Raw genomic sequence first — 72089 nt, forward strand, 5'->3', positions numbered from 1 at the left:
AGTATGACTTTCAGTTTTCTTACACATTACTCCCCACTCTATCTAGGATCATGTACCATGATCCCTTTCAGAGCAGCTGTTTGTGATAGGCAGGCACCATTTAGTTCTTCTGACCTTAGCATCATAGAGGCTGAGGTACGCATAGTCCATTACTGATATGGACTAATTGTTGCCAGGCATCTTGATTTTCTTCACTGTTATTTGCTCCAGACAGGGTGCAATAGTTTATTGTGCCAGCCTGGCCGATAAACACAAGTAGGATTAATCGAAGGGCAAAGGGATAAATGGCTTTGTGAGCCTCGCCTTGCTCTGTGCCTCAATTTAAAGGGGGTACACTGCCTGTGGGATACCTAGCTTGTGGACTGTGTTGCTGTAAGTTGAGGTCCATTTAATCCCACAGGATTGGAATGTTCGTCTCTGGAGCTGGGGACCGACAGTTGGTGACAGTTGGTGACTTGCCTTGCTGTTTGCTGCCTGGGTATATAGAGCCCAGCTCTCTCTACAGAAAGGGACTGGCAACTGATGGCTCTCAAGCCTTAAAGGACTGCTAGTGTCTCACTGTTTTATAATTTAACTGTTAGTTTCTTGTGTTATCTATCTGTATATAATTTAGTGGTTCGTTTCTTGTATTGTATATCTAGTTTTATAAATATATTTATATATAATTACTAGCAATATAGTTTTGTCTCTCTAGAGAACCCTGTCCAACACATAGGGTGAGACCAAGAACCGACTTTTAGTTTGCTACTCACTAGATTTTGAAGACCCCAGTCACTTCCCTGATGGATACAGAACATTGTCTTTGTGAGCTAGTTTGTACCAATTGATCTTGAGGTCTCTCAGAGCTATGTTCCTGATCCCCCATATTTAGGACACGCTCCCTCAAGGGGTTTTGTTATAGCTAAGACATTTTCATAACTATGCCTCCTGGATGCACTATTATATTCATGTACATATTTGCAGTATATGCTAATATGTATATAGAACTATTCTCTGGCAAACCTATATTTATTCATGGGGCTAGTCCCATTCTCCTTCCCACAACTGCTCAGAATTTGTGGTTTATCTATCTATCTATTTATCTCTCTAGCTATCCTTGTATGTTATTGTTATTATTGGAGTATTTATCTCTGTTGCCTTTAATGCTTGTAGTCTACTGAGAAATGATAGTGTTTTGATGTTCCAAATATTTCCCCATTTTCTGGGTTACATGACACAAACCAATAGAAGAAGAGAAAAGAAAAAAAATTAACCCAAGTAATAACACCAACAATAAAACCAATTTAGTCTTTTGGTTAAGAATTAGTCAGACTTTCCCACTCCTAGGCTAACCCTTGAAAGAAAAAGAATGAGATAAAAGACCATAGGGAGGAAGAAAGGAGAGTGGGAGGCAAGGGAATAAAGAAAGAAGGTGGCAGGGTTGTGTGAAAAATTAATGTGGACCTTCTTTGATGTGTATTAAAAATAATACTGACTGGTTTTTCAATACTCACCAAAAATTATTTATATCAATCCAGAAAACCTCACTACCCTGGAATCAATTCTGACATATAGCAACCCTTTGGACAGAGTATAGAACTGCCCCTGTGGGTTTCCAAGGCTGTAAATCTTTACAGGAGTAGAAAATCTCATCTTTCTCTTGTGGAGTGGGGGTGGGGGGAGTTTTGAACTTCTGATCTTGCAGTTAGAAGTCCAACTCATAATCTACTTCACCAACAGGGCTCCTCCTTTCATCATTAATCTAGACTGTTTGACCTTCTTGGCTTACTGGGTTTTATTTTCTCGCTTTGGAAGACATGGTACCAAAATACACGCCATTTCCTAGCCCCCCAAAAAATCAAAAGTAAGCAAAAACAAAACAGGAAAAACTAGCAACCCAATCCAAACCAACTAACCTATTTAGCCATATAGATAAAGGATACTTGTAGCCAACCTCTGTGTTGGGGGCAATAGGTATGGATGGGGACTGTGGTTAACAGGCACGTGTCAGCTCATCCACAGGGGACATTCAAATTCTAGTTCCAGACTGTTGTTGCCTTGGGGAAATGCAAGGATTTTAAGGCCTGATTTTCTGTTTGTAACTGAGATACTGAGAATATAAAATCTGATGTGAAATCGTCAACTTTTCAAATATTGGATCACATTAGTTAAAACCACTTTTCAGGCTGCTCATCATCATACTAGCACATCATTAGGCTAAAATCATGTCAAAGACGTCTGGTTTGTTCCCTGTGCCCTTTAAGGACAACTGAAACATAAGGACGGGAATGTGACATTCATTCTTTCTCTAGACCCTCACTTTTGCCTCCATCGGCTGGCATTCATAGAAGAGGCAGACGGTTTTGTTCAACTTCAGCATAATCAGAGTCCTGAGAGTTAAACACAATACATATATAATTTCATACTAGTCGTTTTAATATTAGCCCAAACAAAACCAACAAAACCCAACCCGTTGCTGTTATGTTGGTTCTGGCTCCCGAGGGCCCCCTGGGTGCCAGGGAGAAACTACACATCACAGGATTCTCAAGCCTGTGGGCTTCTAGAAGCAGGCCATTAGTTATTTGTTCTGAGGGGTGCAACTGCCCACCTCTTGATACGTTGAGTCCTTAACCATTTGTGCCACCCAGGGTCTCCCAGTCTTCGTATGTGAACCCCAAATTCCTTGACAGGCTACCTATAGGAAGGTACAGTCTATGCCCTTTCCCCTTAAATTGGGATGCTTCATGACCTCTGTGACCAGTAGATTATGGAGAAGATGACACTGTGACATCTAGTTTGGGCAACCCCCTTCCCTCCCCCAAAGTGCTTCACAGCTTCTGAAAAATCCCTTCAAAGACTTCTTCTTGAGTGCTCACCCTTAGAATGTCCAGCCTCCACGTGCTACCTCTCAGGACACTTCTCAGCACCCGGACACTATGCTGAAAGAAGCCTGAGGCACCTGGAAAGGCCACGTGGAGACACTCCAGCCAACAACCCAGCTAAGCACCCAGCTAATGGCCAGCTTCAGCTGCCAGCCCTCTGAGTGCACGTGTAGGCACTGGAGTCACCAGAGGCCCCTGCCCCAGCTCCCATGTGACTGCCAACTCATGGGAGACTCCAAGCACGACCCAGTGGCCTCCCAGCAACCACACGATGATGGTCCTTGTTTGAAGCCACTGCGTTTGGGGAGGGGGCGTTTCTTGCCCAGCCACAGGGATGAGAACCTGCATCTCAACAACATGCAGGTGGGTGAGGGGGCCGTCTCTCGAGCAAGGCAGCCTCTCTTCTTGTCAACTCCTTGCGATTTTTGTTGTTCTTGCCACTGCTGCCCCAATTCCCCAGGAGCTAGAGGAAGGCAGGCATCAGGCCTCAGGTGACCAGGAGGCAGGAGCCTCTGTGGGATGCAGTTACAATGGGAGACATAACATTAAAGGCAGGAGCCTGACTTTACCTTTGCCTCCTGAAGATTTGGGATGCAGAACACCTGTCAAATCCCATCTTCTGTCCAACCCTGATCATATGTCTGTCTTTTGTTTGCACACAGGACGCAGACTTGTGAACACCCAAAGAACAGGGTCTGGCACCAAGAAACCAGCGCCCCAAGGAACTGATGTTTCTCCAGCAATGGGGAGGGGTGGGATGAGAGGAAGAAAGGAGTACAAATCACTGGATCAAAACAAGGTGGGGAAAGGAAGGAGGAAAGGGAGAGAGTGAAGGAGGGAGACTGGGAGGCTGAAGGGAAAAGGCAGGGAAGGAATGGCGAAAGGTGGGGGTGGGGAGAGAGGAGCGAAGAAGAAATGGAGGAGTGCGGGAGGGAAGATGGAAGGTGAAGGCAGGCAGGAAGACGTGAGCAAAGGGAGGGAAGGAAGAAAAGAGAAAGAGAAGGGCAAGAGGAAGAAAGGAAGGTAGGGAAGAAAGGAAGAAAACGAGAAGCCTAATGTCAATGGCACCCTCTATGTTTTTATTTCCTGTTTTTCTGAGGTAGCCTTTTCAGCAGAAGCAAATGGGCTGAATCGCCTCAAACTCCACCTAGGTAGAAAGCACGGGTTTCATTTCGCCAAGGCCTGTGAAAATGTTTGAACTGAGCAACATTAACACGGAGACAGCGATTACCCCACGTGGCTGTTGCGCTCTGATGATACCAAGGGAATGGGGGCTCATTATTTCACCAGGTGACAAAAAAATTGTATTTTGACATTTCACCCTGAACGTGGGGAAGGGGAGCGTGGGGGAGGAAGCAGGGGCCCTTTGTGGAGTCTCCTCTTGCCATTGTGATGCCCCTTGGCCTGCCAACAACCTGAGGTCCTGCACGCTGACAGTGAGGGGCTTGGCTGCAGGCCCTAGCCCAGCATTTCTTATTAGGTTTATTGTGACAAGTGATGGGAGAAAAGCAAGATGCTGTTAACAGCGCATCCGTTCAGACCCTGCTATTTAGAAATTTGTATTTATATTTTGTCAGAGAGAAGTAGCACTGATGTTAATCTTTGCACTACCCTTGGAAAAAATCATTCATAATCTTATAACAATCATCCATAGCATTTGTGGAGCTCTGAGAACCAAGGGATGGTCAGAAGTATTTTTAGACAGATGTCTCATTTCATCTTCAAAGCAACCCAGTGAGGAATAAGAAAAGTTGGCTTATGACTTCCCTTTTGGAAAGTGAGTCTTTGGAAGCAAAGAGAGGTCCAGGTTTGCCCAAGGTCACATAGTCAATAAGTTAGAGAGCCTGGATTTGAACCTGAGCGGTCTGCTGCCAGAGTTACTTTTTTGCTCGTGCTTATTAAGGCAACTTGCAGCTCTGGCAAGGATTCAGATAGAATTGAGGATCTTTTTTTAACAATTTATTAGGGGCTCATTCAACTCTTATCACAGTTAATACATATACATACATCAATTGTATAAAGCACATCTGTACAGTCTTTGCCCTAATCATTTTTTTCTCCTCTTTTCTTTTTTTACATTTTATTAGGGACTCATACAACTCTTATCACAATCCATACATATTCATACATCAATTGTATAAAGCACATCCATACATTCCCTACCCCAATCATTCTCAAATCATTTGCTCCCCACTTAAGCCCTTTGCATCAGGTCCTCTTTTTTTCCCCTTCCCTCCCCTTCCCCCCCTCCCTCATGTGCCCTTGGTAATTTATACATCGTTATTTTGTCATATATTGCCCTATCCGGAGTCTCCCTTCCCCGGTTCTCTGCTGTCCCTCTCCCAGGGAAGAGGTCACATGTGGATCCTTGTAATCAGTTCCCTCTTTCCAACCCACTCACCCTCCACTCCCCAGCATTGCCCCTCACACTCTTGGTCCTGAAGGTATCGTCCACCCTGGATTCCCTATACCTCCAGCCCTCATATATACCAGTGTACAGCCTCTACCATATCCAGCCCTAATAGAGCTTCTCTCTATCCTTGTGGAGCCCTGGTGTTGGGCTGGGCTGCTAAGTAGTAGGTTAAATAGGCTGTCCCCTCCTGTGAAAAGTTACACTCTCGGGAAACTCACGGGTTGCTCTGAATCAAGGTTAACTCAATGGCAGTGACTTTGGCTTTTTAATGTCTCTCCCTGTTGTTGTTGTTGTTGTTAGTTTGCCATCCAGTTGGTTCTGGTCCATGGCAAACCTATTCACAGCAGAATGTAACAATAACAGCTCCTCCTCCATCCACCCAAGTGTTCCTATGCTCAGTCCTCTTGTTGTAGTCACTGTGTCAATCCAGCTCTTCAAGGGCCTTCAACCTTTTTTCACAGCCTTTCCTATTTTCTAAGCATGATGCCTCTCCAGGGACTGGTCTCCACTGACAACATGTCCAAAGTCTCACCAACCTTACTTCTAATGAGAATTCTGGCCGTATTTCCAAGACAGATTTTGTTTGTTTTTTTGGCAGTCCATGATACTGTCAATATTCTTTGCCAGTACCATGGTTCAAATTCATCCAGTTTACCTGGGTCTTCTTCACTCAATGGCAAGCTTTTCACATGCAGATGAGGCAAATGAAAATACCATGGTTTGGATCAGGTGCACTTCCTGCTTAAAGTAACATCCTAACTTTTCAACATTCTAAAGAGCTCTTATGCAGCAGATCTACCCAGTGCAATGTATCTTTTCATCTCTTGGCTGCTGCTTCCTGGAGCATTGCTTGTGGATCCAGACAAGACAAAATCTTTGACAACTTCAAGTTTTTCTCGATTTATCATCATGTTACCTATTGGTTCAGTTGTGAGGATTTTGGTTTTCTTTGTGTTGAGTTGTATCCCACATTGAAGGCTGTAATCCTTGATCTTCACCAGCAAGTGCTTCAAGTCCCCCATCATTGTCAGCAAACCAAACTGTGTCATCTGCATATAGCAGGTTGTTAATAATATTTCCTCCAAATCTGATTCTGTGTTCTTCTTCATATAATTTGGCTTCTCTGATTATTTGCTCACCATACAGATTGAAAAAGTATAATAAGTGGGTGCAACCTGGATGCACACCTTTCTTGATTCTTAAACCATGCAATCTACCCTTGTTCTATTTGTGCTACTGCTTCTTAATCCATGTACAAATTTCACATGTGCAAGACAAAGTGTTCTGGAATTCCCTTCTCAAATCTATCCATGTTTTGTTACGATCCACACAGTCAGATACCTTGGGTGTTAATAAAACATAAGTAAACATCTTTTGGGTATTCACTGCTTTCAGGCAAGATCCATCTGATATCTGATATCCTTTGTTCCACATCCTCTTCTGAATCTGGCTTAAATCTCTGGGAAACCAAACTCACTGCCTTGTAATTGATGACAACTCATCCTGACCCTGTAGTATAGGGTAGAACTAACTGCCCCTGTGAGTTTCTGAGACTGTAACTCATTATGGGAGTAGAAAACCTTGCCTTTCTCCCACGGAGTGACTGGTGGTTTTGAACTGCTGACCTTGGGGTTTGCAATCCAACCTGTAACCACTGTGCCACGATGGCTCTTGAATGCTGAATATGGTAACTTTCTGTCAATGAATTAATGCAACTGTTGTTGTATTAGCTTCAGTACAATTTGACTCACATGTGATGCCAATGATAGTGTTACATAATTTGACCATTCCGTTGGTCTCCCTTCTTTGGTATGTATACACATATGGATCTCTTCCAGTCCGTTAGCCAAGTAGCTGCATTCCAAATTTCCTGACATAGATGAGTGAGTGCTGCCACTGCTTTATCAGCATGTGGAAACATTTCAATAGATATTCCAGCAATTCCTGGCATCTTGTTTTGGGCTAGTGCTTTCCATGCATCTTGAATTTCTTCTTTCCTGACCATTGGTTCTTGCTCATATGTTACCTCCTGAAATGGTTGAATGTTGTTCTATTCTTTTTGATACAGTGACACCATATTGTTTCCATCTTCCTCAGATGTTTCCTTCATCATTCAATATTTTGCCCATAGAATTTTTAAAAATTGCACCTCGAGACTTGACATTTTTCTTCAGTTCTTTCAGTTTAAGATATGCTGAATATGTTCTGTTTTGCTTTTCTAACTCTAGGCCTTTGCACATTTTTTGATAATATTTTACTTTGTATTCTCGAGTTGTCCTTTGAAATTTTCTATGTAGCTCTTTACTTCATCATTTCTTCTATTTGCCTTAGCTACTCTCTGATTAAGAGTAAGTTTCAGAGTCTCTTCTTACATGCACTTGTATCTTTTCTTTATTTCTTTTTTTTTTTTAAATGACACTGTGCTTTATTCAGAGATGTTCTCAAAATTTGGTGGGTTATTATCAAGGTTGTATATTGACTCTCGTGTACTTGTTTGCATTTTCTTGAACTTCAACATGAGCTCTCATATGAACAATTGCTGATCTGTTCCACAATCAGCCCCTAGACTGGTTTCAGTTGCTGATATTCAGCTTCTTTTATTGTCTCTTCCCACAGGTGTAGTCAATTTGATTTCTGTGTATTCCATCTGGAGAAGTCCACATTTATGGTCACCTTTTTTGTTGTTGATCATATGTTTGAAGAAATCATTAATCATGCAAAATTCTAACATACAATCAAGATAAATTGGTAATTATCGTTGATTGGAGTGCAAATGTTGGAACCAAAGAGGAAAGAACAGAAGTTGGAAAATATAGTATATGCTATCAGCAATTTATTGGTCTTGCAAACTCTGTCATGCGATCTCCAGCTTGGTTTCTTTCACCAAGACCATATTTTTCAACTACTGATCCGTCCTCTTTATTTTCAACTTTTGCATTCCAATAGTATTTTGATAGCAATTCTGACAAATTTGGGACTGAATATGGTGGTAGAATTATTCAATTTCTGCATCACCAGCTTTGGGTGGTTGGTGCATAAATTTGAACAATAGTTGTATTGATTGGTTCTCCTTGAAGGGGGCTAGATAGCATCCTATCAAAGATAGCATTGTACATTAAAATAGATCTTAAAATGTCCTTTTGATGATGAATGCAATGTTGTTTCTCTTGATTGTGTCATTTCCAGCAGAGTAAACCATAAGATTTTCTGTTTCAAAATGGTCAATATCAGTCCATTTCAGCTAACTAATGCTTACAATATCAATCTTTATGTATTCCATTTCATTTTTAATGACTTCCAAGGTCCCTAGATTCATATTTCATACATCCCATGTTTCAATTATTAATGACGATTTGAACTGTTTCTCCTCATTTTGAGTTGTGCCCCATCAGCAAATGAAGGTCCTGATGGCTATACTCGATTTGCATCATTATGGTAGACTTGCCTATGAAAAGTCAGCTCTTCCTCTTCCTCAGCCGTATTTTGAGTACTTTCCAAGTTGAAGAGCTCATCTTCTGGCACACGTTCTGACAATGTTCTTCTGTTGTTCATGGGGGGTCTAGTAACTGACAGTGTTGCTGCTATCCATAGGGTTGTCAATGGCTCATTCTTCCCATGCGGGCAGCCAATTCCTTCTTCATTGTCTGTTCTTTGTCTCGAAGCTCTTTGGGTGACCCTGCTGGTATATGAAATGCCAATCACATAGCTCCCAGTGTCACACAAAACAAAAGTCACCACAGTACCACAAAATGCCAGACAAGTGATAGACCTCTATTCTTAGTGAGGCGTGGCCTGGTGGAAGGAGTGGGCCCTTAGGTGGTTCTGATCCACTTACTGGAACAAATACTGTTAGTTCTTATTTCATAAATGTGAAATGAATAAAAGAGACCCACCAAAATATCCTCCAATTCAGACTTTCTGCCTTTTAAAAGAGGATAACCCACTCTGATTCAAAGTCATTGAGGTGTTTTGTTTTCCCCTCCATCTGAGGCTACAGAGACTAGACTAATCACAGCTGAGGTGGAGCGACTGAAATGACTTAAAGCACCAGCTAGACTGGCTGTCAGAACCAGCTACAGTCAACAGCTACAGACTGACAGAGCTGCTCAGCCAAGAGCTGAGGGTTCTCCACTCCCACTTCTACTGATGGGCACAGCCAGTGGCCTCTGGGAGTTGACTGGAACCCAGCAGCCAGCTGTGAGGAGCAAGCTAATTCATCTCAGCCTGGCCCAGGTCATCAAGTCACTGAAGGAGTATTGGGAAAGAGGAAAGAAATTTGGGGTCCCACATTTGGCCACAGACAAAAGTTGTTCTGTGTTTAGACAGTAGTTCTGGGCCTGAGTTTGGGGCAGGTGTGATGTAGGAAAGTCGGCTCCCTCCCTGCATCTGGGAACAGATGGTGGGGCTGCCCTGGAAACAGCAGGCCAGTCAGCTGGAGCAAAAAAGAGTTGGACTCTAAAGACCTGGCAGGACAGACTGAAGCTACCTGGACTGTTTTTTCTTAACCCAATGGCTCCTGCTACCCTCACCACCCCCAACTAGGTAAAAGGGAAGAAAGATGCATTTTCTTTACAGAGGCAAATTTCTAGAAAGGAGACCAGCCCACCAGCTGTGAAAGGTCCCCTTAAACCATTTCACTTTGAGCAGGAGGAAGAAATGTTGAGATTCCCAGAGCCACGTGGAATTGTGGATCTTCTAGTTTAGGTTCCAGTGATGCCAGATCGATTTTTCTAGAGAAAGTCAAAATTCCTGTTTTCTGAAAAGCCTCCTGATTTTTTCAAAGGCGATTCAGTAACATTGGATAGAAGCCAGGTAGGCCAAAGAGCCCTGGTGGCACAGTGGGTTATGTGTTGGGCAGCTAACTAGAAGGTCAGTAGTTTGAAACCACCAGTCACACTGGGGGAGCTGGAGGTGAAGGATAGGGTAGGGGGCTGTGCAGAGATGAGACTTTCTAGTCCATATAGAATTTCAGCCTCGGAAACCCACAGGGGCAGTTCTGCTCGGTCTTACAGGGTCACTGTGAGTTGGAATCTTCTAGATGGCAGTGAATAAGCAGGCCAACCAGAGTCCACACAGGTCCTCATTTAGCCATGGGAGTCCCCAGTCTGTGACCCTCACAGAATCGACTTTTGTGTATCGATGTTAAACGTGAGATCCAGAGAGGTGAGCACCTGTCCCCTTGAGGAGCACCGAGTTGACTTTCCAGTCTCCAATCTGTAGCAGACACTCCCGGTGCTCCATCTCTTCACTCCCAAATCCCTGATTCCGTGTACTCACCTCAGTCACCAAGGCCCAGCTCTGAAGGTCCCTTTGCTGGTGCTGGCTGAATGTGCTGAGGAACATATGCCCCTGGGAACAGCCCTGACCAGGCCCCTCACTCCTTGGATGGCAAAACTCTGAGAGGCGTGTGCTACACCTACCCCTGGAGACTTCCTAAGTGACTAAGCAGCAGGTTCCCAGGTTTGTAATTGGATGCAAAATCTATTTGTTATTGGTGGCCTTCCCTCCACTGGCTCACAATGCCACTTCATTACCTGCATGCTCAGAGTTTCCTAAATAAGCTCATTGCCTTTAAGTCTTTGGCCAGGGTCTGCTTCAGTGAGAACCCAAACTAAGCCAGGTCTGAATCGTTACGTGTCCTTCCTGCCATCCAGTTGATGCCGACTCATGGCGACTCTATAGGATAGGGTAGAACTGCACCTGTGAGTTTCTGAGACTGGAACTCTTTTTTTTTTTTTAACATTTTATAAGGGGCTCATGCAACTCTTATTACAATCCATACATATACATACATTAATTGTATAAAGCATATCTGTACATTCTCTGCCCTTTTTTTTTACCCTTCCTCCCGCTCCCCACTCCCTCATGAGCCCTTGATAATCCACAGATTGTTATTTTGTCATATCTTGCCCTATCCAGAGTCTCCCTCCCCCCCTTCTCTGCCGCCTGTCTCCCAGGGAGAAGGTTACATGTGGATCCTTGTAATCTGTTCCCCGTTTCCAACCCACTCACCCTCTACTCTCCCAGTATCGCCCCTCACACCCCTGGTCCTGAAGGTATCATCCACCCTGGATTCCCTGTGCCTCCAGCTACTATATGTACCAGTGTACAATCTCTGTCCTATCCAGTCCTGCAAGGTAGAATACGGATCATGGTAGCTGGGGAGAGGAAGCATCCAGGATCTGGGGGAAAGCTGTATTTTTCATCGGTTCTACATCGCACCCTGACTGACCCATCTCCTCTCCTAAAACCGTCTGTGAGGGGATCTCCAGTGGCCAGCCAATGGGCGTTGGGTCGCAACTCTGCACTTCCCCCTTCATTCACTATTATGTATGTATATATATATATATATATATATATATATATATATATATATATTTTGCATACTGCCTTATACCTGGTCCCTTTGGCACCTTGTGATCGCACCGGCTGGTGTGCTTCTTCCATGTGGGCTTTTTTGCTACTGAGCTACATGGCCGCTTGTTCACCTTCAAGCCTTTAAGACCCCAGACACTATCTCTTTTGATAGCCGGGCACCATCAGCTTTCTTCGCCACATTTGCTTATGCACCCGTTTGCCTTCGGCAATCGTATCATGTAGGTGTGCAGCCAATGCTGTGATTTTTTTGTTCTTTGATGCCTGATAACTGATCTCTTTGGGACCTCGTGATCACACAAGCTGGTGTGCTCTTCCATGTGGGCTTTGTTGCTTCTGAGCTAGATGGCCGCTTGTTTATCTTCAAGTCCTTAAGATCCCAGACACTATCTCTTTTGATAGCCAGGCACCATCAGCTTTCTTCACCACATTTACTTGTTCACAAGCTTTGGCTTCAGCAGTTGTGTCGGGAGGATGAGCATTGTAGAGTGCCAATTTAATAAAAGAAAGTATTCATGCATTGAGGGAGTGCTTGAGTTAAGGCCCAAGGTCCTACCACCACCTTAATACTAAACCTATAAATATAGACACATAGATCTATTTTCCCATCCATATATATATCCGTATATACATGTCTTTGTCTACACCTCTATAAATGCACTTTGACTCCTAGCTCTTTCCTCCATCTCCCTTGAATTTCCTCCTGTCCCACTACCATGCTCCATCCCCACCTGGGTTACAGCTATACCTCTTCTTTACGTAACCTTACCCTTGATCATTCCCTAACAGGCCTACCACTTCCCCCTCACTACCATTTTGAGTTCCATGTTTTTCCCTTGTCCCTGTGTTTGTTAACACCACTTCCTTACCCCCCACACCTCCCCCTATCCCAAGTGCCCCCGGAACTGTCGGTCCTGTTGTTTTTCCTCCAGATAGTTCATCCAGCCTGTCTTATTTAGACAGACCTGTGGAGACACTAACATGCACGAAAACAAGACAGAGGAAAACAAAGCAACTGTATACAACCAGACAACAAAACAACAAAAACAAACCACTGACAAAGAACAAAACAAAACACATCGAGAAAGAAGAGCTTATAGTTAGTTCAAGGATCATTTGTTGGACCTTAGGAGTGTTTTCCAATCCAGTCTGTTGAGGCACCACAACCTGGCCCCAAAGTCCACTTTCAGCATTCCCTGGGGACCTTGCCACTCCATTCCCTTGCTGTTCCACTGCACTCCACCACACTTTGCCTCGGTGTGGTGGAATCAGGTTAGGTGCAATTCGCACACTGTGTCTCCAGTGTTGTCCCCTGTATCACCCTTGGTCACTGAGGAGCATCATGTCTCATAGTGGGGTCAGCCATGTTGTTCTCTTTGTGGACTGGCTGCTCTGAGACTAGAACTCTTTAGGGGAGTAGAAAGCCTCATCTCTCTCCCTTGGAGTGGCTGGGGATTTCAAATTTGCCATTTCAGACATTGCGTTTAGCAGCCCAACACATAACCCCTATACCCCACCATAGAAAACGAAAACAATAAAGAAACAAAATCCAACAACACTCATTGCCATTGGGTGCATAACATTCCTATCGAGAGAAAATACTCCGGCCTCCTGGGTTTCCAAGGCTATAACTCTTTGTAAAAATAAAAATGTGTTATGTTTTCAGTGAAAGTTTACATAACCGATTAGATTCTCATTTAACAAATTCTCTACTTGTTTAGTGACATTAGTTACTTTTTTCAATAAAAAGGAAAGCAGAAAATTAAAAAAAGAACAAATGAAAAACGTGTTAAGGGGAAAGACAAATGATAAGATGTTAATTTTTAACCTAATCATATCTGCAACAATACATTTTCTGATGTACTGATGGTGAGCAGGGTTTAGTCCCATCCCTGGTGAATGGTCCCAGGGGATTTAATGGAGACTTATTCTCTGTGGAATCTCTGCCAATGCATTTTGAGTTTTTATACTCATCTAAGGCTATAACTCTTTATGGGAGAAGAAAGCCTCATCTTTCTCCAAAGGAGCGACTGGTGAATTCCAACTGCTGACCTTGCAGTTAATAGCCCAACACATAACCCATTATGCCACCAGAAGAGAGATTTGTCTCTGGGTGCCTTCCAATGCAAGCACTACAATTATACAAAGAGGATATTTTTTCTGTACTGGAGCCAGGTCAAGTCAGAACCAGTGTGTCCATGGTTTGCAGCGAAGTCAGAGGAAGAAGATGGTAGACTGTCTATAACTTCTCATAGCCCAGGGAAATGCTAGGCCTGGAAGGGGGCATGCTGACTCAACCATATTCAGAAAATCTGCACACTAACCTCCCCGGCTCAAATAATTACCAGCACCATGTCTCTGAATATCACCTAAAAGCAAAATAGTGAAAGCACCATTTCCATTTCATAATGCTTTTATTAAAAGTAAAGTTCAATTCAGTGATGTGAAGAAGCTGGAAAAATTATCTTTCATTTCTTTCTTTTTCTTTCCCTCCCTTTCCCCTTCTTCTCCACAGAACTGAGAGGCAGCGGGAATAAAGGCAGCATGGCACCAGCTGGAAGACACCGTGGGGTCAGGGTCACCATTTAACTCATGCTTCTCCAGTTTGGAGGGGCAACTGGATGTCCTCATTTGTGAATTTGCTTATTAATCTTTTTGAGTTAACAAGGTCATGGTAAAAAATGATTGTTGGTGTTTTTGTTAGGAACCTTCTAGTCCAGTCCAACTCATAGTGACTCAATGCATCAGTGCAGAGCTCTCTAGACCAATGGTTCTCAACCTGTGGGACCCTTGCACAGGGTGACTGTAATAAAATTACAGTTATGAAGCAGCAATGAGAATATTTTTATGGTTGTGGAGGTCACCACAACATGAGGAACTGTATGAAAGGGTTGTGGCATTAGGAAGTTTGAGAACCACTGCTCTAGGCTTTTCTATGCTGTAATCTTTACAAGAATGAGTTGCCTGGTTTTTCTTCCAAGAACAGAGCCACTGGTGGGTTCAAACCTTCAACCTTTTGGATAGCAGCTGAGCACTTAACCATTGTGCCTCCAGGGCTCTTTGATAAACTCTATTAGAGGGTCTTACCCATTACAACCCCATGGATCCTTTTGGCATTTAGGAAAGGCTATGGAACACCTGCCCACTCCCCAGAATAATATTTCCAAATGCCTCCAATGAAATACAGAATTACAAAGGCACGAATTGTATTGAAATGCAGTGATAAAAATAAAAGACATTGTATTTGTGGCAAATATACATGTTAATAAATACATTAAATATGATCTGATGGTGGGTCCAATAAACCAAACCCACACCATTGAGTTGATCCTGACTCACTGTGAGCCTATATAAAATTCCTCAGGCTAAATCTTGACAGGAGCAGATCATCTCACCTTCCTCTCAGAGAACAACTGGTGCCTTTGAACTGCCAACCTTGAGGTTACCTGCCCAATGGCTCACCCACAGTGTCACCGTGGGTTCTAGATAGTGATGAGCATGAACTGTACTCAACGATGGCTGCAACGACTAGCATGGGGTGTGAAAGCATGTAGAATTTCTCTTGGTGGTAATCGCATGGCTATTCTGAACACAGCTGAGGACATGCTAAACTGCCCTGCGAGCTATGGGAAACTAACTCAACCAGGATTGTCCCTCATCCAATTTGACATTGCTCCCCAGCCTGCTGGTGCTCAGTGGCTCAGTGCTAGGGTCCCTTGTCTAGATACCAGGGCTGCCATGGCGAAAGTCATTCCTCTGCAGCCTTCTAGTGTGTGGGGGAAGATATTAGTGTTAAGCCTTGGCAGGAAATTGCTGGATTTTCCTGGCAGCCACATTCTTAATAACCATTTACTGGATACATATTATATTCTGAGGGTAAATTGGTGGTTCAGTTGTAGAATTCTTCTTTTCCATGTGGGAGATCTGGGTTTGAGTCCAAGACAATGCAACTCATGTGCATCCAACACTCATTTGTCAGGGAGATGCTTGGTTATTGCTGTGGTACTGAACTAATTTCTGTGTTGCTATGATACTGAAATGGGGAAGCTTGGTTGGCTGCGGCTATGAGACTGAACCTGTTTCTGTGATGTGTCCAGACTAAGATGAACGATGAAGAAGAGTCTGGCATTCTACTTCTGAAAACCAGTTAACGGGATCCCCTGTGAATCACAATCTGATGCACAACCAAAGAGATGGTGCAGGACCAGTGAGAATATTGCCCATGGAGTCACTGGGAGGCGGTTGTCACAGTGAGTTGGACTGGAGGCTGACTCAACAGCAGCTAACAACCATTGTGTTCCAGGAACTCGATTTGCTTTAAAAATCTAGCTCAGCCTTCTGGTACAGGGAAGTGATTAATCATGCCTACTTTATAGCACACCGTGAACCCTGATCAATGTCAGGCCCTGCTTGTGTTTTGTCCCTCCTTTTCCACATTCACATCACTTCCATTCCCCTCTTCAGGCTAATACCCCCTGCTGGGTGCTTGGTGTGTGTGTGTCCTTATAGGCATATAGCCATGTGCATTAGATCATGCTGCTTGGTGAATGGGCTTTCAGCTTCCATGAATGATACTGCAATATAAATCTCATTCAGTTCTGACCTTTTCAACTCCTTGCAATGTCATTAAGAGTTATTGCCATGCTGCATGTCAATTGCATGTGCTGCTGCGTGCCACTTGGTCATGAGAAATCATCATCTTTCTTTTGTTTCCTTCTTCAGTTGTCTGTTGATTGGCATCCAATTCGGCTCCAACTCTTCTCTACTGCAGGCCTCAGTGTGGTGACCGTTCTTGTAAAAATGCCCCAATGGCCCTGTGAATTGGATAAATAGCTTGGCCTATATACCCAGGAATTATGCGTTGGGCTGCTAACCCCAAGGTGAGCAGTTCCAACCCACCAGCTATACCATGGAGCAAAGAGAGGCTGTCTGCTGTCATAAGAATTTAGTTTTGTAAACCTAAAGCAGCAATTCTACTGTGCCTTGTAGGGTTGCTAATGAGGAAGAATCAACTGGGGTTTTGTTTGTTTTTATACATCCAGGAGAGAGCTTTGATGGGGGAGATATTAAGTGCTTGGCTGCTAACCCAAAGGTCAGTAGTTTGAAGCCGTATTCCACACACTGTGGGATAAAGGCATGACTGTCTACTTCCCAATAGAAGCCTTGAAAACATCATGGGACCATTCAGCTTTGTTTGATAGGGTCATGAGGAATGAAAGTCAACACAGTGACTGCGCTTCTTTGGTTGTACATCCAGGAGGGGCTCACTAGGTTCTAGGGTACATTCAATGGGCTTTCATTAAGCTGTGCCAGATTGCTGTGCAGCAAACCTGCATCATTAGCAGTGTTTCTCTGCTTTCCCCGGATCTCCAATGACACTTGGTATGTGTGTCTTTCTAACTGTTGCCCGTTTGATGGTTTTAAAAGGTCAAGCACAATAAACTCATCTATCCCAGGCACTTTATGGTTCTGTAGCAGATTCTTAGGGTTGCCATGCCACATTCTTTGACCCATCTCTGACACCATCTCACTGCCTTCCAGTCAATACCGACTCATAACGATCCTGTGGGGCAGTGTACAATTGCCCCCTGCGAGTTTCAAACACTACAACTCTTTATTGGAGTAGAAAACCCTATCTTTCTTCCTTGGAGCTAGTAGTTTTGAACTGCTGACCTTGAAGTTAGCAAACCAACTTGTAACCACCGCACTTCCAGGGCTCCTCATGATATCCATCATAGCAGTGGCGAACGGCTCTATGTAAGTGCAGGCTCCTGCTGAAATGGTGTCTTATCACAACTGTGCAGCACGCATCTCTCCATGTCCTTCTGCCTCAAAGCCTTTTCAAAGCCATGGAAAGCCAAACCCAGGAAGGTAGGAGAGGTCACCTTAACAGGAGGAATGCTCAACACCACTACAGGCGAAGAAGAGCCCAGCCTCCTATTTCTGGTAGACAATTCTAGGACAGAACCCATGTTCCTCAGAAGTCCTTGGGGAATCAAGCCCCTGTATCCTACATTAAAAGCCTCAACACCCCATTCCCATTGTGATTGCTTCTCCCCCTAACTCAGTCGTGCGTCCGCTTTCCTATTCCCACTCCCTGCATCAGATCTCAAATAGACTCCCTACACCCAGGCCTGAGGAATAAGCTCGGCATGCAAGGGCACTCAATCCAAGACACACACATTACTCTGAATCTCCAAAACAACCCTGTGGGCTCCGTGTGTAATCCCCAGTTCACAGATGAGAAATGGATTGAAAAACAGTGACACACCCAAGATCACACAGGCCAGGGTTCAAGTCTGTGTCTATCAGTTATTCTTTTATTCAAGTATGCCAGAGAAGACTGGGTCTTAACACTTGAGGAATCTTCTTGGAAGAATAAGGCAAACTACAGAAAACACAAAATGAATATTGCTTTTGTTCGTTTATCCATTTCCAAAAGACATAATACCTGTAGTGCTAAGAATAGTATTCAAATATCTACTACTACCCCCTCAAAGCTTACATATTAGTCAACAAACTGAAACAAATACAATGCTATCAAGGTGATTACAACTTATAGCAAACCCATATAGGGCTTCCAAGACTGTAAATCTTTACAGAAGCAGAGAGCTTCACTTTTCTCCCCCTGAGTGACTGGTGCATTTGAACTACTGACCTTGTGGTTAGCAGCCCATTGCTAAATGATTAGTTCCATAATCATTACGCTTACTTAAATCTACATTCTTTTAATTATTTCTCTATCAGTCCAAATTGCATCTGGCTACATGGGAAAAAACAAACCGACTCTAGTGGTCTGATCACAAAAGCTTCATTTTTTATATTAACACCAAAAATACCAAACCAGTTGCCACTGAATTGATTTTGATTTACAGTTACCCCATATGATTCAGGGTAGAACTGTGCTCCATGAGGTTTTCAAGGGCTGAATTTTTAAATGTAGATTGCCAGGTTTTTCTTCCAAGGCATCTTTGGCTTAGCAGTGAATTGTGTTAACCCTTTGCACCACACAGGGGTTTGTCTTATACAATAGTAAGTCTTGAAATAGGTAGCCTAAATCTGGCGTATTTGCTCAGGGACTCATCTTGGATATAGGAGAATGCATGCTTTTTGGTCTGCCAAACTCATGTAACCTATGTGACTCTCCCATCTTTCAATATTCTGACTAGGGAGCATGACAGCAGAAGAGCCAAGGACAAACATGAAATGGGTTATGCCAGACGAATGTTTTACCTTAAACAACAACAAAAACTTTCTTGGGAGTCCTACTCCGTATCTTTCACCTACACATATTTCGCCCAAACTGGGTCAAATGCTTATGCATAGCTGCAAGGGAGCCTAGGAGTGAGTGCTTTAAGCAGGTACATTATCACCCTAAACAAAATTGAGCTTCTATTAGTAGTAAGAATGAGAAAAATGGATACTGTTTAGGCATATAGCAGGGTTGGGTAGAATTCTATTTTGTGTCTTAATTTACATTTTGAATGAACTCAGAAAAAGTCATAGAGAGTAGAACAAAGGGATGGATGTGCATCCAACCACCTCAACTACTCATTTCTTTTCATGCTCTCCCTCTAGCTTCCCTGAATAGTTCTTGGTTACACATTGGGCTGCTAATTGCACGGTCGGTATTTTGAAATCACCGGCTGCTCTTTGGGAGAAAGATGGGAGTCTACTCTGTAAAGAGGTACAGTCTCAGAACCTCACAGGTACAATTTTACCCATGTCCTGTAGGGTCGATATGAGTTAGCAGTGATTCAATGGCAGTGAGCTTGGTTTGGATAGATCTGTGGAATCTTAGGATGGAATAGTTTGAATACACAGAAAAAAATTCAGTGGAACCATAACCCTCTAAATAATTACCCTCTAAAGCCACAAAGATCAACTGTGTCCAGCATGGTGACAGTTTAGCATATGCCATGGGGACATTGCTCATATCCCAGTGTTGTTAATCAACAAAAACTCACTCACTGCCACTTATAGTGACCCTATGCACAATAGAATAAAAGCCTTTCTAGTCCTGTGACATCCTCACAATGGTCATAGTTTAGCCTATTGTTACAGCCACTGTGTTGATCCATCTCATTCAGGGTTTACCTGTTTTTTGATGATGCTCGACCAAGTATTTTGTCCTTTTCTAGGGACTAATTTCTCCTGATACCATGTTCAAAGTATATGAAATGGAGTTTTACCATCCTCACTTCTAAAATACATTCTGGATGTACTTCTTCCGGGATAGTCCTCTTTGTTCTGCTGGGCATTCATGGTATATTCAATATTATTTGCAACATCATATTTTAAAGGCATCATATTTTCTTCAGTCTTCCTTATTTATGGTCCATCTTTCACATGCATATGTCAAACATTACCATCAAGTCTATTCTTATTCATAGTGACCATATAGGGTTTCCAAGGCTGTAAATCTTTACAGGGTCAAATAGCTTCTTCTTTATTCTGTGGAGCAGCAAGTGGGTTGAACCACCAACCTTGATGTTAGTCATTCAAACCATACCAGACACTGAAATTAAAACTCCTTTCACATGCATCTAAGGTGATTAAAAATAGCAAGGCTAAAAGCAGGCATAATTTGCTAATCCCCAGAGTAAAACATTTGCTCTTTCACATTTTAAAGAGGTCTTTTACAACAGATTTTTCCATTGAAATACGTTGATTTATTGACTGCTGCTTCTGTGAGTATTGATTGTGAGTCCAAGTAAAATAGAGTTTAGCTACATTTCTCTATTTGTAATGATGTTGTGGGTTTATATTTGTCAAGTTGAGAAGACATTTGTATTCTTAGTGTTGAAGACTAATTTATACAGAAGGTGTACTCTATGAGCTTTATCAGTAAGTACTTCAAGGCCTATTGACTTTCAGCCAGCAAGATTGGGTCATCTGCATAACACAGGTTGTTAATGATTCTTCCTCCAATCCAGATGCCTCAACTTCTTCATACAGAGCAGCTTCTCAGATTATTTGAATAAGTATAGTGTGAATGATAGGTAGGTTTATAGTGCCAACCTGGCCAATAAGAACATGTGGGATTAATAAGTTTGCAGTTTGATTAGTGGGCAAAGAGATAAATGGCTCAGCAAGCCACACCTATCTCTCAGTTGCTCTCTGGTGATCAGACCAGTGTGTGGCTGCCTTACCTAGTTCTGCAGTTTGCTGCCTGACTGTACTGCCATATTTACTGTTGCATGGAAGTGAGTTAAACTGAGTCCTCTGTACTGCTATGTGGACTAATTAGCTGTTATAGTCCTTCGTGTTCTATCTATCTATCAAATCATAAATGTCCTGGTTTTGTTTCTCTAGAGAACCCTGTCTAACACATACGGTGAAAGGATATAACCACAACACACACTCTCCTGATTTTAAACCACGCAGTAGCCCCTTGTTCTATTCGAACCACTTCCAGTTGGTTTATGTACAGGTACCACAGGAGCACAATTAAATGTACGGGAATTCCCATTGTTCCCATATGTATTCATATGCTACCCAAAGTTTGTTATGATACACAGTAAAATCCTCTGCATAGTCAATAGTACATAAGTAAGCATTTTCCTTGTATCCTCTGTTTTCAGCCAAGGTTCATCTGAAATCAGCATTGACCTTGCCTCATGCCCTCTTTTAATACAGCCTGGATTTCTGGCAGCTTCCTGTTGACATATTCCTGTAACTACTTTTAAAGTTATCTTCAATAAAATTGTACTTGCATGTCATATTAATGTTATTTTACATTAATTTGCAGATTTTGTTGCATCATATTTCTTTAGAATGGACACAAATATTAATCACTTCCAGTTGGTTGGCCAGATAGCTATCTTCCAAATTTATTGACATGGACTATCACTGCATGAGCATGTTGAAATATTTCCATTCCTATCCCTTCCTTGCTTTTCACTAATGCTTACAGTGCAGCTTCAACTTCCTCTTGGCCTTTTGAACTAGTAGAACCTCAACTAATTCTTGGGTACAGAGACTCTGTATACTCCTTCCATATTCTTTGGATTCTCCCTGCATCATTCAATAGTTTGAAAAATAATCCTTGAACATTTTAATCCAAGGCTTGGATTTTTTTCTTCTGTTCTTTCAATTCATGATATGCTGACTTTACTCATTCCTTTTGCTTTCCTAATTCCAGGTCTTTACACGTTACAATATAATTCTTTACTTTATCTTCTCAAGCTGGCCTTTCAAATTTTTCTGTTCAACTCTTTTATTTCATCATTTCTTCCATTTGTTTTAGCTGCTTTAGGTTCAAGAGCAAGTTTCACAGTCTCCTCTGATATCCACTGTAGTATTTTCTTTCTTTCTTGTATTATTAATGATCTTTTTGAGGAGCCCCCAATAAAATGATTTATGATAAATAAATAATTAACCCCAGATGACATGACAAAAAAAAAAGATTGATGACCTTGATGCTATTTCACAAGTCTTCTGGTAGCTGATCAATAATGTTCAATATGTCCGAACCATTCTTGAGATAGGCTCTAAATTCAGGTGAGATATTGTGATAGTAAGGTTTGGTGTCAATTTAGCTTGACCAGTATCTTCAGAAGGTGCAGGTCACAGTCTCCTTGGGGGTGTGACCTATTTCATAGCTATAAGTAGACTGTGGAGAATGGGCTCACTCTTTTTCTTCCTGATGAAAAGACCCTGGACCCTACATCTGGCTTCTTGGGATGGCAATCACCATGAGACCTGCTGACCCTAAGAGCTGTCTGTGGCCTGCCAACTGCCTGTTGACTTTGGATTCTCCCAACTCTGCCTCCACCAACCTGTGGCTTTCCTGTTTCTTGGACTCTTCCTCCAACAGCGTCATGAGTCTGGAAGGGCCTCTAGTTTGCATCTGATTTATGGGCTGGAGTTGGACTGGGGTTTCTTGTTGTGTGGACTTCTTAATGTAAAATTCTTTATTGATATAAATTTCCTTCTTCTACATGTATCAGTATCACTGGTTTGTTTCTCTAGAAACCCCAGCCGACCACAGATATAATATAGGCTGTATTTGGGCTCTTTTGCGTTCTTATTTTAATTTTCTTCAGGTTTGACTTGAACTTGCATATTAGTAATTGATAGTCTGTTACATAGTTGGCCCCTGGTCTTATTTTGTCTCAATGATATTGAGCTTCTCTCTCATGTCTTCCCACAGATTTCATCAATTCCATTCCTGTGTATTCCACATGTATATATGCCGCTCCTGTTGTTGAATAAAGGTGTTTGCAATGAGGAAGTTATTGCTCTTGCACAATTCTTTCATGCAGTCTTTAGCTTATTTTCGATCCCCAAAGCCATAGTTTCTAATTACTCTTCCTTCCTTTTTGTTTCCATGTGTGCATTCCAATTGTCAGCAATTATTAATGCATTTTCAGTACATGTGTGATCAATTTCAGACTAAAGAAGTTGGTACAATTTTTCATTGGCTTTAGTGGCTTGTGAGAAAATTTGAATAATGGTTCTATTAACCGGCCTTCCTTGTGTATGAAGATAGATATTTTTCTGTCACAGGCAGCATTGCACTTCAAGATAGATCTAGAAATGCTCTTTTTGAGGATGAAAGAGGCATTCTTTGAATTTGTCATTGTCAGCGTAGTCATTCTTATCATTTTAAGATTCAAAGGGACTATTTCAACTCACCAATGCCTAGGATATTGATCTTTATAGGTCAGATTCCGTTTTTTATGATTTCCAATTTTCCTAGATTATTATTTTGCACGTTTGATGTTCTGATTATTAATGAATGGTTGCAATGATTTTTCTCATTTTGAATTATAACCCATCAGCAAATGAAGATGCCAGAAAGCTTTAGTACACTTTGTTGCTAGATGCCTTCAAGTCGGTTCTGTCTCATAATAATGCCTACACAACAGAATGAAACATTGCCTGGTTCTGCCCCACACTCAAAAATTTTGTTATGTTTGAGCCCATTGTTGTAGGAATTGTCTCGATCCATGTAATCGGGTGTCTTCCTCTTTTGGCAACCCCTCCACTGTAATGTGTATGATGTCCTCCAGGTACTGGTCTGTCCTGATAACATCTGCAAAGTACATGAGATGAAGTCTCGCCATCCTTTCTGCCAAGGAACATTTAGCTGCACTTCTTCTCAGACAGATTTGTTTGTTCTTCTCTCCACCCATGGTACTTTCAGTATTTTTTGTCAGTACCTTAATTCAAATGCACCAGTTCTCCTTCAGTCGTTCTCATTCAATGTTCAAATTTCACATGCATAAGATGTGGCGGGAAATACCATGCCTTGGGCCAGGTGCAACTTAATCCTAAGTGAAATTCTTCATCTTCAGTACTTTAAAGTGGTTATGTGCAGTAGATTTGCCTAATGCAATATGTTATTTGGTTTCTTGATTATTGTTTCCATGAGCATTAGTTGTGAATCTAAGCAAGACGAAATCCTTGATAACTTCAATATTTTCTCTATTTATTATGATGTTATCTACAGCTCCTGTTGTGAGGTTTTGAGTTATCATTAAGGCGGACTCTACTTTGAGGAAGCTCTCTTTCTCGGTGATATTTTGATTGTTTTGCAATCTGAGGGGCTCATTTTCTGGCATTATATCAGACAATATTTTACTGCTATGCAGAAAGTTTTCAATGGTGAATCCCTCAGAAGTGGACTGATTGTTTTGTCGTCCTGTCAGTTCTTAGTCTGGAAGCTGTGTTGAAATCTGTTCACCGTGGGTGATCCTGCCTGGTATTTGAAGTACTAGTGGACTAACTCCCAGCATCACAGCAAAGCACAAGCTGCCACAGTTCAGCAAATTGACAGATGGGGCAGGGGAGGGGAGTTGTCATTGTTAGACACTGTTAATTTGGCTCTAACTCAGAGCACCCACAGCCTGTTTCCTCACAGTTTATGTTGGAGACCATTTTTGCAGCCAGTGTGCCAATTCATCCCATTGTGGACCTTCTTCTTTTTTGCACCACTCCACTTTACCAAGTATGATATCCTTCTCTAGGGACTATGCTCAGCTGTTAACATGTCCAAAGTATGTGATATGAAGTCTTGCCATTCTCACGTCTAGGAAGCATTCTGGCTCTACTTCCGCCAAGAAAGATTTGTTCCTTCTTCTGAAAGTCCATGGAATATTCAATATTCTTCACCAGCATCATAATTCAAAGACATCAACTTTTATTTTATCTTTCATAATTATTGTCCATTTTCAAGTACACATGAGGTGATTGAAAATGACATAGTATGATAGTTATATAATTTTATGTCAGTTTGAAGATATGTAAAAGTGTAAGGTTGGTATCCAATCTGTCAATCACACCATAGCCTGATGGTGCCTCTTTGTGGCCATGGCCTCTCATAAGGAGGGCCCTGGGAACCTCCCCTTCTTTTTGCATTCACCTGACTGCTTCCTGCCCACGTTGAGAGCTGCCAGAGTCTTGCCATGCTTCCATCGACCTTGGGTCCACACGACATTGCAATCACTGGCCTTTGACATCCCTGCATTCTGCATCATTGCATGTAACTGCGTAAGTTGGAAAGGAACTTATGGGCTAGTGTTGGACTTATGGACTTGAGTTGGACAGGCCTGGGATATTTCCTTGAAATAGAAATACTATAATGACTTATTGATAGAAAACTATTTATTGCACATATATGAGTGGCACTTGATTTGTGCCTCTAGTCAGCCTGGCTTACATCCAGTTCACTGCCATCAAGTTGATTCCAACCCTTAGCAACTCTATAGGACAGGGGAGAGATATCCCTGTGGGTTTCCAGTACTGGAACTTTGTATGGGAGCAGAACTGTTGATCTTGTGTTGAGCAACCCAACTGGGTTGGTTCTGATGCATTATGTTTGTAACCACTATACCACTAGGGCTCAGCTGTGCCTTATTCCTCAAAGTGACATCTTTTAACACTGGAAATTGGTCTTCAGCAAGATCTACCACTGTACTCGGTCATATGACTTATTTTCTTTTTACACTGTTTTGATTGTGATGTAAGGGAAAATCTACAGAGTAAATTGATTTTCCTTACAATTCATGCAATGTTTTATGATATTGATTGCAATACCTACAATGCAATACTACTTTTCCTATTCCCTCCCTTTGTTTGCCGTTTCCATTGGTCTTTCGTTCCCATGCCTTCCTGCCTTCTGAGTAACTCCCTGACAAATGCTGGGCTCTGAATTGTACATCGTTGACAGTATAGGTCTCCTATTTGAGCCATGGAGGTGAGGTCAGGTGTCAAATGGGAATTCCACTAGTGCCTATCATATCCTAAGGTTAGTCTTCTTATTTTGAGTTGTACATTTTCCCCAGTTGATCCAGGGCCTACTACTGTGAGCACTTTCAGAGCAATCTGCAGTGAGAACCCTATGCTATCTTGGTCTTCTGGACTCAGCGCTGTGGAGCCTGGGCTTCATGTGGTCAGTGAATCCCTTTCATCTTCTTTTGATGCTATCTGTGTAATTCTGTATTTTGAATTTCTCTTCAATTTTTTCAGCTAGTGAAATGCACATGCTTTTCATTTTTGCTGTCCTAATTCCGAGTCTTTGCACCTTTTAATAAAATTCTTTATTCCATCTTTTTGAATTCCCCTTTGAAATTTTATGTTCAGCTTCTTTATTCAGCGTCTTTACTTCATCAATTATTTCTATATTTCTCTCTCTCTCTTTTTCGTACTTCATCATTTATTTCATTTTCTTCAGCTACTCCACATTCAAGGTGACATCCATTTTGTCTTTTCTTTAGTTTCTATCTTTTTAATTATCTTTGAATTTCTTTATTTATGATGTTCTTGATATTATTACAGAACTTGTATCATCTCAGGTGATCTGTGTTCAATGTGTCAACTTTCTTCTTGAAGTATCCTCCAATTTAGATGAGAAATACTCAAATTCATACTTTGACTCTTGGGGACTTGTTTTAATTTTATTTGAATTCGAGTTGAATTTGCCATTGATGGTTTGTTCCACAGTTGGTCTCCAGTCTCGTGACTGATGATATTAAACTTCTTTATACCGTAAATACTTGAGTATAATCCGAGTTTTTTCAGCACATTTTTTATGCTGAAAAAGCACCCCAGCTTTGGGGGGTAAAATTAGTTGCCTTGGGTTATACTCAAGTATATATAGTAGTTTATTTCAACAGATGTAGTTGATTTAATTCCTGTGTATTTCTATCCAATATACATGATCCATGTCTATGGTTACTGTTTACATCACTGAAAAATAAACGTTCAATCAACAAGCCATCCTTATTGGAAAATTCTATCATGAGATCTCCCATGTGGCTTCCATCCCCATGGCCATATTTTCTACCTAGTGATCCTCCTCCTTAGTTTCCAATTTTTGCATTCATGTCATCAGTAATCTTGATTGCATGTTTCTATCAATTTCAGACTGAAAAGGTTGGTAAAAATCCTCAATGGCTTTATTGTTAGCATTAGTGGTTGGTGTGTAAATTTGAATAATAACTTTATTAATTATTCATCCTTGTAGGTGTAATATATCCTACACCTAACAATGGTGAACATTGGAATCGATGTTGAAACATTCTCTTTTTTTAACATGAAAGTCATCCATTCCTTTCAAATTTGTTACCCTGGTATGTAAACCATATTATGACATTCAAAATGGCCAATACCAATCTATTTCAGTTCAATAACACCTAGAGTGTTTGATCTTTATGTGTTCCATTTTTTCATGGCTTCCAATTTTTCTAGATCCATATTTCATGCATCCCATCTTCTTGTTAGTGGTTATTGCAGTACTGCTTTTTTTCTCATTTTGAATCATTGCCACATCAACAAATATAGGTCCTGAAAACTTTATATCACTAAGGTCAACTCTACTTTGAGGAGACAGCTCTTCCCCAATTATATTTTGAGTGTCTTCCACCTTGAGGGGTTCATCATCCTGCACTATATGAAACAATATTCCACTGCTATCAATGTGCTCCACAAACACCACTATTTTTTTCAGATGTAGATTGGCAGGTTATTCTTTCTAGTCTATTTAGCTTGTAAGCTTTTCTGAAAATTTTCCACCACGGGTAACTATGCTTGTGTTTGAAATACCAGTGGTATATCTCACAGGATCATGACTTTCACGTTATGATAGTGCAAGAACCTGATATGTCTGACAACTTGGCATGCTAGCCTAATTCCGAATGGCCAGCACATCTCTCTTCTTGCTTTCTCTAGTTTCTGTAGACCAGTGTATCTGAGCATGCATGGCTTAGGAGGTTGTGGTGTTAATTCTTGCTTCCTGGAGTAACCTTTAACCAATGACCCATAGGAGTTGTTGGACAAATAGCCACACTCCATCACATTCTGGGCAGAATAACTAGTGGATTTTCTACAGTGTCTCCAGTAAGATTAACCTCCAGTTGCTCACAATTTTAAATTGTTTAATAATGTACTTTTCTTTTTTTTTCCTTTTTTTAAAATTTATTTTAACAATGTATTGGGGCTCATACAATTCTTTTCACAGTTCATACATATACATACATCAATTGTATAAAGCACATCTGTACAGTCTTTGCCCTAATCATTTTTTTCTCTTTTCTTCTTTTACATTTTATTAGGGACTCATACAACTCTTACCACAATCCATACATATACATACATCAATTGTATAAAGCACATCCATACATTCCCTGCCTCAATCATTCTCAAGGCATTTGCTCTCCACTTAAGCCCCTTGCATCTGGTCCTCTTTTATTCCCCCCTCCCTCCCCATTCCTCCCTCCCTCATATGCCCTTGGTAATTTATACATCGTTATTTTGTCATATCTTGCCCTATCCGGAGTCTCCCTTCCCCGGTTCTCTGCTGTCCCTCTCCCAGGGAAGAGGTCACATGTGGATCCTTGTAATCAGTTCCCCCTTTCCAAGCCTCTCACCCTCCACTCTCCCAGCATCGTCCCTCACACCCTTGGTCCTGAAGGTATCATCCACCCTGGATTCCCTGTACCTCCAACCCTCATATGCATCAGTGTACAGCCTCTGTCCTATCCAGCCCTGCAAGGTAGAATTCAGATCATGGTAGTTGGGGGGAGGAATCATCCAGGATCTGAGGGAAAGCTGTGTTCTTCATCGATACTACCTCACACCCTAATTAACCCATCTCCTCTCCTAAACCCCTATATGGGGGGATCTCCATTGGTCGACACTTGGGCCTTGGGTCTCCACTCTGCACTTCCTCCTTCATTTAATATGATATATATGTACATGTATACACATACATATATACATATACACACATATACACATACATACACACACTTATATCTTTTTTTTTGCATGATGCCTTATACCTGGTCCCTTGTGCACCTCGTGATCGCACTGGCCGGTGTGCTTCTTCCATGTGGGCTTATTTGCTTCTGAGCTAGATGGCCGCTTGTTCACCTTCAAGCCTTTAAGACCCCAGACACTATCTCTTTTGATAGCCGGGCACCATCAGCTTTCTTCACCACATTTGCTTATGCACCCATTTGTCTTCAGCGATCCTATCATGGAGGTGTGCAGTCAATGATATGATATTTTGTTTTTTGATGCCTGGTAACTGATCCCTTTAGGACCACTCAATCACACAGGCTGGTGTGTTCTTCCATGTGGACTTTGTTGCTTCTGAGCTAGATGGCCGCTTGTTTATCTTCAAGCCTTTAAGACTCCAGTCACTATCTCTTTTGATACCGGGCACCATCAGCTTTCTTCACCACATTTACTTGTTCACCCACTTTGGTGCCAGCCGTTGTGTCGGGAGAGTGAGCATCATAGAGTTCCAATTTAATAAAAGAAGGTATTCATGCATTGAGGGAGTGTTTGAGTAGAGGCCCAAGGTCCTTCCGCCACCTTAATACTTGACCTATAAATATAGACACATAGATCTATTTCCCCATCCTCCTATATATATTTGCATGTACATGTCTTTGTCTAGACCTCCATGAATGCCCTTTGACTCCTAGCTCTTTCCTCCATCTCCCTTGACTTTCCTCCTGCCCTACTACCATGCTTCATCGCCACCTGGGCTAGAGTATACCTCTTCTCTAAGCAACCTTACCCTTGATCATTTCCCACCAGGCCTGTCACTCCCCCTTCTCTACCATTTGGGGTCCCATGTTTTTCCCTTGTCCCTGGGTTTGTTAACACCACTTCCTTACCCCCCTACCCCCAAACCCCAAGTCCCCCCGGAACTGTCGGTCCCGTTGTTTTTCCTCCAGATAGTTCATCCAGCCTGTCCTATTCAGACAGACCTGTGGAGTCACTAACATGCACGAAAACTAGACAGAGGAAAACAAAGCAACAGTATACAACCAGACAACAAAACAACAAAAACAAACCACTGACAAAGAACAGAACAAAACAGTTCACAAGAGAGAAGCTTGTAGTTAGTTCAGGGATCGTTTGGTGGCCCTTGGGAGCGTTTTCCAGTCCAGTCTGTTGGGGCACTACACCCTGGCCCCAAAGTCCACTTTCAGCATTCCCTGGGGACCTTGCCACTCCATTCCCTTGCTGTTCCACTGCACTCCCCCAGTGATTTGCCTCGGTGTGGTGGGATCAGGTCAGGTGCAATTCCCACACTGTGTCTCCGGTGCTGTCCCCTGTATCGCCCTTAGTCACTGAGGGGCATCATGTCTCATAGTGGGGCAGCCATGTTGTTCACTCTGTGGACTGGCTGCTCTACTCAGGAACATCATTATCACAGCCTGGTGGGCCAGGCTGTGCTCCACTCTCTCCTCCTGCCCCTTCATCTGCTCCCGAGTGCTCTGATCAAATATGTCCATCTCCCAGAGCTGCAGATTCAATGTCGTCCTTTGGAACAAATTCTTTTTGGGGGAGGGGCAGGAATCCACTTAATTTATGGTGCTGGGGCCAGCCTCCCAGACCTCTCCACCGGTTCCCTCCTCCACGCCGGGATATTGCATTCACACCTTGCGACACTGGGTTGAAGTCTGGTCCCACTTTCCCTGTGGAGATATAAACAATACCCTCCCCTTGGGTGGATTAATGCCCCATGACCCCACTACCCTTTTCTTTCTTGTATTCATCCTTTTGTTTTCCTTTCCCACTTCCTCCACCATTGTCTACCATGTACATCCCTGGTTTTGGTCTGGTCTCTTCCATACCACACCGTCGTCACCCCTAAAATGTTTGTATACAGTAGCTTTTTTCCCTATGCCACTTTTGCTTTTCTTTCCCTTTTCTATTTCCCATTTCCTTATTGATATCTCCCCCAAAAAATGGCTTAATTAAAACCTTTGTCTCTGGATCTAATCCTATAGGGAACTCAAACTCAATCACACAAGACATTTGTCAAATCATGGACTTAGTGGTTATATCTATTATATGTGTAGGTCATGGAAGAGGAGAATTCATACCATCACTTTGAATAGTCATTCGGAGTGCCAACTGGGTCCCCAGCATAGATCCTGGACATCAAAACTCACTGTTTCCTGTATCATAACACTTCCTTTTAGACTTCTGTCATTCAAAAAACTCAACAAATAGCTTGCTGTCTCACTTCAAATTTTGTAGTGTGCAAATATGGCTATGTTTTCATTGTGTGTTTAGTCCTGGACAAATCAGCTTTGACCAGGAAGGTGAAGTCATGTGGAAAAACAAACCAAAAACACTAGCAGCTGTGTGTTGTGGAAGAAAATCCTGTGGATGAAGTGCAATTTTTAGGGAACAGAGACCAGCAAGATAAACCAATAAGTGTTCACTGTTCTGATGTTAAGGAGAACCCTGGTGAGGCAGTAATTAAGCACTTCAGGGCTGTGGACGCCATTACAAGATGGCGCTGGACCGCGCCCTTATCTTCAGGGTTAGTGATAACAAGTTATGCCACGCATGCGCTCAGTCTGGACTTTGACGCAGGAGAGCTTTGCGCCTATCTGAGAGAGCCCCGTCACCCCGAAGCATATATAAGCCAGGGTTTTTAGCCTGCCCGGGGTCTTCCATAGCTGACCTCGGATCTAGAGGCAGCTCTCAATAAACTCCGCTTATCACGCTATCAGAAGGATCCTGGTCAATTTGTCTCGTCGTGTGTCGCGTTCATCCTCTTATCTTCCACCGTGGGAGGGTCGCGCGTGACAGCTGGTGCCGAAAACCCGGGATTTCGAGTCCTTAACAAGGCGACGAGACGGTTGAGTGGAGACCCCCGAAAGGGAGGATTCAGAACTGATCAGCGCTGCGGAGAGGGTGAGTTCTGCAAGGCCACTGCTGTGTGAATGTTTATCCGCTACGGCTGCGGCGGCCTTGGCTGAGTGTGGGAGAGAGTGCTGCTTCTGCTTTCGGTTTAGACCGAGAAGAAAATCCTGTGCTTAAGTCCCGTGTAGATAAACGGGCGACATGGGAAATGTTCCAATAAAACAGATGGTTAAAACTTTGCAGCAAATCTTGCTAGCTCGTAAACTGAAGATATCAGAAGGCACGCTTAGCAAATTTGTGAGGGAAATAGACCAGATTGCACCATGGTTTCTAACAACGGGCTCTCTGACTGTCCCATGTTGGGACAAGTTGGGAAGAGACATTGATCGAGCAAAAGATGAGGGACAGATAAGACCGGGAACGAGACCGGTCTGGAAACTAGTTAGAAGTTGCTTAGTGGACGAAGCTTGTGCAGAAGTGATATGTCAGGGGCAGCGTGAGTGGATTGACTTTCAAGACAGCATGTCAGAAGCAGGACAGGAACACACCCGAGGAAACAGGACGTCCGAAAAGGACGATCCGGGAATAGATCGATCTAAAAGGAAAAAACACAGGAGCTCAAAATTGGAGACAAATACGGAGTCAGAGGAAACCTCCGTGACCGGCTCGCAATCAGAGACCGGAGAGGAAACGGAGACAAAACAGCCAAAAACAGGAGGGACCACAAGAGAGAGGGGGGCTGCCGCGCGGGCACGGCAGGAAGCCCCTACTGAGATTAAGCTTAAAGACAAATCCAAAGTGCCAGGAAGTATTTATCCCTGGAAGGAATTAGGGGCTTTAGGCCTTACCGAAAGTGATGAGGAGGAATTGGAGGAGGCGGCGGCTGCATATGACAGAGGGAGGTACGATGAGTTTGCTGCTATTAAGTCTATACCTCCGGCACCTCAGATACCTCCCCCCTATAGCTCAGGGGGACAAAATTATTCTCTTTTGACGCCGAAGAGCCAACGGATGCTTAGTCAGATGTTCCCGGTTTTTGAAAATGCCAACCAACAGCGATATCATGAACCTTTAGATTATAAAATTGTCAAGGAATTGGCCGAGGCAGTAAGATCTTACGGAGTCAATGCTAATTACACACAATCTTTAATAGATCGTGTCTGTGCGCATTGTATGACTCCTACTGACTGGTGTTCAGTCACCAAGGCGGTCCTAACCACAGGACAGTACCTAGAGTGGAAGTCTATGTGGATGGAAAACAGCATGACCCAAGCAAGACAAAATGCAGCCAGGGGCATGCCTCAGCAGGCTTGGACATATGAGATGCTAACAGGAAATGGTCAATGGGTAAACAATCAGACAGGTTACCCTATAGATGTATACCAACAAATTAATTTAGCCGCCAGAAAGGCCTGGAAAGCGCTGCCCAATAGGGGAGAAGTAAGAGGGAACCTTACAAAAATAATACAAGGCCCTACGGAGCCATTTTCAGATTTTGTGGCTAGAATGCTAGAAGCAGCAGGAAAAATTTTTGGGGATCAAGAAGTGGCTCAACCATTGATCGAGCAATTAATCTTTGAACAATGCACTAAGGAGTGTAGAACTATCATCACTCCCTGGAAGACTAAGGGACTCGAGGCCTGGATGAGAGCTTGCAGAGAGGTTGGCGGACCCCTAACTAACTCTGGGTTAGCAGCAGCAGTAATGGCATTAAACAAGAGAACCGTTAGCTGCTACAGATGTGGTAAACAAGGCCATATAAGGAAAGAATGTAAGAGCCAACCAGTGGGCGGACCCCGTGGGTCCGCGGGGCCACCGCCCGGAAATTGCCCAAGATGTCAAAAGGGAAGACATTGGGCCAATGAGTGCCGATCCACCCGTGATGCAATGGGGCGTGACCTTTCTCAAAATTCAAAAAACGGGATGAGGGGCCCTCGCCCACAGGGCCCAAAAATATATGGGGCAGTACAGGAGCCAAATTTGAAGAAGTACACTCCCAGCAACCAGTCCCAAAGAGAGCCACCTCAGGATCCGCAGGAGTGGACCTCAGTGCCACCACCAGAGCAGTACTAACTCCACAGCAAGGGTGTCAGCCTATTGCAGTAAATTTCTCGGGCCCATTACCAGAAAACACGGTAGGCCTGATACTAGGCAGATCTAGTTGTACTTTAAAGGGACTAGTTGTACATCCAGGAGTCGTGGATCAAGATTTTACAGGAGGAGTTAGGGTACTTTGCTCCTCCCCTAGGGGCATGTATGCCATTATGCCTGGAGACCGTATTGCACAACTTCTGTTGTTGCCTAGTTTGCATACTAGCTTTCCTAGTACAAATAAGGAAAGGGGGAGTCGAGGATTTGGATCTTCAGGATCAGGAGAAATCTTTCTCTCGGTGGATCTGGATACTCGACCCACCTTGACATTAACTGTGGAAGGAAAAAGATTTCAAGGCATTATGGATACGGGTGCAGATAAAAGTATCATGGCTTTACAATGGTGGCCCTCTAATTGGCCTCTTAAAACATCCTCTCATTCTCTTCAAGGACTAGGATATGCAGATGCACCAAAAATCAGCTCAAAATTATTGTATTGGTTGACTGATGAAGGAGTAGCCGGAACTTTCCAGCCATACGTGCTACCCCTACCTGTTAACCTGTGGGGCAGAGATTTGCTCAACAAACTGGGCTATGTTTTGACTAATGATAAGATACCAGTGGCCCAAAGAATCATGAACAAATGGGGCTATGAAGAAGGACAAGGGTTAGGTAAATACAAGCAAGGCAGGACAGAGCCTATAGAAACTCAACAAAAGCAAGACAAACAAGGCTTGGGTTTTATATAGCGTCCTCTGGGGAGCCGCTACCCCTTACCTGGGAACATAATAAACCAGTATGGGTACCCCAGTGGCCGCTAACAAGCGAGAAGCTTGCGGCAGCTCATGAGCTTGTAAAACAACAGCTTTTAGCGGGACACGTAGAACCCTCTACCTCTCCATGGAACACACCTATATTCGTGATTAAAAAGGCCTCTGGAAAATGGCGACTTCTACATGACCTCAGAGCCATTAATGCCCAAATGCAGCCCATGGGGATTATACAAAGAGGTATGCCTCTATTATCAGCCTTACCTAAAGACTGGAGAGTCATTATCCTGGACATCAAGGACTGTTTTTTCTCTATTCCATTACATCCGCTTGATGTGCCACGATTCGCATTCACCCTACCTTCCATTAATCAAGAAAAGCCAGATGAAAGATATCAGTGGTTAAACCTCCCTCAAGGAATGCAAAATTCTCCAACTATGTGTCAACTTTATGTTAGTACCGCCATCCAGCCTGCCCGAGAAAAGTTTCCAAAGGCAAAAATTGTACATTATATGGATGACATTCTTTTAGCAGCCCCGACAGAACTTATGGTGGAACAATTGTTTTTGGAAATAACTCGACTTCTTCAAAAAAGGGGGCTAGAGATTGCCCCCGAAAAGATTCAAAAACAGTCTGTAGGAAAATTTTTAGGCGCAAGAATAGAGCATACAGTTGTTAGCCCACAAAAGATATCAATTAGGTGTGACCAATTGACTACTTTGAATGATTTTCAAAAACTATTAGGAGATATTAATTGGATTCGACCTTATTTAAAATTGCCTACTGTTGTTTTAGAACCCCTTTTCAAAATCTTAGAAGGAGATTCTGACTTAAACTCTCCTAGAGAATTATCGGAAGAAGCTAGGAAAAGTTTAATGAAAGTTGAAGAGGCCCTTAGCAAGGCTCAGGTCCTTAGGTTCGATCCTAAAAAGGAATTACAGGTCTGTGTAATCCAGACCCCACATAGCCCCACAGCCGCTTTATGGCAAGAGGGTCCTTTGTTATGGGTTCACATGCCCTCTCACACAGGGAGAACAATTAGCTATTATCCTAACCTGGTAGCTACCATAGCTTTAAACACCATTATTACCTGTATAAAGCATTTTGGAACACAGCCTAAAAAGCTAGTTGTACCATACACCAAAGACCAAGTAGATACGTTAAGTGCCTTGTTAGATGATTGGGCTATATTAGTATGCTCCTTTACTGGTATGATAGATAACCACTACCCCAAACACCCTGTGTTAAGTTTTATCCAACAGCATCCTGTTATTTTTCCCAAACTTACTAGAGTTAAACCCATTCTTGGTGCGAAAACTATATATACTGATGGATCTAAATCTGGGATCGGAAGCATGGTCATTGACACAAAAGTTCAGACCTTTCACTTTGAGAAAGGAGTACCTCAAATAGTAGAATGTCAAGTAGTCTTAGAAGTTTTTAAAGCAATAAAAGAACCCTTTAATTTAATTTCCGATTCTCAATATGTAGTTAATGCAGTGCAGCAATTAGAAGTTGCGGGAAAAATAAGCGCCAAGAGTAACGTTTCTAGAATTTTGAGTTGCATTCAGGAGTGTATTCTTAATAGAACCAACCCTTTTTACATAGGGCATATCCGTGCTCACTCGGGCCTCCCGGGACCCATGAGTCAGGGCAATGACCTAGCTGATAAGGCCACAAGAACATTAGCCCTTGTGATACTAACGCCTGTCCAACAGGCCGTGGATTTTCACAAACTTTTTCATGTCCCTTCCCGAACTTTGAGTCATAAATTTAATATATCCCGAGAAGAGGCTCGAAAAATTGTCCGAGCCTGTCCTAGTTGTATCCCATTTATTCATGAACCACATACGGGAGTCAACCCTAGAGGACTACGTCCTTTAGACGTGTGGCAAATGGATGTCACACATGAAAATTCGTTTGGAAAAATGAAATATATTCACGTGTCTGTTGACACCTGCTCTGGCATCCTGGTAGCCACCCCGTTGACGGGAGAAAAGGTGCAACATGTGATCCAGCACTGTTTAGAAGCTTGGAGTGCGTGGGGAAAACCCCAATGCATAAAAACAGACAATGGCCCAGCCTACACAGCTCGGTCCTTTCAACAGTTTTGTGAACGTATGCAAGTTAAACATATTACTGGTCTACCTTACAATCCCCAAGGACAAGGTATTGTAGAACGTGCCAATCAAACGCTTAAACATTATTTACAAAAACAAAAAGGGGGAGATGGTCAGTCTTCAGTCATCTGTTTAGTAACCCCTCGACAAAAACTGGCATTAGCCTTATTTACTATAAATTTTTTAAAATTGGATATCAATAATCAGTCGGCTGCTGAGCGCCATGGACAATGGCCAACACCAACCAAGGAAATGGTTAAATGGAAAAATGTGCTAGATAATAAATGGTATGGTCCGGATCCGGTGTTGATCAGATCCAGGGGAAGTCTTTGTGTTTTTCCGCAGAATGAAAGACAGCCTGTGTGGGTGCCATCGCGATTGACCAGAGAAGTGACGAGGACGTCAGAGACAAAGGAGGAGATAAGAAAAGAAGAGAAACAAACAGAGATTGTTGAAAAGCCTGATGTGGCCCCATAGCCATTGTTTTGGCCTCAATTTTTTGAGCATTATCCCCATTGCTTTATTTTTTGCAATTGCCCTTGTTGCCTCCGCGCCAAACGATTGGTCTCGGCAGGACAGGATTTGGCTAGGACTTTTTTATTGTTTTTGGGTTCTTGTTTTTGCAGGAACACAGTGCTTTTAACATTTGAAGATAGAAAATTACTATGATCATGATACAGGTCATATTTAGTTTGATTATTATAGTAGAAGCAACCCGGGCAGAAAAATTGTGGGGAGTGGTGAGAACCTGGCCTATACCCCATCCAGTAAATAGACAAGCCCCAGTTCTCCCAGTATTTTTTGCTCAAAAATGTGATAGATTGGGAGTCCCTTGTAGTCCTCCTGTGAGTAAAGTATCAAAATTTTATAATGTCACAAATTTTACTTTAGTTAATAGCTTATGTTTCCATATCGTAAAAAATTCTTCCAGTAATCAGTGCATAAATTTGAGAAAGATAAATGTTACAACATGGCTTGATCCTGAAGTTACCCCAGGGTCGACTGTCAAGGTAGAGGTTGATCAAGAAGGTGAGATGATTTTTAGTGGCTCGCCCCCAGCCCCGCAACTAGGCGAATGGTCGACACCAGCAACTCCGCCGGTGACGCGTGTCGAGACATATGTCTGGCAAGAAGAATTGCTGGCACCAGTAGAGACGGGCGAAGAACATGAGGAAAGAACTCGATGCAATGGTACTCTGGAAAGAGTGAGGGTATTCCCTCCCTGTCGTCCTAGAGAAAGATTTCCACCAGAGTTTGAAAACTGTGACCCAGGGGTACAGGATAAATTGTATTTATCTAAACTAAACCTCAATTTTTCCCCAAAATTATATAACAGCACCCAGAATGTGAGCAAGAATACATGGCCGTGGCATCAGTGGATTCTAAATAACAGATTGAATGCTGCCACTATTATGTCCCCTTTTGCTGGCTTGTTGGGAAGCGTCATACGTCTCAAAAGAGCTAATGTAGTTATTGTGGGAAATATGGCAAACGTTAGTGAAGGCTTGAGTTATAGCCATAATTATATTTATGAATATAATCCAGTTTGCGTAAAAAGTCCTTTTTTATTTTTAGTTTTTAATGATACATGTATTATAAATGATGTTGTTAGTTGCAATAGTAGTAAATGTAGATGTAAAATTAGAGAGTGTTGGTCTGGAAACCGAACGCATAATGCTATGGTCATTCGCATTCCCACCTTAGTTCCTATACCTGTGGAAGCGGATCCGAATCAATTCCCCATTACTACTCTATTGAGACATAAAAGAGATTTTGGCATAACAGCTGCAATTGTTACAGCAATAGCGATATCAGCAACAGCGGCCGTAACTGCGGGTATCGCTATGGCCAATCAAGTGCAGACAGCTAAAGTTATAAATGAAGTTGTGGAAAAAACCGCGGATGCACTAATGGAAGCCCGCAATGCCCAAGCTCATTCAGCGGCAGGAATAATTCTGTTGAATCAAAAAACGGATTTATTGCAACAAGAAATTGAGCAACTTACCAGCTTGGTACAACTGAGCTGTGTATTATCAACACCTGCGGTTTGTGTCACCCCTATTGTATATAATGAATCAAGCAGCATTATTAAAAACATTTCAGATTTTTTGACAGGCCAATGGAGTGAAGAGCTGGAAGCGATACAGGACCAGATGTTGCTGAAGATTTTGAAATTGAATGGCACACGTACTAAGCCTATCACGCTTGGAGATTACACCTCTTGGTTGTCCTCTGCTTTTTCCTATTTCAAGGAGTGGGTGGGAACATTTTTATTTTTGGGCTTAATCTGCTTCGGTGGCATAATTCTTCTCTGGATGATTTGCAAGCTCAAGCGCAATCAGGCTAGCGAAAAGCGTGTGATATTACAAGCCCTCATGGCTCTTGAAAAGGGCGAGCAGCCAGAGATTTGGCTTTCCCTCCTCAAGCGCTAGACCATGCGCAAGCTGAGTCCGCAGCCAAAGACGGGAAAGACCAGTGGGACATGGTACCAACCTAAGACAGGAGCCTGCCGCTAGAGGGCAGGAGTTCCGATGACGGGTAAGGACCATGTGGCATGCTAGGTCACCTAAGACAGGCGGGATTCCAAAATCTTATTATATAAAAAGGGAGGAGATGTGGACGCCATTACAAGATGGCGCTGGACCGCGCCCTTATCTTCAGGGTTAGTGATAACAAGTTATGCCACGCATGCGCTCAGTCTGGACTTTGACGCAGGAGAGCTTTGCGCCTATCTGAGAGAGCCCCGTCACCCCGAAGCATATATAAGCCAGGGTTTTTAGCCTGCCCGGGGTCTTCCATAGCTGACCTCAGATCTAGAGGCAGCTCTCAATAAACTCCGCTTATCACGCTATCAGAAGGATCCTGGTCAATTTGTCTCGTCGTGTGTCGCGTTCATCCTCTTATCTTCCGCCGTGGGAGGGTCGCGCGTGACACAGGGCTAATCAATCAGCAGTTCAAACCCACCATCTTCCCCAAGGAAGAGTTACGATGTGGCAGTCTGACCCCCTTAAGATTTACATTTATTACCACTACCAACTGATCTGAGAGGGATAGCATTAGGGAATGCTGGATAGCATTCTTAACGAGCTCTAATGGCAGAGTGGACTCCTCATTGAGCTCCTAACCACAAAATAAGTGGTTCTAACCTATCAGTTGGTCCATGTGAGAAATATGAGTTTGTCTGCTCAGGTAAAGATTTAAGCCTTGGAAAATGAAAGGGTGAAGTTCTATTCTATCTTGTAGGGTCTCTATGAGTCAGCTTCAACACAATGATAATGAGTTTGCTTTGGAATTTTGGGATAGAATAGGAGAAATATGTGCAACAAAGTTTAAACTTATTTTAAAAGTTCAGGGGTATTGCTCAGAGAGAGATTCTTGGAACCCACAAGACTGTTGTCCTTAGGCACCTTCAGATCTGGAACTGAACTCACTCCCTTGGCTCAATCTTCAGCCAAACAATAGGTAGATCTATAAGGTAAAAAGTAACACTAATCAACTATTTGAATCAAAAGGATATAATTTATTCAAAGATAAAGTTCAGAAGGGTCAGGAAAGAAGGGGGAATGGAAATAGGAAATACAAGGAGGAAGTGCCATAAGTGATATTACGTTGAGCAGATTGCAGTCAATATCATGAATCAAAATATGTGTGAACTGTCAAATGGAAAACGGATGTATTCTGTGAACCTTCACCCAACTCACAATAAAGAGATTTTTTTTTCAGCCTTGGAAACCTATGAGGCAATACTATTCTGTCCTATAGGGTACCCAGGAATTGAAATCAACTCAGTGGCAATGGGATATTAATGCTGATGCTTTCTGCTGATTCTAAAAAAATAGGGTTATTAGCAATTATTGTGAAAATAGCATGAATGAGACTATGTAAATGGGGTTGGTTACAGATAAATTCTTGTAAATGTTAAAGGATAAGTGATTGAGGATGGACTTACCCAAAAAGAGAAAATTATTGCAAGATTTTGTTCAAGGGATAAAATAAAAACAGGCTTCCTGTGGGTAAGACTTAAGCCTATAGATATGGAATTTAAGGAACTGGTATTCCATGATGGTCACCTTCCCGACACAATCACTCAAGACAAAAGGTGGGTGTATAAACAAATGAGGTGAAGAAAGCTTATGGAGCCTAGCTATCAAAAGATAAAGAGTCTAGGGTTTTAAAGACTAGAAGGTTAACTAGTGGCCATCTAACTCAGAACCAATAAAGTGCACATGAAAGAAGCACACCAGCCTGTGTGATCACAAGATGTAGAAGGGATCAGGTATCAGGCATCAAAGAACAAAAAAATCATATCATTGTGAATGAGGGGGGGGTACAGTTAGGGGATCCAAGATCTATCTGTAGGCAACTGGACAACCCCTTACAGAAGGGTCGCTGGGAGGAGATGAGCCAGTCAGGATGCAGTGTAGCAACGATGAAACATATAACTTTCCTCTTGTTCCTAAATTCTACCGCGCCCACTATCATGATCCCAATTCTACCTTACAAACCTGGCTAGACCAGAGAATATACACTGGTCCATATAGGAACTGGAAACAGGGAAACCAGGACAGATGACCCCTTCAGGACCAGTGCTGAGAGTAGCAATAACAGGAGGGTGGAGGAAAGGTGGGGTAGAAAGAGGGATCTGATTACAAGGATCTACATATAACCTCCTCCATGAGGGAGGGACAACAAAAAAGTGGGTGAAGGTAGATGTCGGACAGTGTAAGATAGGACAGAATAATAATTTATAAATTATCAAGGGTCTTTGAGGGAGGGGGAGGGGGAAGGAGGTTAAATGAGGAGCTTCTACCAAGGGCTCAAGTAGAAAGCAAATGTTTTGAGAATGATGATGGCAACAAATGTACACAGTGGATGTATGTATAGATTGTGATAAGAGTTGTAGGAGCCCCCAATAAAATGATTCTTTTTAAAAACCTCAAAGAGAAAAACACACTATGGTTTATTGTACATCAATGATATTTCAATAAAATTACATAAAAGAGGGGGAAAAGAAGTGGAATTTAAGGTAAAGAAAGTATTCCCTTTGAAGACCATATTGCAAATATATATATAGGCAGGCAATTAGAAAAAGACATTTTAAGTCTGGGCTTCTATACCTGCCATCTGTCTGTTATGAAAAGTATAATTAGCAACTAGAATCTCTCATACAAAATCAACTCAATATGGTCTTTCTGGTCTGACCTCCGTGGTGTTCTACTCTGCTTTGATGGAGCTCATCATATCATGACTCTATAACAAGATTGAGGAGTTATTTGCATCCATATGTGGAAGGTAAATCTGTTTGGCCATTCTGTTAGACTAGTTCATTTTCTTTCCTACCATCCCATCTGCCATTGTAATTCAAAACAAGGAGAAAAGCATGTATGTGCCTTTTGAGGAAGGAGAAGATTTTGGTGTGGAAGAAATTCTCTTCTAGACTGCAAGGTAAGTATTTACCCCCTCTAGCCCTGTTGGAGGAGGGGAAAAGGAAGAGAGACAAGGCAAAGAGAACAACATAGTTAGTTTCATGCCTCCTTCCTTGACCTGGGGATTGAGGGGAATATCAGTGACTATGGACCTGTTGTGCTCCCCATTTGGAAGCATGAAGAATAGAGGCTGCCAGGCAGAGCAGCCCTATGGGAAGTCACTGAAGACAAACATATAGAGAGTGCCATCAAGTCTACTGTGATCCATGGAGACCTTATATGAAATGGAATGGAGTGCTGTCTGATCTTGCACCATTGTCACACATTCCTGAATGTTGAAGTCCATTGCTGCAGCGATTAGGTCAATCTGCCTCAATAAGGACTTTCCATGTCCTTCTATTTCATCAAATATGATGTCTTCCTCTAGCAATTGTCCACTGATAGTGTGTCCAAAACACATTAGTCAGTCAGTGTTCTCTTGTGATCCATAAGGTTTTCTTTCGGAAATTTTTGGAAGTGGACTGGCAGGCCCCTCTTCCTTTTCTGTCTTAGTCTAGAAGCTTCACTGAAACCTGGCCACCATGGGCAATCCTGCTGGTATTTGAAATTCTGGGAACAGAGCTTCCAGCATCATAACAATACACAAACCATTATAGTACACCCAACTGACAGATGAGTGGAGGATATCTATATATTTCCATATATATATATATATATATATATATATATATATATATATATATATATACACATATATACATACATATATATATATATGAAGAGAGAGAGTAAAACTGGCAATGCTGTCTGATTAGGCAGTATTCTGATGATCTGCTGCTAACAGAAAGTATCCCCACAAATAACATCTTAAAGTAATGATAATATCAATTTTGCTCACAAATCTTCAATCTGGGCAGAGCTCAGTGAGGACACTAGTTTTGGCTTCATCAAGCATTAGCTGGGGTAGCTCAAAGGACAGAGGCTGCAGCTCTCTTAAGACTCACTCCCTCACACAACTGATACTTCTTTTGGTTGGAGCTCAAGAAGAACCCTATATGTGACATTTTCATTTGGCTTGGTCTTCCTTGCAACATCCTGACAGGGTCCCAATGGTGAACAACTCAATACGACCAGGTGGAAGTCACAGAGCAACACTTCTGCCATAGTCAAAGGCCTGCCAAGATGCAAGGAAGAGGGAAAGCAGGCCCTGTTTCTGGAAAAGTGAACACAAACTCATCTTGTAACAAGAGAATGTGCAATGTGAAAGATTAGGACAGTCATCTTTGAAGGACACAACCTGCCACGAGCCAAGATACAGAGACAGATTTCTACGAAAGCGAAAGGGCAGGACTTAGACTTAAAGATAAAGCCACAGACTTCATAGGACAAGAGCAATAGGGAGACAAGCAAAGGAAAGCTCTAGGATGCAAGCCTAACATGGCTAAAGATAGGGACAATGTCAGGACTGAACTGGAAGCAAGCAGACACCTGTGCAAGGCAGAACCCGTGAAGTTGTGAGTGCCTTCAAAGCTAAGTCAAAGTACCTTGGGGCGTGAGATGGAAGGAGTAGGAGAAGAAATTAATGGGTAGGTTTATGGAATTTGTAAGTTTGGGGACAGAGCATCAGGAATTGCTGGGTTCTGGCACTCAGTTGATACCATCAGAGTTTGAACCTTTTCCTTTCAGTGCTGTTTCCTTTTGATTTTCACGCAAGCTTCCTGATGACAGCTGTAGTTTTATCTAGAAGCTCAGGAATTCTATTAGAGAGAGGCTCTTTTCCTTTCTAATCATTGGTGGTACTATCAGGTAAGCATTGGATTGCTAACTGCAAGGTTGGCAGTGCTACCCTACCAGCTACCTCATAGGGAAAAAGATGGAACTTTCTGCTCACATAAATATTTACAGTCTGAGAAACCCCACAGGGACCTTGTATGATTCAAAATGGACTCATTGGCAATGGGGCAATTGTTTCTGGGGCATTTTTTAGGGTTAGATATCATTAACCTAGCATGAGTCACATACTGAGTCTGACCCAGTCCCTTTGGACAGAGGAAAGTCATGCCCTGACTAGCCAGGCCTGGAGCTGGCAGATTGGGTCAATGCCAGCAGAAGCATGGAGATGGAGCATGGTGGAAGAGTGATCCCAAAGATGCAAGCCATGTGCTGTGAGTGGAAGAAGGGCCAATGAATGGTGCATTAATTAACCAGTCATTGACAAAATGAGGTTGCATAACAAATGGCTCCAAAACCCAGCAGTTCAACAAACAGCCCAACCCCTTCCCTCCCACACACACAGTTCTTAAAATTCAGGATCAGGGAGATTAACTGGAACTTTGAACTTGGCACTTCAGGGCTTGGAAGAGGTGACAGCGCATGTAAAGGCCTTGGGGCAGGAGAGATGGGGCAGGAGAGATCTTGGTGTGACTGAAAGCCCAGAAGAAGACTAATTTGGGGGAGGTGAGATAATAGGAATGGAGTTTTCAGTGAGTATTTCCTTGAGAGCCTTCAAGCAAAAGCGATTTTTCTATATTCATGTTTTAGAAGTAGATCTCCACCCATTGGGTAAAGCTTTGGGTATTAAATTGGTGTCGGTATGCAGGGAAAAAATAAGTGGGCTTGTTATGGATTGGGAGCCTGTGGTAGTCACCTAAACTTGTGTCAAGTTAAGGATTAGGAGTGTAGGCGTGGAGTCTAGGCTGCCATCTGGATATAGTCAGTGAGATTTTAATGTGGGCATAGCCTTCTCCTGAGAACTCTGAGAAATCTGGTACTTCCTCCTTGGAGGTGGAAGACACCTCTCTCTCTCTCTCTCTCTCTCTCTCTCTCTCTCTCTCTCTCTCTCTCTCTCTCTCTCTCTCTCTCTCTGTGTCTCTCTCTTCTACTCCTTGGGAGACATTGCAGAAGGCAAGCCAAATGGATGCGACCAGACCTCTGAAGCCAAAGTAGCCTCAGAGAGATCGCTGCCAGCACTGAGATGCTTACAATGCCACTGGATCCACAAGACTTTCCACCCATTGGCCTGTGATTATCCTGCATTCAGCATCACTGCACATGTTTTATGGGTCTGAAAAGGAATTTATAGATTGGTATCAGACATATGGGCTAATATCAGACTTATGGATTTGATCTGCACTGGGCTGGGACGTTTGCTTAATGTACAATTACTGTTTGATATAAAACTCTCTCTCTGAATTTATAAGGTAGAATTAGGCCAGAACATGTACTCTGGTACAGACAGGAGCTGGAAACACAGGGAATCCACGACAGATGATCCCTTCAGGACCAGTGGTGAGAGTGGCAATACCAGGAGGGTGAAGGAAAGGTGGGGTAGAAAGGGTGAACCGATTACAAGGATCTACATAAAACCTCTGCCCTGGGGGATGGACAACAGAAAAGTGGGGGAAGTGAGATGTTTGACGTGTAAGATATGACAAAATAATTTATATATTATCAAGGATTTATGAGGGGGGGACGTTGGAAGTGGGGAAATGAGGAGCTGATACCAAGGGCTCAAGTAGAAAGCAAATGTTTTGAGAATGATGAGGGCAACACATGTACAAATGTACTTGACACACAATGGGTGGATGGATGGATGGATGGATGGATGGATGGATGGATGGATGGATGGATGGAATGACTGTGATAAGAGTTGTATGAGCCCCAATAAAATTTTCAAGGGTTCATAAGGAGGGGGGAGTGGGGAGGGAGGAGAAAAATGAGGAGCAGGTGCCAGGGACTTATGTGGAGAGCAAATGTTTTGACAATGATGAGGACAATGAATGTATAAATGTGCTTTATAATGGAAGGATGGATGGATTGTGATAAGTGTTGTATGAATCCCTAATATAATGATTAAATAATAGGGAAATGATTTTTAAAAACCACCAACTCTCTCTCATACACATGAGTCTCCCTCGATTTTTCTCTAGCATACCCAGACTAATACACAGTTCGCCCTTGTCCTACAGGGCCGCTATGAGTTGGCATGGACTTGAGGGCAATGGGTTTGTTAGGGCTTTGGAGTTCAGCAGGCCTTTGTTGGTGTGTTTGAATCTATTTTTGTAGCTGTTGTGTGCAGGTCAGTGGCTCATCTTCCAGCACTCTATAGGACCATATTTTGTTGTGACCCATAAGGCTTTCATTTGTTAATATTTGGAAGTAGATCACTAGGTCTTTCTTCCTAGTCTGCCTTAGGCTAGAGCAGTGGTTATCAATCTGTGGGTTGTGACCCCTTTTGGGGTCCAGCGACCTTTTAACACGAGTCACCCGATTCATGGCAGTAGCAAAATTACAGTTATGAAGTAGCAAGGAAAATGATTTTATGGTTGGGGGTCACCACAACATGAGGAATTGTATTAAAGGAAGGTTGAGCACCACAGGGCTCGAGGTTCCACTGAAGCCTGCCCATCATTGCTGACCCTTCTGGGGTTTGTCATATCGGTGGCACGGCTTCCAATTTCACAGCAACACTCTAGCTACCACTGCACCACGAACTGATAGACAGGTGGTGGACTGTTCTTAAAAGCCACCTGATTTACGATGCTTTGTTTTGACAGCCCTGGAAAATGGATACAGAATCTAGTTTCATAGTCAATGCAAGACACACCTTGGCGCAGTAGGGATGGCATGAAGTGAATAGATTCAAAGTATATTTTAGGGAGAGGAAGGATGACAGTTAATGCCTGGGGGGGTGTGCAAGAAGGAAGGAAGCACAAACACCAATGATATTAAGTGCCTGAGTTAAGACAGGAATTTCCAGGGAAGCTGGTGGGTCATGATGGGAGAATTTCATACTCCCCGGGGACGGGGGAGCATTGATTAGTTCATATGTCTGCGCATCTTCTCAGACAATAGAGGCTTTTTTATCCTCAAATGAAGCATGCAGTTGGAGCTCAGAGAGGGCATGCAGTGCAAATGAAGACTGGGTTGGTTGAGATGGGTGGACCAGGGCCACTAGTCAATTCTGAGGAGCTTCAGCAAACCTGCCCAGTGTCTCTTGGAGAGTGGGCATGTCTCATGGCCACAGAGGGCCTTTTAATGTTTCACCTCCCACTGCAGCAGTGAGAGGCTCTATCAGCTCATCCTGGAGAGGAAACATACTACCTGCCATCAGGTTCATTTCTTCAAAAAGGATGGAAGAATACAAATGAAAGACTACAGTTTGAAGGGGTCTTAGGCAGACTATCAGGCTCATTAAAGCTTCATTTATTAAAACTTCATTATTCAGAGACATTCTCCCAGTAGGATGTATGCTGGGGTGGGGGTGGGCATGAGGAGGAAGGCTTGGAGCAGGGTAGGGGAACAACCCCACACCACCAAAAAATACCTTCCCATGAAGCAATTCCAGTGGGCACAGATTAAATAGAAGTTTCATCCTCTGGTCACTTGATGTTTGTCCCTCTCTTTTATCTGAATGCTCGTTCCACATTGCTCAGATGAAGCATCACATTTGTATTAAAATGCAAGTTAGGAAGCATCATCCCCAACCAACCCTGTTCATCAAAATGTTAGTGCTCTCTCCGGGTACCCTGAGTTCAGTTTGTCAACAAGCTGAAGCAGTTGAGCTGGGGCTCTGTGAGGCCCAGGAGCATGAGTTCATTAATATCCGACCCATAATGCCTTGCTGGGTTTATGCCAACAAAGCCCTGTCACTCCTTACCTTAGGATTTACTCACTCCTTGAAACAGGCATTTATTTACACACAGTTTGACCTCATGATGGTGTTCAGCAGATGCGGATCTTACTTATTTGCATTGTTCTGTGACAGTTGCAAAATTCGTTAGTGGCTCAGGGATCAATTCTCTGTGGACTGCCCCGAAGCTAGATGAAGCAAGCGGGTTCTCGCTGATTCATCCTCCCTCCTTAGCAATGCTTGCTAGTCAGGATAACATAGTGCTCATTAAAGAAACTGCCTGTATTAGTTTAAATTTTGACCTGGGCGGGAGGGAGGGTCATGATCACAAGTGACAGAAACTGACACTTGACTAGCTTAGGGAAAAAGGCCTAATGGTGGCTAAATGGTGGGAAGACAAGAAAATGTGGCAAATGCCTGGGCAATCTCAGGGCTGTGAAGCAGGTACTGGCGAAACACTGCTCCTGAGGCCAAAGCGTGCCCTCTGTAGTACATTAAATCACATTCACACACACCCATTCATGTTCACATGGAACCTGAGGCTATGACCTTATTTGGAGAGGAGGTCTTGGCAGATGTGCTTAGATAAGGATTTCAAGAGCTCCATCTTTCTGGGTTTAGATTTCAGATGGATGCTAAATGCACTGATTGGTGTGTTCTTCTAAGAAGAGGAGTGGGCACACAGAGACCCCGTGTGAAGACACTGGCAGAGATTGGATCAGTGCATCTATAAACCAAGAAATATCAAGGATTAGCAGCAGTGACCAGAAGCAGAGAGAGGCTACTTTGATTCTCCTTCAGAGCTCTCAGAAGGAATGAATCTTGCCCACACCTTAATTTTAACCCTCTGCCCTTCAGAAAAGTGAGAGAACAAATGCCTGCTGTTTAAGTCACTCTATTGGTAGCCATTTGTTACAGCTACCCAAAAGAACCATTATGGATTGATCTGTAGCCCCCTCAAAATATGTGAGAAATGTGAACCTTGGTGGACATGATCCTGTTTGAAAAGAAGGGAGTTCTTTTGTAATATAAATGAGGCCGTATGGCCACTGGAGATCCCCTCATAGAGGGGTTTAGAAGAGGAGATGGGTCAGTCAGGGTGCGTGGTAGTACCGATGAAGAAAGCAGCTTTCCCCCAGATCCTGTATGCTTCCTCCCCCCAACTACCATGATCCAAATTCTACCTTGCAGGGCTGGATAGGGCAGAGGTTGTACACTGATGCATATGGCGGCTGGAGGCACAGGGAATCCAGGGTGGATGATACCTTTAGGACCAAAGGTGTGAGGGGAGATGCTGGGAGAGTGGAGGGTGAGTGGATTGGAAAGGGGGAACTGATTATGAGGATCCACATGTGACCTCCTCCCTGGGAGATGGACAGCAGAGAAGGGGGGGAAGGGAGACTCGGGATAGGGCAAGATATGACAAAATAACAATGTATAAATTACCAAGGGTACATGACGGAGGGGGGAGAGGGGAGGGAGAGGGAAAAAAAAGAGGACCTGATGCAAAGGGCTTAAGTGGAGAGCAAATGCTTTGAGAATGATTGGGGCAGAGAATGTGCGGATGTGCTTTATACAATTGATGTATGTATATACATGGATTGTGATAAGTGTTGTATGAACCCCTAATAAAATGTAAAAAAAAGAAAATGATTAGGGCAAAGAATGTACAGATGTGCTTTATACAATTGATGTATGTATATGTATGGATTGTGATAAGAGTTGTATGAGTCCCTAATAAAATGTTTTAAAAAATGAGGCCATATGAGAATAGGCTTGTGCCTAAACCTAAACACTTCTGAGTTAAAGGCCAGGATAGACCCAGTAACACACAGTACGGGGAGAAAGATAGCGAGGAATGCCAAGGAACTTTCTGGTATCCACAAAGAAGGACCCTGACCTAGAGTCGCACCCCAAATTTGAACCTGTAAGCTCCAAAGCAGGGGGAAAAGTGTTTTAAGGCTACTGACTTGTTGGATAATTTTTGGTTAAGGAGATTAAGACAAGAACTTAAGACATCCTCCAATCCTTCTTCTGGCTTCGTTCCATTTTTCTCACATTCAAGAGTCCTCCCAGAGGATTCAGTCAAGTGGTTGTTGTTGTTGTTGTTGTTCAGTGTCATAGGGAGGGTTTGGATTCATTGTGACCTTACATACAACATAATCATACACTGCCCGGTACTGTACCATTCTCACAGTTGTTCTTAAGTTTGAGCCCATAGTTGCAGCCACTGTGTCAATCCCATTTGTTGAGGGCCTTCCTCTTTTTCATTGCCCCTCTACTTTCCAGAACATGATGTCCTGCTCCAGGGACTGATCTCTCCAGACAACATGTCAAAGTTAAGGCGAAGTCTCATTATCCTTGCCCTGAGGAACATTCCGGCTTTACTTCCTCCAAGTTAGATGGGTTTGTTCTTTTGGCAGTCCATGGTACATTCATTGCTCTTTTACATCACTATTAATCAAATATATCTATTCTTCTTTGGTCTTCCTTATTCAGTGTTCAACTTTCACATGAATATGAGACAGTTGAAAATACCATGGCCTGGGTCAACCCGCCCCAGTCCTCAAAGTAATCTCTTGCTTTTCAACACTTTAAAGAGGTCTTGTGAAGCAGATTTGACTAGTGAAATGTGTCATTTGTTCTCTTCTCTGCTGCTTCCATGAGAATTGATTGTGGATTCAAGCAAGACAAAATCCTTGACAATTTCGATCTTTCCTCCATTTATCATGATGTTATCAATAGGTCCAGTTGTGAGGGTCTGGGCTTTCTTTACATTGAGTCATAATTCAAACTGAAGGCTTTAATCCTTCATCTTCATCAGCAAGTGAATCAAGTTCTTCTCATTTTCAGCAAAATTGTGTCATCTGTATAATGCAGATTGTTAATAAGCCTTCCTCCAACCTGATGCTCCATCAGGCACTGCCCCTTAATGAGTTTAGGTCATGAAGGATAGTCCTCCATAGGCACATTGATTATTACACTACCCCCCTCACATAATAAATTCAGAGAGAGAACATTTCCCCAAAGCAATGGAAAGCTTACTAGAGAAGTGGAGGGTGCTCAAAGCCAAAGGTGACAGAAACTGGAAATCAATACTAGTTTTCAATACCTGCAGTCATCTAATAGTTCACTGCACTATCTAAGGAAAGGTGAGGAGAACTGGGGCAATTCCATTAAAAAAAGACAATGCAGGGTATATAAGTCCGTCATACCTCTGGAGAAGAAAAACACATAGTTGGGTTGTAGAGCTTTGTTTGCTAATCAACCGAATGTAGTTGTAAGGCAGGGGTGTGTGTGTTTGCGTGTGTGTGCGTGCGTGCGTGCGTGTGTGTGTGTGTGTGTGTGTGTGTGTTGAAGGGAGGGGCTTGCCATTCTATTTCATAGCCAGGAGAAAGATGAGCCTCTTCCCATATCTTTTGCTCTGTGGCAAGTTACTGATCTACAAGGAACTTTTATTTGACAAGGACATTGCCGGAAAAAAAAAAACGGGAAGCTTGTGTTCATCTCTGCTGAGAGGTGGAGTCAAAGAGATGGGCTTTATGACAGACACCCTGATCGTGCAACCAAACTATGAAATGGCCTCGTACATGCAACACACATTTGCTGCACCTCCCCAGTGTGCTGCCCAGATATTACCAGGCAGAGTGTTTTATGGGCAGCATTTTAGAGTTAGGCAGGCAGAGGGAGTGTCTTTGTGGGTGTTGCCTTTACCAGTCCTTGGATTGTTCTAGGACAGGCATGGCTTTTTCCTCTAAAGTAACTGATCGCGTGTAAAGAAGGAGTCTCCTCAGTAAGACGGGTTAAACCAAACCCAACCTATTACAATCATCTCAATTGGAACACATAGCGACCCTATACAAATACCCGTAGGGTTTCCAAGTTTGTAACTCTTTTGGGGGGTCAACTACCATATCCTTCTCTTTCAGAAGCACTACAGACTTGACCGTTGTGTTAGCAGCTGAATGCTTAATCACTGTGCCCATTTTGTTTGCTGAGCCGCCCTCAAAACACTGAACAGGTTTTCTGGGTACCAAGTATGTCCACTTCTATGTCTGACATAGGGTGTTTGCTGAGCCGCCCTCAAAACACAGAACAGGTTTTCTGGGTACCAAGTATGTCCACTTCTATATCTGGCATAGGGTGTTTTCTCCAAGTTGATAGGAGGTGCAAATCAGTTACTAGGGGTTTGGCAGAGTCAGTATGAAAACGGGGAGGGTGTGTGAAATTTGAACCAGAGTAGAACAATTCCAAGACACTTCCTAGGGATTCCTGGTATATAATATGCAAATGATAGTCAAGATATATAACTGTGTCTCTGTTCTTGGTTCTGTCATTACCTGGTGTGGCCACAAAGGAGAAATCAGGTCTCCTGCTATTTTGAGCATCTAGTGTGAATGACAGGAGATAAGTCACATGCTAATGAACCCTGGTGGTGTAGTAGTTAAGCACCATGGTGCCCGGCTATCAAAGGATATAGCATCTGGGGTCTTAAAGGTTTGAAGATATACAGGGGGCCATCTAGCTAAGAAACAACAAAGCCCACATGGAAAAAGCACACCAGCCTACACCGACATGATCGCTGAAGACAAACCGGGTGCATAAGCACATGCGAACATGTTTTCTTGATGTGCACTCACCCTTTACATACAACTCTCTTATACATATGTGTTTCTGTGGATTTGTTTCTCGAATGCACCCAGACTAACATAAGCAGCGTGGAACGCATTTAAGAAGCCTAGACAAGGGCAGGGAAGGATATTCGGAGGGACTGGATCCAGAATTAGAGAGGAAGGAGCCCTGGTGGCAAAACGGGCTGCTAGCTCCCTGTCCCAAGGGGGACAATGAGACTGCTGGCTCCCATGAAGATTTACAGTCTTGAAAACTCCATATAGGGTCACTGTGGTTGGAATCCACTGGACGGCAGTGACCTTTTGGGATTGAAGGTGGAAGCCACCAATGAGTTCCTGCCATTGAGCCAAGGAGCCTCCGGAGAGTGTGTGAACTTCTGGAATGCAGTGAACAACCTCTGCACACCTGATTTTCGTGCTGCCCAAGTCATGCCCTTGGCCTTTGCTTAAACATATTCATCCAGAAGTGAACCATCACAGCTGCTCCCTCGGGAAGTGGGGGCTGAGCTCTCTGGTTCCACTCTGTCAGCATTTCTGGTCCGGGTACCTCCCCTCTGACCCGGCACAGGCAATGTGCGTTGGGAAGCAGTGCTCCCTGGGTAGTGGGTGTGATTTGCCTCCTCTGGCCTAACATGATGAATGCTGAGAGGGGGTGGATACTAGGGGGTTAAACTCCCTGAACTTTACCTAGCCCAGGGGAAAACTTATTATTTAAAGTAAGTTTTAGACAGAATCTTTAGAAAGATAAATTGTTAACTTTATGTACACAAGTACTCCCCAACACATAGGCTCAACCTCATAGGCTGTGGATGACCTTGAGCAGGTGCTCAGTCACAATGGGTTTCTATCAGGATTGAGAGTTCAGCTCTCTCAACTCTCCAACTGATTATTAGTACCATAGTCCCGTTTCTATTTATGTATTTACTTTGTTTTTAGGGGGAAAAGACTCCCAATTCAACTATATTTTATTAGGAACTCCTTTGCTAAGTTTTACACAAGAAAAAGGCACAAACTGCTGTTCTGGATGAAGGAGAGCATCCGCATGAGGCCACAATGGTGTCAGAAGGACCCACAGCCACAGTGACTTAAATAAAATGACACCCATTCTGTCCTGCTGACTCTGACTCATAGTGACTCTGTGTAGGGATCCTGAAGTTGCTACCTTTACAGGAAGCAATAACCTCATCTTTTTCCTGTGGAATGACTAGTGGCTTTGAACCAGCAACCTTGCTCTTAATAGTCCAACACTATCCAGCATTACCACCTGGGTTCCTGAAAACTTAAATAAGACATAGAAAACAAACAACTTTGTCACAAAATTGTGACTGAAGACAGATCAATTCATGGCGTTGTAGGAGGGCCTGTGAGAGCATGAATGGGACCTTCATTGGGATGTGCACACTACCGTATATCGTGGAGTCTGGCCTGGGGAGTGGACGCAAGCACACTGCCTGAGGGACAAGCTTTCCAATGCCAGTCAGCAGTAGGAAAGAACTCAATGGCGGCTGAATCTGTGGCCCCTCAAAATGGATGTAGGGTCTCCACATAGACTCTCACTGTGAGCCACAGCCTATTGCTCAAAATTTAAGCTCAAATACGACTTAAACGCCAAACATTCTGTTTCCTTAAAATAGGGTACTGCCGGGATCAGCTAGAAGTCTGCATGACCTATCAGATCTCAACGCCGATCTCAAATCACTTCACATGATCCATTCTACCAGTCATGTCAAGGACAACTAGAGGTCTGCATGAGCGAGCCCAAATCGCCTCCTCACTTACCCATTCCAGAGGCTGTGCCTGTATAACCTAACGACTAACACATTCCCATACGCCGTGGTTATGAAACCAACCATCATGCTGGAATAAGGACCAATCACGATGCAAGGGTCATGGTCAATGGGAAAGCAAAATAGGGGCTGAGGGGAGCCAAGAGGGGTCCCTTCACTCAATCCCTAATCCTGACCTAATGTCACTAGACTGGGGTCTTCCTCACATCTCAAGGGCACCCGATTCATGATTGAAGTGAATTGTGCTTATTCAATCATTGTTCTGCTTGATGTCCTGCTGTGCTGCATCCTCTTCTTGCTTTTTTGTGCATGGCTCCCTCTGTTGTGGTGACAAATGGCTTGAGAGGGATTTGACATAGGGAGAAAGCCCACCCACATCAACTGTCACCAGAAGCAGACACTAAGTCCATTTCTCTCACCTCACAGAACTATGCACACCAGACACTGGTAGGGCTGCCTGGGAGGGGAACCCTTAGTGCAGTGGTTCTCAACCTGTGGGTTGCGACCCCTTTGGGAGTCATATGACCCTTTCACAGGGCTCACCCAATTCATAACTGTAGCAAATTACAGTGATGAAGTAGCAAGAAAATCATTTAATGGTTGGGGGAGGGGGGCATCACCACAACAAGCGGACCTGTATTAGGAAGGTTGAGAACCACTGCCCGAGTGTGTTTAGGACTTTGCTGCCCTCAAGGTCATCAGACATTCCTGAAGGCAGAGGCACTGCAGGAAGCCCTTCTGGGAAATGCCCTCAAGACAGGTCTCAACCAACTCCACCCTCACCCTCCGAGATCCTAATCATAGGACGCGTGGAAATGCTCCCTGCCACTTCGAAGACTGTAAGTCCATGGGAGCAGAAAGCCTCCTCTTTCTCCCTTGGAGTGGTGGCTGGTGAGTTCAAACTGCTCACTTTCTGGCTAACATAACCCACAGACCAGCTACCCTTGAGCTCAGTTTGGTTTGCCGCAAAGCACACATTGTTTGGAACCTTCTGAAATAGCTATGCACATGTGCAGGTTGGGGGGATTTCGCACAAGATGCAGTTTTCCACCCTCTCTTGGCAAAAATAATTTTTGCAAAAGGCTTGTATTCTCTTCTGGATCTGAGTAGCAGCTACTCTCATGAAGTCATAGCACATACATTCATGCTACAGTCCTCCCAACTCCCTAATGTCTTACGCCGAGTCTGCTCCATGCTTTTCTGTGTCCTACATGGCAGCTGTAGGCACCCAAGGCATGGGCCCTGCAGCCTGGGTCCAAATCTCTCCTTCCCACTTCCTCACTGTGTGATCCTAGGCTCATGACTTTATCATCCTGTGCCACTGATTTTTCATCTGTAAAATGAGGCCAGAATAGAGTCCACACATAGGCTTGTTAAGTGGAATAATTGAATTATTATACACAAAATGCTTAGAACGGTGCTTGGCATCTTGCAAATACTATTAGGTGGTTTAGCATAGGGACTGGGTCATCCATTACATATGCTCAGGTTCAAACTTCCGGCCAGGAAGGGGTGGTACACCTAGGTGGGCATTACACCTGGATTGGCCCACCTGGGCCAGATGTTTCAGCTTTTCCCAGAGATCCTACAGAGTCGCCATTATAGCCGAGAGGTAACAGGGTCTGTGACCATGGGCAAGATGGCACCCACCAGTCCAAACATGTGGAAGGGCGCTGCCTAGGGAGCTGGGTGAAGAGGCCTGGGAGTTAGCCCTGCCTGGTCCCAGGAGCCAAAAGTTTCCCTTTTCCCCTCCATTCCCTTTGCCTTTCTCCTGGTTTTTCAAACAAGCTGCAATAGCCCTATAATGCCAAGCACAAAATTGTCATGATTCTTAATGAAAACGTATCTGGTACCCAAATTATAAAAGTGACAATTTGGTCACATTTCAAAAACACTGAAAATGTTATGCTTTTAAAATATATTTTGAGTGCCATATATATTGATAACTATGAAAGTAAAGAATTAAAACCAAAAAAATATTTCCTAAATTTAAAACTTGAGGCGTTATAGGGCTAGTGTTCTTCCAGATGTGGTTTGTTCCTTGTTACAGGCTGGTTTTCCGTGGCCCAGGCTTAGGCCAATGGCGTTCAGAAGCCTAGACAGAGTCACTGTTACCTTTAGGCTTTCAGCAATGCTGCTTCAGGCACTTTTGGGGACAGCTCTTACTTAATACACAGCTCCTCTGCCATGATGTTCCAGCCAGAAATTCCAATTTCCCTTAGGGTTCCCTGAGCTGCCACGTGTCCCTTCCCTTCAGAGATTTGAGCGTCAGCCCCGCCAGCAGGCGTCTTGGAGGGCCTTTGGGCCATCCCAAGCAGTGGTCCTCCTAGCCTGTTGTCCAGAAAAATGGTTGGACCTAAAGGTCGCCCTTGGCGACTGGTCCTTGACCCTTTCCCTCGGGCTGAGGCATGAGATTCAGGGCAACCCAGGGGTGCGCTCTCAAGTGGGGGTTATTGACCTGGAGGCTGCAAGCTGTCAATCGCCTCCTTGTTTTGTGCTTTCTAGATGGGACTTAGCAGCTTGATGCTCAGGAATTGCCCCCTTGCATGAATCCTGTCCAATTGGGATAGAGTTGATACAGAGAGGCTGGGCAAACAAAAGCTGATAGATTCACTTTGCAACTCTATTTGGCCACAGTATTGTTTTGAGAAAGGAGAATGGTGGGCAGAGAATGGTACTCTTTCCCTTCGAACCGTGATTCACCGGGAACAGTTCGGTAGATTGCCGGGAAAGTGGGCAGAGATGCCAGAACTTAGAACATTTCTCCTCTCGAGGAGCAGTAGGAGACCTTCATCCCCAGTGCACCCAGGAACCCCTAAGGCAGGCGTCCTCAAACTGTGGTCCATGGGGCACATGTGGCGCGATGCCATTTATCCCACCCTCGGGGTGTTTTTGCTGCCACTGCCTGTCCTGCTTAGCAGCCGAATCGTGCAGTGTGCATAGGAATTTGTTCATAGGTTTTTTGAAAACCATAGTCTGGCCCTCCAACGGTCGGAGAGACAATGAACTGGCCCCCTGTGTAAACAATTTGAGGACCCCTGCCCTAAGGGATCCTGGACTTCAGGTCACTATTCTCCCAGCCCTGAACCCTCCCTGAACATTCTACCCCTAGTAGAGGCACCAGGGACATTTGGTCCCCGGGTAACTTACAAGCCTTTTACTCAAATGGAACCCGAGAAAATTAAAAATGACACAGGCAGTTACTCTACTTTTGATCCCTGTTGACTCCGCCTGTAGCATCCCAATATTACAATTTAACCCTATAACGCCGAGCATGACCTTTCCCTAACATTTAATGAAATGAATATAAATGTATATATATTGATAACTATGAAAGTAATGAATCAAAACGAAATTTTTTTTGTCCAAAAATTTAAAAGTGAGGCGTTATAGGGTTAAAAAGAAGGATGGTTCTTATCAGAGGGGCCAATGCCTTAGGATCATAAGTGAAGCGGTGATCCCACTGCACCCAGTAGTGCCCAAACCCTGGACCCCCCTAGGGGAAATTGTGAATGCTTTTACCCCATTGCCTGTACTTAGAATGAACAAACACACACGCCTGATAATCCTAAGATTTTTACTCACTTCCTGTGATACTCACCTACTTTCAAGGGCACTCCCACCTCACAATCCTAGCCTTGTCTCAGTTAAACTGTTCACCCTTTTGTGCGTTTGTTGGTTTTTCCAGAAGTTCTCAAGTTACCAAAGCCCCTAATCCAAGTGTGCCAGCTCCAGGACCACCATCTCCGGGAACACTTCAACCTTATCCATCCTAGCGCTGAATGGACAACCCCTCCCAGCAGAGCAGGAAGGGTGTGGACCCAAAGCCCCACTTCGCCCCTTCGCCAGCAGGAAGTAGCTAGAGATGTCGTCGCCCAGTACCCCAAAGGTTTGGGTCCATATCTCTTCAAGGTTGAAATGTTAGGTAGCTAGCATAGGGACTGGGGTGTCCATTACACATGCTCAGAGGGCCCAGTTAGCGGCCCAGGAAGGAGTGGCACACTGTGCGGGCTCAGAGGTCCAGGTTTCCGGCCAGGAAGGGCAGGTCCACCTGGGTGGGCGCTGCACCTGCATCGACCCACCTAGGCCAAGTATATTCAATTCAGCCACTAGGATCAACCAGGCTTGCCCACCACACATCCCCAACTCTCCTAAACTTCACTTGGATCACAAACCAGGCTTTGGCGTGAATTCTTTCTCACGCACAACCAAGGACCGAGGGATATCTGTCCCCAGAGAGATCTGACCAACCCAGGAAGGCTCTTTGGAGGCAGCAGGAGTGGACGTGAGCAGCTGGTGGATACTGTTCAGATGCATGGCTTTCTGCTTGGAAGGGTTTTTAGTCTCAGCTGACAGGATCAGAGGAGGTAGTATGTCTGGATCACATAGTATCCATGTCCACAAATGAGCTGCCCATTCCAAAGTCCTGACAGTGCCTTTGGAAAACACTGTGCTTTGGAATGTCACTCCTTGCAGAGGGCAGTGGGAGTGGCTGGGACCCAGGTATGCTGCCCCTTACTCCCAGTTGCCGGTTTCTGGATCCTGATTATATCTCTCACAGGATCAGTTAGTGGGCTTGTTGTCTGCCTCAGGCTTTGTTCACCGAGGTCCTCCAGCTAGGTGGTGGTGTGTGTGCATGAGCAGAGGCTTCCTGCCAATCCACCATGAGTTGAAGAGCTCCCCTGGTGTGGGCTCCGTGAAAGAGGTGCCCCAGACAGCAGGACTACCCAGGAGGGTGGGCCCTGCAGGAACCGGAGGGCCTTTCCCCCTGTGGAATGACCTCAGAGCCCCGCCTCTCTCACTGTCCAGCTGCCGGGGCTGTGGACCCTAAGCATCATGCCTGACACAGGAATAGACACAGGGTGAGGCGACTGCAGCACCTGCTTTTGCTGGTTTAATCCAGCCTGAGATCATCCTAGCATCAGCCCTCTGCCAGGGTCTTTTTTTTCTCCCCTTTTATAGGGGCTCATACAACAATAACCACAATACATGCAAACATCACTGATATAAGGCACATTTGTACATTCATTGCCCTCAGTATTCTCAAAATATCTTCTCTTCACCCAAGCCCCTGGCCTCAGCTCCTCATTCCCCCTGCCCCCATTCTCACTACCCCTCCTCATAAATCCTTCATCATTTACTAATTATTATTTTGTCATATCTTGCACTGTCTGATGTCCCCCTTCACCCCCTTTTCTTTTGAGGTTTTTTGTCGATCCTTGTCATCGGTTCCCTGGTGCCAGCCTACCCTCCCTCCACCCTCCCAGCATCCCCATTCATAACACTGGTCCTAAAGGGCTCATCCACCTTGAATTCCCTGTGTTTCTAGTTCCTATATGTCCCACTGTACATTCTCTGGTCTAGTCAGATTTGTAAGTTATAATTGGGATCTTGATAGTGAGGGGAGGAAGCATTGAGGAGCTAGAGGAGAGTTGTGTTTCACCGTTGCTGTCTAGTACCCTGTGTAGGCTTGTCGCTTCCCCAAGACCTTACTTAAGGGAATGTCCAGTGTACTGCAAATGGGTTTTGGCTCTCTACCCAGCATTCCCTGCTCATTCACAATGAGATTTTTTTGTGCTGACGATGCCTGATCCCTTTGACACCTCATGATCGCTCAGGCTGGTATGCTTATTCCATGTGGGCTCTGTTGTTTCTGAGCTATATGGCCGCTTGCTTACCCTTCAGGCCTTTAAGACCTCAGACGCCATATCTTTTGATAGCAGGGCACCATTAGCTTTCTTGACCACATTTGCTTATGCAACCGCTTAGACTTCAGGGAACGTGTCGGGAAGGTGAGCATCATAGAATGCCAATGTAATAGAACAAGTCATTCTTGCAATGAGACAGTCCTTGAGTGGAGGCCCAAAGGCCATCTGCTACCTTAATAGGAAACCTATAAAGATATGGACATAGGTGTATTTCCCCATGCTCACAGATAAATATATTTACATCTGTGTGTGCCTTTCTTTAGACCTGTATAACTGGCCCGTGCTTCCTAGGTCGCTCTGCTATACCCTTTCATTTCCCTCTGTGCCCACTGCCATACTCAGACTTCATTTGGGTTTCAGTAAATCCTCTTGGTTCCTTCACCCTTGATCACGACCTACCAGGATTCCTACAACGCCCTCACCTCGGATTTGCCTTGTCTCTGGGTTTCTTAACATCACTCCCTTTCCCCCCAACTCCCTCTTTCCCGTGGCCCTCCACCGAAGTGTTGGTCCCCTTTTTCTCTCCTGCAGATTGTGCATCCAGCATCCCTTTTTAGACATACAGTAGAGGTAATAACATGCACAAACACAAGACAGAGCAAAAGCAAGCACCAAAAGAAAGAAAACAGCCAAAATCCAATGACCATTAAAGAAAACACAACTCATCAAGAAAGGAAAGTTCGTAGTTAGTTCACGGACTGTTTGTTGGCCCTTAGCATCTTTTTCCAGTCCAGTCTGTGTGGGCACCAAGTCCTGCCCCCAAAGTCCTCCTTTGGCATTCCCTGGGGACCTTGTTGCTCCACTTCCTTGCTCTTCTGCTGCACCCCCTTAGTGCTATGCCTCGGTGTGGCGGGATCCGTTCCCGCACTGTGTCTCCAGTGTTGTCCCTTCTAGGGCTATGGGTCTTTGAGGGACGTCGTGTCTCATCTTGGGCTGGCCATGTGGTCTTCTGTGTGGACTGTCTTCTCTGAGTGGGAACATCATCCTCAAGGCCTGGTGGGCCAGGATGTGCTCCACTCTCCCCTCCTCCCCCTTCGTCTGCTCCGTGTTCTCCATCAAATATGTCCCTTTCCCAGAGCTGCAGATTCAGTGCCATCCTATGAAAAAACATATTCGGGCATGGGAGGGGGGCACGGGTGGGGAGGATCTGCTCAGCTCTTTTGAGGGTCCAGGAGAGGGTGACTGCTCAGCTGGGCACAGGCATGTGGGGCTCTGAGCTCTGGCTCCAGACACTGGTTGGGAATGTGGCTTTGTTGTTAACCAGTTGTGTTCCTGTGGGTCAGTACCTGTGTCTTTTTGAGTGAGTTTTCTCATCTGGAAAGTAAAGGTATGCCATGGTCTAGTGTCCCATGTCACTAAGTGATCGAGAGGGGTTAACCAGAACCTGATTCAAACCATGTGCACATGTCAGGCGCATTCTAGATCTGGGGTGGCGATTCAGAACCCAGGACAATGATAATGTCCAAGAGGTGATATAGGTGGCTTCGTATTGAAACGGGAAGCCCACTGTGGAGGTTTTGTCCTTCCGCTGATGGCCACTTCAACTCCTGCTAAAAGAGTTTCACTGGCTCAACAGCCGAGCCGGGAGCCAGTGCCATGAAAACCATGTGGCTAACTGGGACATAGGGCAGAGAGACATTTTTTACCTTGATGGCTTGGGAAGCCCCCCAAATCTCCATGCAAACCTTCTGGTGTGAGTACTTTGGAAGCAATCATAGGCTGACAGTAATTCCAATCTTTCCTTTGACAATGTGTCCGTTCTCTTTTTTGAACCTGAGAAGATGGCCCCTGTGTCCTCCAAGACATTTCCTGGCTGGCCCCCGACTTGGACAATTAGCACGGGATCCTGGGGGCCAGTGAAACAGAGCCCTGACACATTCCTTCAGCTTCCTCAAGCGTTATTGTCTCTCGCTTGGGTTTTTCTAGGCGAGGACGAGGCCCGTCCTCTCTAGTGGAGGTTTGTCTGTCTCTCCTGGGCTTTTCAATGCAATGGTTTTTCCAATGTCTGTCTCTTCTGTAGTAGGCACCTGGATCCTTCCTTCCTCGGGGCTTGGTGGTGCCACAGGTCAGTCTCTCCGTGAGTGGTCCATGATCTCTTTTCCTGAGTCTCTGGTGTGTCTCATGGCAATTCCTAGTATTTTAGCTATTTCTTTGTCTCTGTTTTGGTAGGGTCATCTGTGTTGTGATACACCCACTAAGACACTTCTACCAAATCATGAAGTTTGTTCCCTTCAAATGCTTCCCATTTCTTTTCCATGTCTGAGGCGGGCTGAGTAATAAAGGCAATACTTATTTCCCTCTTGTTCTCGGGGGCTCTGGGTCCTTGGGGGTACAAAGACCGCAGGCTTCCATCAGCCACTCTAAAAAGGCAGGCAGGCAGGCAGACAGACATTCTCTTGTAGGCGCCTGAAAATTCTCACTGACCTTAGATAAATGCATAGGTTTCCTAGCTGTCCCGCAGAGGCCCTGCAAGAGAAACTGGTGATACCTGACTAAGCCCTCGGGGCCTTACTGGGAGTTTGGGTGCCACATTATTCGTGGAGTGGTAAAAAGAGTTTCTCTCCAGTGGGGAGTGCCCGCTGGCTGACCATCAGGTCTATTGACTGCTTTCTGGGCCTCTCTCTTGAAGGGCTCCCGTTCTTCTGTTGTGAACAGCACCTGGAGGAGTGGCTGGCACTTGTCTGAGGTGGGCTGGTGCATGTGGAAAAGCTAGTCTAGCAAAGAAATCAGACCTTGTGGTTTCTCAGACAGGGGGTTTTGTTTATTCCAATTATGCAATCCCTGGGGAAAAAAAGGTGACATAGACCCAAAAAGGGACTCGGGGGGTTTTCCCCAGGTGTTTGGGTTGCTTGCGTTAAGCAGAGAATGCTGCTGACCTGTGATCCTTCTTGGGGGGTGGAGAGGACATGCCAGTCCTAGTGCACGTGTTGGGGGGTGACTTTAAAATGGGTGGTATTTCTCTTTCTTTGGGCCCCCATGAACTGATAGGCAGGCAGCGGTCACAATGGGTCTTAAGCCAGCTATCCCGCTCCGGAGTCGTCCTGCAAAGTGGGATAAAGACGACGGGGATGGGGAGGGGAGGTGAGGGACGGCCTCCACTTTGGTGGCTTTAGGAACTTGAACCGGTTGTCTTTCCTGGTCATGCCATGTTTCGTGAAATCTTGGAGAAAAGAACCCATTCTGTCGGGGGAGGGAATAATTCTTTTATATATGCTGGCTTACTAGTGGCCCTGTCAAGTCATACATCAATTTTATCTAACCCTGACCCTGACCCTGACCCTAAGACTAACCCTAACCCTAACCCTAACTCTAACCCCCTAACCCTAACCCCCTACCCCTAACCCCCAACCCTAACCCCCTAACCCTAACCCCCTAACCCTAACCCCCTAACCTAACCCCCTAACCCTAACCCCCTAACCCTAACCCCCTAACCCACTAACCCCCTAACCCCCTAACTCCCCAACCCTAACCCCCTAACCCTAACCCCCTAACCCTAACCCCCTAGCCCCCTAACCCCCTTACCCCCTAACCCCCTTACGCCCTAACCCTCTAACCCCATAACCCCATAACCCCCTAACCCCCTAACCCCCTAACCCTCTAACCCACTAACCCCCTAGCCCCCTAGCCCCCTAGCCCCCTAGCCCTAGCCCCCTAGCCCTAGCCCCCTTGCCCTAACCCCCTAACCCTAACCCCCTAACCCTAACCCCCTAACCCCCTAACCCCCTAACCCCCTAACCCCCTAACCCTCTAACCCCCTAACCTCATAACCCCCTAACCCCCTAACCTTCTAACCCCCTAACCCCCTAACCCCCTAACCCCCTAACTCCCTAACCCTCTAACCCCCTAGCCCTAACGCCCTAGCCCTAACGCCCTAGCCCTAACGCCCTAGCCCTAACGCCCTAGCCCTAACGCCCTAGCCCTAGCCCTAGCCCTAGCCCTAGCCCTAACCCTAACCCTAACCCTAACCCTAACCCTAACCCTAACCCTTACCCTTACCCTTACCCTTACCCAGCAGAAGACCTCACCAGAAAGCCAGCCTTTGGTGGTGGTGGTGGTGGTGAGCCATTTTCAGTATATAATGTCTGCCTCTACATTTTGCCAGACCTGTTAGATTGACTAAGGGCCCTTGTGGCATAGTGGTTACAAGTTTAGCTGACATCCCAAAGGCCAGTAATTTGATACCACCATCAGCCCTGTGGCAGAAAGATGGTGCTTTCTGCTTCCATGAAGTTAGTCTTGGAGAGTCACAGGGACAGAGCTACCCTGTACAATAGGATCCTGTTCAACAGGGTCCCTCACTATGAGGTAGTATTGACTTGATGGCCATGAGTTTAAGGGCCATTTTGGCTTCCTTTTCAAAGGAACCTCATTCAGTGAACTGACTCTTTCTGGTCAATCCTCTCCTCTGACTCTGGTCTGAATGTAGCACCTCACCTGGGGAGTGAAGAGGTCTGAAGCTTGGAGCTGCCTCCCAATGAAAGAAAGTAAACCATGATAGTTCATAAAGGCACTTGTGCAAATTGTAAACCACCAACCTTGGCTTAATTCCTTTTTTAATTGGATAGAAAGTACTCTAATTATGTGGATGACAAATAAACCAAATATATATATGTGGATACACACATACACACACACACAAATACACACACACACACACACACAAGACGGATGTTTAGGGGCATCTACCCAGCTCTGTCAGAGAGATTTGTCCCAGGTCTGGGCATAGGAGTCAGTCTTCTTGCATTTCAGTGTCTGGCTCTGTAACTGACCTTAAGCCACATGACCTTGATCAGATTGCTTAACATCTCTGAGCCATTTTGGCAACACCGTGTATCAGGGCTGAGAAGGGGCACTGGGGGTAAGCCCTGACACATGATGGGGGAGGGACTCAGCCAAAATAAAGCATACAAGGGTAATGACCATGGCATTCTCTCCAGTGTGGGCTTCAGAGCAGCTCTGGTTCTAGAAAATTCCACAGAAATAATTTTACCAACCTGGGCATTCAGCCCTCACGCCAAACTTCTAATTTCTAATCCACACAATGTTTACAACTTTGGGTTCTCATCCCTCTACTTCTTCCAAGAGACCAAGGAGAATGGAGTGTTTTAGCAATATCCAGGCCACATGACCATCTTTCTAAGTTCTTAACTCACCTTTTCCTCTCTCAAGCAAAGTTTAATGTTTCCATGAGTGTCCGTGGCTATGATAAAGAATACGTGTTATGGGAGGTAATCAGGGCCTGTGCCTTCCATAAAGCAGTTGCCAAAGACTCTTTACAGATAGGTAATGGTAGGCCCATATGTTTTACTTACCTATTGCTGCTTAGTGACTTTCAATCCCACTCGGTGTATTATTTGCTCATAATTTTGTAATTTGAGGAAGGTTTGGCTGGGGCAGCACATCTCCACTCCATGTGGCATTGGCCAAATCAGCTCAAGCAGCGAGACCCGGCAAGATGGGTTTGCTTTGGTTCATAGGTCTAGGGCCTGGGTTCTTGCTGTTGCATTGGCTCCCCAATTTCCCTCCATGTGATCGTATCATGTGCTTGCCTTTAGCGTCCTCACAGCAGGGTGATTTTCAAGATAGATTTTTTTGTCAGGATAGTTGGGCTGTAGGCCCATTGACAAAATCCCTTAAAGGAATTAAATTGAATGCACAATTTAATACGTGACTGCCAAATATCCCCCAGAGCACACAAGTTGAAACCACAAGACTTCTCCCTAAGAGAGGTTCCTTGTAGCTTTTGATTGTCTTCTAAGTCCCTTTTCCTTTTCCACAATAATGTCTGGGTTGCTTTATCAATCATCTTCTTTTTTTTTTATGTAGCACTATCTCTGGCTGTTTAGTCCAAGCCAATGCAGTTCCTTCCCAAAGTTACTGGGTTTCCCTTGCACTGGATTACATGATGCATTCCATTTTATTAAAGCCATGTCCCCACGTCTCTTTGAAATGGGTCCCTCTCTGTTTTAGGCTGCAATTCAGCCTATTTAGACTGTAGCACAGCCTTCTGGAGACTCTTAGAAAACCTTTTGTATACACGAGACTGTCTACAAGGCACTGGATTACATTCTTTTGTGATCTTAGTACAGGGCATGAAAGTTATCTTCTTGATCTGATCCAACGCAGAAGTCATGCTCATGCCATTTCTATTTTGGGACATTATATTTTGGCAAGAAAGACTTGGGGTTGAAAAATAGATTTTGTTAGGCAGATAGGCAGGAATGAGCTGCCCATTGACGCATGCCCAGGAGAACCAAGCATAGAACAAAAGCCTAGGTTTTCCCGCTGGTGGGTACGGATGGGCGTTAAACCTGGATCAGCCCACCTGGGCCAGGTGATTGCAATTCAGCCAATGGAATCGACCTGGGGTCATTCGCCCTGCCTCTCCCCGGGAATCCTTGAAAAGGCAGGAGCGAGGGGGAGAAAGGAAAAACTGGGGACAGGAACTGGGGAGAGAACTTGAGAAAGAACATGAGACAGGTCTTTTTTTGGAGGAAAACTTAGGAGAGAGATCTTTGCGTGACCTCGAGCAGTCTCTGCCAGGCTGCATGGTGGGGAGGAATCCTAGGGGAGCCGCGTAAAACCTGAAACTTCTTTAAACTTTCATTAAACTCACTTGGATCACGAGCCAGGCTTTGGCGTGAATTCTTTCTCATGCAGAGCCAAGAACTGAGTTGTAACTCTAGCCCGGAGAGAGATCTTACAATTTATATTTAAGTCCAGCAAGTCCCTGCTCCTTCATAGTTCATATTTTCTGCTAAAAAAAACACATAACTAAACCCCAAACAGAAGTAACTTCTTTAGCTTTTCTTTACCCTTTTGTAGTTTATAATTATTTGTCTTTTGCCTCCATTGTTAATGACGCTGAGAGTTCAGATTCTAGATAAAGCAGAAGAATGTCACTGTCACCCAAAGTAGTTGTTCTTAGTGTTAGTTGGTGCCCAATCAATCCCTGCCCATCCACTCACTTGCTGCCATTGAGTCAATTCTGACTCATGGCAGCGGAGTATACTTGCCCTGGTAGGTTTCTGAGACTATACATCTGTACAGTAGAAAGCTTCAGCTTTCTCTGTCAGACCAGCTGGTAGTATTGAACTGCTGACCTTATGGCTAGGAGGACAATATATTACCAGGGATCCTTTTCAAGACTGTGCCCTTTCAGAAACAGATCACCAGGCCTGCTTTCCTAGGAACCTGTGGGTGGGTTTGAAGCATCAACCTTTTGGTTAATATGCAAGTGCTTAACAAATGGGCTTTATCCTGGTTTGGAAAACCTAAGTCACTGGTCTTTTGCCTAAAGAGTCACTTTCAATGGCCCTGGGTTGTTTCATGGGAAGGGCCAGTTCAGGGGCTCCCGGACAGATGGTGGGGCAGGATCCTTATTTATTAGGGCCATATTGGGTGGGGCGGCAGGGAAGTGTGTGTGTGCTGTATGTGTGTGTAATCTGCATCTTTAACAAATGCCCCCCCCCCCACTCAAATGAGAAACACTGGCCCCAATTGTCCTCTGCCTCTCTTGTTGCTGCCTTTTTTGGGATTTTTCTGGCTTTTAGCAGCCCTGGAGGCCCCTCCTATCTAGGCAGGAAAAGGAGCCAATAAATAAGATCACACTAAGGTGCTAGAGAGTGATAATAGCTAATCCCTTCCAAGGGCAATTGCTCTCCTGAAAGAAAGAAAAAAGAGAGAGAGAGAGAGAGAGCTCAGGGGCTTGGGGGGAGCAATTTAACTCCAATGAATAGTGTCTCCTGGAAGAGTACTACACTTTGTCGCTGCAATGGGAGTCATATATGAACATGTGTGTGTGTGAAACCCCTCGCATCAGTCTCTTCTTCTGCTTTTGTGTAAATTGGACTTTAAACACATTCTCTAGGAAGTGTTTGAATGCCTCTGTTTATGGAAGCTTCTTGACAGAAGGGGAATTTTGTCTCTTTTGTTCAGTGAGAGAGCCCCAAATTCTGGCATTTAATAAGTAAGTAGCAAGCTGGTTGAATGAATGAGTGAATGAGTGAGTGAGGTAAAGAAGCCTTCTGCAGCCTTCCAGGTCGAGACTGCCCCCCTCAGAAGCCTGGCTCTTGTCTAAAGTGAGGTACACCTCTCCCTCTTCCCATTTCATGCTTCCCCGTGGTCTGCCTGGGATTGAGTGAAAAATGATTTTTCATGCACGTCATCCTCATTATATCATTATCCCTCAGAGCAAAGCTCTCTGACCACCCTGAAGACCTGTATTTAATGTGAGGAAAGGTGATTTAATGGAGTGGAGAGTGCAGCATAAAACAGACAACCCTTTCAGAATAGCAGAGCAGGCTGTCCCTCCAAGGGGAAAGGGACAAAAAGGGAAAAGAAAAGAAAAATGGCGAGGGAGGGGGGGCAACTCTCACTCTCCTAATAGGCTGAAATAAGAAGTCCTTTTGGTCAGCTTCATCAGAAGACAAACCGGAAAGGGGCCCCTTGCCCTCCCCGCCAGCGCATAACTGACTTACCATGCATTTTACCTTGGAGCTGATTATGCTCTGAGTTGAGGCAGACGGGGAGAGTTTATTGACATATGGTCTCCCTTCACACATTTCGTTACAGCCAGACATCAGGGTCAGAGCTGCAGGATATTAAAGGATTTGGAAGCGTTATCAAGGAATGGTACATATTTATCAAAACCAGGGTGATATTACAAAGCTGGGTTGCTGCTACACCTGGGTGTGTTATGTGATTAAAAATAATGACAATGCATCCTCTTGATGGGCTTTGCACCTGGGCGAATACTGAGCAGGTCTGCTGGACCACCCTTGGTAGAGAATTCACACCTAACCACCCCTTTGGTCTCAGAAGAAAATTGTGGCTGCTAGCTCACACTTGGAATCCAGGTAGGGTGATGTTTAAGCACTTCACTGTTAACCGAAAGAGCAACACTTGGAATTCACCAGCTATCCTGAGTGAGAAAGATGTGACCATGTGCTGCCACAAAGATTACAGCCTTGGAAACCTTCCGGGAGTTTCTTCCCTGGCCTACAGGGTTGCTCGAGTCAGAATTGACTTCCATGGCATTGAGCTGTTTTGAGTTTTGAATGGCTGAATTGGAGACTTCAGGATTGCAGGAAGATTTGAGAACAGCCTGAGATATGCAGGCGACCAGCCTTGCTTGCTGCAAGGGAAGAGGAGTTGAAGCACTTACTGATGAAGTTCTAAGATGATAGACTTCAGTATGGATTACAACTCGAGGTTAAAAGAACAAGAATCCTCACCACTGAACCAATAAGCAACATGATAAACAGAGAAAAGATTTAAATGATGAAGCATTTCATCTTACTTGGACCCATCCACAACCAACGCTCATAGAAATATCTGTAAAGAAATCACTGGATAAATTGCTTTCAGTGAATTTGCTGCAAAAGGCCTTTTAAACATTTTTTTGAACCAAGGTGACTTTGTCACCTTAAAAACTCAGGAGTATCCTATCCCAAGGCATGATTATTTTCACGTGGAAGCTGGAAAATACATAAGGAAGTCCCACGAGAAGAATTGATGCATTTGAAATATGGTCCTGGTGAGGAATATTGAATACACCAAGGAACATCTAGGAGAACAAACAAATCTATGTTGAAAGAACTACAGCCAGATTGATTCTTAGAAGCGAGGATGGTGACATTTGGCTTCATGCACTTTGGGTGTTATCAGGAGGGACCAGTCCCTGGAGTTGGGCAGCATGCTTGGTCAAGCCAAAAGGAGGACAAGCCTCCACAAGATGGGTTGACACAGTGGCTCAAATGTAGGAATGGCTGTGAGAAATGCGCAGGGCACCGTGTTGTTTTGTTCTGCTGTACATAGAGTGGCCATGAGTTGGAACCAAATTGACAGCACCTGGTTACGCAATGGACTAATGGCAACATCAACCATTCAAAACCACCAGCCACTTCTCAAGAGAAAGATGAGGCTTTTTTACTCCCGTAAAGAGTCACAGTGTGAGAAACTCACAGGGGGAATTCTACCCTGTCATATAGGGTCACTGTGAATCAGCATTGACTCTACGGACGTGAACGGCAACAACAACAACAACAACAACAACAACAACAAAACGCACTAATGGTGGCTGGGTACATGCGCAGACACCCATCCACTCGCACTGGAGCTAAGTTAGTGGTTTCAGCAGGAAGCTTACCTCGGTGGTTTCCAGAACTCCCCTGGGCTGAACCAATTTACACGAGGTCCTTCAAATATTCCTGATACCCCGGGCATCTTTCATTTCCCAGAGTTGGTTGCATAACTTAAGGCTTGATGATCATGGGGCCACATGAAGGACGCCTATGTACTCCAACCACTGCCTTGCTAGAGAGTGCTGTGGACAATTACCTTTAAGTCAGCCAGCTCCTGACTCATGCGGACTCCATGCGCTACAGAACTCAATGCCCACTGGTTCTGCCCCATTCCTTCAATGGGTTGTCAGCTGAGGGGTTTTCAGTGGCTGATGTCTTGAAGGAGGTCACCAGGCCTTTCCTCCTAGTCTGTCTGTAGGCAGAAAACATCGCTAAAATCTGTTCAGCATCATAGCAATATGCCAGCCTCCACTAGCAGTTAGGTGGTAGCGGTAACAGGAGGCGCACTGGCCAAGAATCAAACCCAAATTTCCTGCATGGCTAGTGAGAATTCTGCCATGGAACCACCATTTCCTCTCTCCTGGTTTCTAGTGTTTATGTGTATAAGATTTCAGTACCTTCTAACAAGCAGTAAGTAAGACTGCACCACGGGTCACCTCTATTTAGCTCTCCCCCAAATTTTTCCACATGAATTATAAAGTGTGTGACAGTTATAATATGTTTCTCTTTTTAAAAATTGCTGGGTGAACTTAAAACAGCACAAGGAAGTGCCAGCATAGCAAAATGATACCCACCTGCTTATTTATCTTAAGAGAAGAAAAGTCGTGAATGCATTCACTCAGGTGAAAATATCATTCATGGAAAGAAGTGCCTAATGGTCACCAGGACCCATGGTTAATCCAGGCGTGGTCATCTGATTCCAATCGATCAGACCTAGCTATAAATCACTTATATGTCTGGGTAATTAAAAGCAAATATAAATTTTCAAAAAAATAACGTTGCATGGGATAGAAAGAGAATACATAACAACATCAGACATAAATATGCCTCCAGACAAATTCATTGTGCACATCCAGAATACATAATGGCTCTTGCTAAGATGCGTTTCCCACTAGACCCTACCCCAAGCCAGTAAAAGCCAGAAACTCTACAGTAAACTGTGGATTGAAATGGGAGCTGTGTTTCTAGACCTAATTTGGGGCTGTTCGTGCTGAGGACTCACCAATACCTGCTGCAGTAACAACAGTCCAGGTGAGAATAAGGAAATCTGGATGGCAGCCAGGATATAGGATCACTGAAACCTCAAATTGCTTCTAGGCGAGCATGGCCTAATGGGCTTCCATTTCTGCACCTCTGGCAGGAGGAGTTTGTTCTGGAAAGTAATGGTTTCTAAGAAAGTATTTCTTAAACTTTCACATGCATGCATTTCCAGGTTCCTGGAAATCTGGCTGGGGGCAGATTCTGATTTTGTGGGTTCAGGGTGGGGTCTAGGATCCAGCAGTTCTAGAGGCCCTGGTACTCTTGGGCTGTTAACCACAAGGACAGTAGTCCTAAACCACCAGCCACTCCTTGGGAGAAATATGAGGCTGTAGAATCCGGGCAAGAGTGACAGTCTGGGAAACCCACAAGGGCAGTTCTACCCTGTCCTGTAGGGTCACTATGAGTCAGCATCAACTCGATGGCATTAGCGTGGGAGAAGCTAATGCTGATGTTGCTGGTTCCTTGACCTATCATACTTTGAGTGGCAAAGTCCCAAGGGCCTTCCCGGATGTGATGGCCAAAAGCAGTAGTGTTCACCCTTGGTCATACTTTGGAATCCCTTAGGAGCTTTCAAGCCTCCCATTGGCCTGGCCCCATCCCAGACCAATGAAGCAAGGCTTAGTGGAAGCAGGATTCAGGTCACGGTCAGTGAGAAAGACCCCTTGGCAATGCCAACGTACAGCCAGTGCAGAGTCGAACTGGTCAACGACTCCACATGATTCCATATACTTTGGTGAAGCCAGCTGTTTGGGCAAGGTTTTCAGAGTTACCACCCATGTAGACTTGTTGGTGATAGTGCATTAAAT

This window comes from Tenrec ecaudatus, chromosome 11, assembly GCF_050624435.1.
Source record: "Tenrec ecaudatus isolate mTenEca1 chromosome 11, mTenEca1.hap1, whole genome shotgun sequence".
Taxonomy (NCBI): Eukaryota; Metazoa; Chordata; class Mammalia; order Afrosoricida; family Tenrecidae; genus Tenrec; species Tenrec ecaudatus.